This window comes from Acanthochromis polyacanthus, chromosome 14 (assembly GCF_021347895.1).
Source record: "Acanthochromis polyacanthus isolate Apoly-LR-REF ecotype Palm Island chromosome 14, KAUST_Apoly_ChrSc, whole genome shotgun sequence".
NCBI classification, from domain to species: Eukaryota; Metazoa; Chordata; class Actinopteri; family Pomacentridae; genus Acanthochromis; species Acanthochromis polyacanthus.
The window spans coordinates 3,945,760-4,017,848 of NC_067126.1; the positions used below are offsets into that span (position 1 = coordinate 3,945,760).

The following is a 72,089-nucleotide window of genomic DNA, read 5'->3' on the forward strand; positions in this document are numbered from 1 at the left end:
CTGACCTTTAAACACCTCACGTAAAAACACCTGAAGTCTAAACACCTGAAGTCTAAACACGTGAAGTCTAAACACCTGAAGTCTAAACACCTGAAGTCTAAACACCTGAAGTCTAAACACCACCGAAAAACACCTGAACTTTAAACACCTGAACTCGAAACACCTCACCTAAAAACACCTGAAATTTAAACACCTGACCTTTAAACACCTCACCTAAAAACACCTGAAATTTAAACACCTCAAGTAAAAACACCTGAAGTCTAAACTCCTGAAGTCTAAACACCTGAAGTCTAAACACCTGAAGTCTAAACACCTGAAGTCTAAACTCCTGAAGTCTAAACTCCTGAAGTCTAAACACCTGAAGTCTAAACACCACCGAAAAACGCCTGAACTCTAAACTACTGAACTCTAAACTCCTGAACTCTAAACTCCTGAACTCTAAACTCCTGAACTCTAAACACCTGAACTCTAAACACCACCTAAAAACATCTGAACTTTAAACGTCTGAACTTTAAACGTCTGAACTTTAAACGTCTGACCTTTAAATACCTGACCTTTAAACACCTCACGTAAAAACACCTGAAGTCTAAACACCTGAAGTCTAAACACCTGAAGTCTAAACACCACCTAAAAACACCTGAAGTCTAAACACCACCTAAAAACACCTGAAGTCTAAACACCTGAAGTCTAAACACCTGAAGTCTAAACACCTGAACTCTAAACTCCTGAACTCTAAACTCCTGAACTCTAAACTCCTGAACTCTAAACTCCTGAACTCTAAACTCCTGAACTCTAAACTCCTGAACTCTAAACACCACCTAAAAATATCTGAACTTTAAACGTCTGAACTTTAAACACCTGACCTTTAAACACCTGAAGTCTAAACACCTGAAGTCTAAACACCTGAAGCCTAACACCTGACCTAAAAACTCCTGAACTCTAAACTCCTGAACTCTAAACGCCTGAACTCTAAACGCCTGAACTCTAAACGCCTGAACTCTAAACACCACCTAAAACACCTGACCTTTAAACACCTGACCTTTAAACACCTGACCTTTAAACACCTGACCTTTAAACACCTGACCTTTAAACACCTGAAGTCTAAACACCTGAAGTCTAAACACCTGAAGCCTAACACCTGAAGCCTAAACACCTGACCTAAAAACTCCTGAACTCTAAACTCCTGAACTCTAAACTCCTGAACTCTAAACTCCTGAACTCTAAACTCCTGAACTCTAAACTCCTGAACTCTAAACGCCTGAACTCTAAACGCCTGAACTCTAAACGCCTGAACTCTAAACGCCTGAACTCTAAACGCCTGAACTCTAAACGCCACCGAAAAACATCTGACCTAAAAAAACCTGAACTTTAAACAATTCATCTAAAAACACCTGAAATTTAAACACCTGACCTTTAAACACCTCACGTAAAAATACCTGAAATTTAAACACCTGAAGTTTAAACACCTGACCTAAAAAAACCTGACCTTTAAACACCTGACCTTTAAACACCTCACGTAAAAACGCCTGAACTCTAAACGCCTGAACTCTAAACGCCTGAACTCTAAACGCCTGAACTCTAAACGCCTGAACTCTAAACGCCTGAACTCTAAACGCCTGAACTCTAAACGCCTGAACTCTAAACGCCTGAACTTTAAACACCTCACGTAAAAACACCTGAAGTCTAAACACCTGAAGTCTAAACACCACCGAAAAACACCTGAACTTTAAACACCTGACCTAAAAAAAAACCTGACCTTTAAACACCTCACCTAAAAACACCTGAAATTTAGACACCTGAACTTTAAACACCTGACCGAAAAAAACCTGAAGTTTAAACACCTGACCTAAAAAAACCTGAACTCTAAACACCTGAAGTCTAAACACCTGACCTAAAAAAACCTGAACTCGAAACACCTCAAGTCTAAACACCTGAACTCTAAACACCACCGAATAACATCTGAACTTTAAACACCTGACCTTTAAACACCTCACGTAAAAATACCTGAAATTTAAACACCTGAAGTTTAAACACCTGAAGTTTTTACACCTGACCTAAAAAAACCTGAACTCGAAACACCTAAACTCTAAACACCTGAAGTCTAAACACCTGAAGTCTAAACACCTGAAGTCTAAACACCTGAAGTCTAAACACCACCGAAAAACACCTGAACTTTAAACACCTGAACTCTAAACACGTGAAGTCTAAACACCTGAAGTCTAAACACCACCGAAAAACACCTGAACTTTAAACACCTGACCTAAAAAACCTGAACTCTAAACACCTGAAGTCTAAACTCCTGAACTCTAAACTCCTGAACTCTAAACTCCTGAACTCTAAACACCACCTAAAAATATCTGAACTTTAAACGTCTGACCTTTAAATACCTGACCTTTAAACACCTCACGTTAAAAACACCTGAAGTCTAAACACCTGAAGTCTAAACACCTGAAGTCTAAACACCTGAAGTCTAAACACCTGAACTTTAAACACCACCTAAAACACCTGAACTTTAAACACCTGACCTTTAAACACCTCACGTTAAAAACACCTGAAGTCTAAACACCTGAAGCCTAACACCTGAAGCCTAAACACCTGACCTAAAAACTCCTGAACTCTAAACTCCTGAACTCTAAACTCCTGAACTCTAAACTCCTGAACTCTAAACGCCTGAACTCTAAACGCCACCGAAAAACATCTGACCTAAAAAAACCTGAACTTTAAACACCTCATCTAAAAATACCTGAAATTTAAACACCTGAAGTCTAAACACCTGAACTCTAAACGCCTGAACTCTAAACACCTGAACTTTAAACACCACCGAAAAACACCTGAAATTTAAACACCTGAAGTTTCAACACCTGACCTAAAAAACCTGAACTCTAAACACCTGAAGTCTAAACACCTGAAGTCTAAACGTCTGAACTTTATACGTCTGAACTTTAAACACCTCACGTAAAAACACCTGAAGTCTAAACACCTGAACTCTAAACACCTGAACTCTAAACACCACCGAAAAACACCTGAAATTTAAACACCTCACCTAAAAAAAACCTGAACTTTAAACACCTCACCTAAAAACTCCTGAACTCTAAACTCCTGAACTCTAAACTCCTGAACTCTGAACACCACCGAAAAACATCTGAACTTTAAAAACCTGACCTTTAAACACCTCACCTAAAAACACCTGAAATTTAGACACCTGAACTTTAAACACCTGACCTAAAAAAACCTGACCTTTAAACACCTCACCTAAAAACACCTGAAATTTAGACACCTGAACTTTAAACACCTGACCTAAAAAAACCTGACCTTTAAACACCTCACCTAAAAACACCTGAAATTTAAACACCTGACCTTTAAACACCTCACCTAAAAACACCTGAAATTTAAACACCTGAAGTTTAAACACCCGACCTAAAAAACCTGAACTCTAAACACCTGAACTCTAAACACCACCTAAAAACATCTGAAATTTAAACACCTGAACTTTAAACGTCTGAACTTCAAACACCTGTCCTTTAAACACCTCACGTAAAAACACCTGAAGTCTAAACACCTGAAGTCTAAACACCTGAAGTCTAAACACCTGAAGTCTCAACACCTGAAGTCTAAACACCACCGAAAAACACCTGAACTTTAAACACCTGACCTAAAAACACCTGAAGTCTAAACACCTGAAGTCTAAACACCTGAAGTCTCAACACCACCTAAAAACACCTGAAATTTAGACACCTGAACTTTAAAAACCTGACCTAAAAAAACCTGAAGTTTAAACACCTGAAGTCTAAACACCACCGAATAACATCTGAAATTTAAACACCTGACCTTTAAACGTCTGAACTTTAAACACCTGACCTTTAAACACCTCACGTAAAAATACCTGAAATTTAAACACCTGAAGTTTAAACACCTGAAGTTTATACACCTGACCTAAAAAAACCTGAACTCTAAACACCTTAACTCTAAACACCTAAACTCTAAACACCTGAAGTCTAAACACCTGAAGTTTATACACCTGACCGAATAAAACCTGACCTTTAAACATGTCACCTAAAAACACCTGAAATTTAAACACCTGACCTTTAAACACCTCAAGTAAAAACACCTGAAGTTTAAACACCTGACCTAAAAAACCTGAACTCTAAACACCTGAACTCTAAACACCTGAAGTCTAAACACCACCGAAAAACACCTGAAATTTAAACACCTGACCTTTAAACGTCTGAACTTTAAACACCTGACCTTTAAACACCTCACGTAAAAATACCTGAAATTTAAACACCTGAAGTTTAAACACCTGAACTCTAAACACCTGAACTGAGCTGCACCGGTAAAATAGAAGCGACCTGTCAAATTTACACTGGTAGAGACGGCATCTGGGTCCGGATTCGGACCGCGGTCCGCCTTTTAGTGAGCCCTGTTCTCAGCCATACAGCTTCACCGCTTCCTAACACAGAGAAGACAAATTTATGAACGGGAAAGTGAACGTTATGTCAATAAAACATATACATATGTTTGCACATTTTTAAGTGGTTATATGGAAATTCGGGACCTTTTCTAGTGGGTATAAGGTGTATACCTGCGTGTTTACACCCCTGGGTATGCGTATCTTTGCTCATTTTTAAGTGGGTATACGGAAATTTGGACAATTTTCTCGTGGGTATATGGCGTATACCTGCGTATCACACAGACCCCTGCTTTCTCCCTCCCTCGCTCTCTCTCTCTCTCTCTCTCTCGCGCGCTTAAAATTATTGCAAATTTCACTCAGTTTGTGATAACTGTGGAGAATGGGCTATATAACGGCTCTCATGCCAGGAGCATATTATTTAGGATTTTTCCCAGTAACTAGTTCGGCATCACGTTATTTCCAGACATGCTGTTTTAAGTTAACCCGCAACATGAAGTATACCTATTTTGTTTTAAAACATTATTTTAAGCTCTGTGCTCTGTTTTCTGTTGTGGAAAGTTATTCTTACTTTGATTTGCTTGTCTGAATAAATAAGGGGAGTATGGACAGCTCTGGTCAAAAGGTCAGTATAGCATTCAGGACCACGAACAGCTCCGCACAGCCTCAGCCGCAGAGACGGCTCCACGCGGTCAGTGCACACAGGGATATTTACCAAATCTGAGTCCTCCTCCCGCCGGCTGATGTTTTATCTTAAAGCGTGCACACGCTTTAACATATCGTGCTCACGTTTTAACTTAAACGTGACCACGTTTAAGCTAAAGCGTGCCCACGAATAAGTATCTCGAGCGCACGCTTTCGTATTGCGTGTGCACGAATAAGTATCTCGAGCGCACGCTTTCGTATTGCGTGTGCACGAATACGTATCTCGTGAGCACACTTTCGTATCTCGTGCTCACGAATAGTATCTCGTGAGCACGAGTTATATATTTTTTCGTCCATGGCACCTTAGGGGCTCCGTAGGAATCAAAGCCGGACCACTGCGTCGGAGACCACCCCTACAAATGGGTCTTCTGCTTTCCCCGATGAGTCATACAGGCGCCGGGTGATCAGTAAACAAAATCATTTAATAAAGATCACCGCACCGGCCCTTCGGTCAAACGACCGAATGAAATAACGTTCAATCCGCCCCTGTTGATATATGAACATAGTTCTGCAAATACAGTCGGTCGAATGGCGCACTATATGAACATCTACAACGATGAGCGTTTATGATTATCCGGCTCTACAAGTCTTATATGTGATAAAGGTTTGAGATCAATCTGGTTTTAATTCACCACTTCATCCTCCGGCACTGCCGTTCCCTCTGTCTCCAAAATGTGCTTAAGCAAGCGTCAAATTCTCACACCAAGTTTGTTTTAGAAATCACGACAAACACAGCGTACGCCACTTTCTACGCAAAGTTTGTGATTTCCGCATAAGCAAGCATCAAGAATGGCACACAGTCTCACATCAAGTTTTTATAAATCATAACTTTTGCGTAGAAAGTGGCGTATGCCACTTTCTAGCCCTGTTTTGTGCGTACGCAAGCTTTATAAATGAGGCCCCAGATCATTAACAGGATTTGAAACAATGTGTGTCAGTTGTGGTGTCAGATTGTGCGACATGACATGAAAAACTCCTGAATGTGTAAATTTCCAACCCGGTCTCACGGGGATTCGTGAAACTGTCACGTAAGTTTTAGTTTCGGTTTCGTGCGCACCAACACGATTTCGTCATGTTTTTCGTGCCGCTCACCACGAAATGTTTTTCGCTGTGGTAATCACATCTGAAAGTGGTTTATACCGGCGGATTCATGACGATCTAAGCTGTCCATCGGCGTATACTGCTTGTGTGATCGCGTTTGCGGCCGCCGGACATTCTTGAAATTCCTATGCAAATTGGTAAGTGTACCACCGGCTTATGGTTAGGGTCAATGTCATGCAAAATATAGCGTTGGATTCGCCACGGTTTTACATTAAAAATATAATATACACATTCCTTTGAAATATGTTCTGAGTGGCACGAAAAGTCCGCCGTTTAAAATACATTGGTGCGCATTTCGTGGTGAGCGGCACGAAAAACATGACGAAATCGTGTTGGTGCGCACGAAACCGAAACTAAAACTTACGTGACAGTTTCACGAATCCTCGTGAGATCGGGCTGAAATTTCACAGCAAACCACCTGATAGTTTTTGAGACGAAGAACTTATTCACAAACTGTCATTATGGAGGGGAAAAAAAAAAAACTTCATCCTGTAATGAATACTGGAGGCGCTCGGATGCAGGAAACGACAGACCACAGGTTCTTTTATGAATGGGTTTTAATGTTCTTTTAACATAAACTACAAGTCCCAAGATGGGGTGAGAAACAGGGAGTATTTAGTCTGAAATGACAACCAAGGTTGCGCCAACTAGTGGCTTGGAAAACTATACACAATGCAAAACTATTAAACTCTAAAGTCTCTCAATGCGTGAATAAACAGCGAGCACAAACTAGCCTGGCCTCAAGAATCATTTCTCAAATTCAAGGCAAAGAATTAACATCCACAGAAATGTCCAATCCTGACAGTCTCTCTCAGGTGCTTAGCTCAGGCTACAATCTGTTTCCCTTTGTTACTTATACACGGGTTTTCTAAATACTAGTAAGCTTCATCAAACAACCAGTCAATCTTTCTCAGTACTTAACAACAGGGGGATCTGGATGCTCAGACTGGGTTCCAGGGCATGCTGGAGAACTGCAGTCGGCCGGCGGTCCGTGTGGTAGCCGGTGCTGGGCAATCATCGGTGTGTAGACAAGACGCCGGGTTACTGAAACGCTCCAGCTGAGCCTCCTCAATCAAACTACAAACGGAGTGAAACAGATGATCCATGGTGCAACGGAGACAGGAGCGGCTGATCCAGAGGCTGGAGAGAGGAGCAGAGAACGCATTAAGATTGAGCAAGGATGAGTTGTGGAAAAACAATCAGGTGAGTGATTACTGGTGTAGCAGTGGCTATCACTTAGCTACAATCCAGCACAGAGAAGTGAGCAGCGCCTGCTTATAAAGGAGGTGGTGAAGATCTGATGAACATTTCCAGCTGCTCCCCACACCCACTGATCATGATTGCGGATCGAGAACACCTGTTGCCACTCCTGCCTGCTGAGCCAAGCCTAATTAGGAGGGAGAGAAAGAACACATACAAAACTACTGCAGAGTTCCATTAAACTAGGCCCGGCTGCTGCTGGCCTGACACATCCTGGCCACATCTGCTGGTTTCACTTTGTGATTATCACTTTAGCACAATATAAGAATTACACACATTCAACCACTCTATTATTGCTATTGTTAGTTTGTTTTTTCCTGATTCTCATTACATGGTGTTTAAATAAATAATCTGATGCATTTTCAGTATCTCAGTCTATAGTGTGGCATTTAAATACCTGAAAACACCCTAAACCAAAAACTGTCAGTTACAAAGACTGTTTAATGCTGTCTTCTTCCAGGCAGAGTCCCTTGACTGAAAACAAGTTTAAATTAAAGAAGAAAAAGATCAAAAGGCTCAATTTCCAGCTAATAAACTTCAGAGAGGAAGGACTTGTTAGCTGCACCGGGGACACATCAAAGCAGGTGTAAGCAGAGGCATCGCGTTTTTCCCTGGATGGAAGCAATGAGCTGGACTGGTCAGATGACCAAGGAAAGAACCGAGCACACTGGAAAACTTGTTATAAAACAGAGAGCACATATGAAAAGAATAAGGAACGTTAAAGATGCAAAATGTAAAGACCGGTGTACAGTGTCGTAGTGGTTAGCATTTTTGCCTTGCAGTGAGAAGATCCCTGGTTCATGTCCCAGCTTTCCCAGGATCTTTCTGCATGGAGTTTGCATGTTCTCCCTGTGCATGCGTGGGTTTTCTCCGGGTACTCCAGCTTCCTCACACAGTCCAAAAATATGCTATTAATATTATTATAAATTGTCCGTAGGTGTAGCCCTGCAACAGACTGGCAAACTGTCCAGGGTGTCCCCTGCCTTCGCCCAAATCAGCAACCCTCATGAGGATTAAGCGGTGTATAGATAATGGAGATATATATAACAGCAAACCATTGTGACCACCTGCCTATTATTGTGCTGATGTTACCATCAGATGTTTTAAGTCCTGAAAGTTGTGAGGTGATATCAGGGCGTCCTCCTCTGCCTCCACCTGATTCCTCTCTCTCTCTCTCTCCCTTCTCTGTGCTGCTCAACAGAGCCATCCTCCCCAGCTGCAGCTAATTTCCAATCTCCCTCCCACAGAGTCCTGGGTGGCTGAGAGACATCTCAACTGATTACACCTCTACCATAAAAGACCGGTCTTTCCACCCATCCCCTGCCAGATCGTAAACTCTGCTCCTGCAGTTAGTTGCTTTCTCGCCTCTGAAATTATTATCTTGTTGAAGATTTATTCTAATCGTTATTCTCCTCTTCCTAGTTTGGCTGCTGCCCAGCCCTCTCCTGCCCTGCCACCTCCCTGGTCCACCTGGAACCCTCTCCTCTGTTGTGTCCTCCCATCGTGCTCACTGGCCCCGTGGAACGCCTGGCAACCCCACCCGCCAAAGAACCGAAGCCTTCTGTCCGCTCTCTGCCGCCTCACCGCTCCACTCCACCTGTCTGCTCCACCGCTGGTCTCCAGTCTCCATCACTCCCTCCCCAGTCTCCCAGCGCCACCTCCATCCTCCCTCTGGACCTCCAGATTCCCCACCACATCCCTCCCGACACCAAACCTCTCCTCTCTGCACATTAAACCCTTTATTCAGCATCTGTCCTGCCTCTCTGTGTGCTCTCTGCTTGGGTTCTTCCAGCCGTCCTAACAGGTGAGGCCTCCATCCTCCATGGATCACATTTGTTTGTCCAGCATATCCCATAGATGCTCCACTGGATTGAGATCTGGAGAATTAGAGGCCAAGTCAACATCTCAAACTCGTTGTGCTCCTCAAACCATGACTGAACCATTTTTGCTTTGTGGCACCGTGCATTATCCTGCTGAAAGAGGCATAGCCATCAGGTAATACTGTTTCCATGAAAGGGTGTAGATGGTCTGCAACAATGCTTCAGGTGGTACGTGTCAAAGTAACATCCACATGGATGACAGGACCCAAGGTTTCCCAGCAGAACATTGCCCAAAGCATCACACTGCCTCCGCCAGCTTGCCTTCTTCTCTTCGTGCATCCTGATGCCATGTGTTCCCCAGGTAATGCGCTTACACCCAGCCATCCATGTGATGTAAAAGAAAATAGGATTCATCTTCTTCCATTGGTCCGTGGTCCATTTCTGATGCTTATGTGCCCGTAGTTGTAGCTTTCGGCAGTAGAGGGGTCAACATGGGCATTGTGACTGGTCTTCAGCTATGCAGCCCCATTCACAACGAACTGTGATGCTCCGTGTATTCTGACACCTTTCTATTAGAAGCAGCTTTAGTTTCTTCAGCATTTTAAGCAACAGTAACTCCTTTGTTAGATTGAACCACACGGTCAGCCTACCCTCCCCATGTGCATCAGTGAGCCTTGACCTTGTTGCTGGTTAACAGCTGTTCCTTCTTTGGTAGATACTGACCACTGCAGACTGGAAACAGCCCACATAAGTTCTGGAGATGCTGTGACCCAGCAGTCTAACATCACAATTTGGCTCTCGTCAGAATCACTCAAATCCTTAGGCTTGCCCATTGTTCCTGCTTCTAACACAACTTTGAGAACAAAATGTTCACTTGCTGCCTAATATCTCCAACCCACTAACAGGATCCCTGCATAGAGATCTATATATTTCCAGTACATGCAGAGTTACAAGCCACTTCCATGTTGTCTAAGATAAAACATATTAGCAAATGTCACCTTCATTTGAAAATTTAGCACTATTTTTCAATGGCCAGTAATTAAAAATGTGATCTCTGCTGAATCAACTGAACCTTCAAAATGGCATCTTTTTTTTTTTTTTTTTGAGGTGGAAATTACAAAAATAATCAGGTGTGAAGACATTAAAGCCAGAATGTTTTACTGACCTCAGTTTTTGCTTTCAGATAACAAACTCTTTGCTGAATCAGAGATGGTGTAGAAACACTGCTACCTGAAATGACTCAGACTGAGCCAATGATTAGGCCGTACTAGAACAAAAACTGAGTGACATGTGATCAAAGTAAATCCAGTAGATTTGCTGAATTGTGTCTGAACTGACATGGGTTGACACAATTCTCTCTTAGTCCTGTTGCTTTCAGTAAACAGTGGTACCGTTGGGTTTCTGTCATGAAGTGTGAGCATCTGTAGATGGCGCTCTTTTCTCTGACTGTTTATAGCTGTGATTGGTTGCCCATGCTAACTACCTGTCCGAACACTTCAACCAGCCACTTCTGATACACAAAGTACTGTCTGTAGACACATCCATGTAACCTCCTCAACACCCTCCTCCACCTCAACATTTCTAGTGGTGGAAGTAACAGAGTAGATTTACTCAAGTGTTGAACAATTCTAAGGTACTTGTACTCTGAATATTTTAATTCTAATTCCACAAAATTTCAATCTACTGTATTTCAGAGGAAAAATGTTTTGCTCCATTACATTGACAGCTGTACTTAGTAAACTGTGGCAGTTCAGAGCTTTAAGCATGTATTACGTTCTCATCAATGACATGAAATCCGATTATTTTTTGAGTAAGCTCAGCTCTAATTCAGTCAAATAAATGACATGCTGCTTGTGTGTTAATTCATCCATAATTATCAAGTAATACAGCATGAAAATGAAACACTAACAGAGTCCATTATGGTAATGGATACTTACAGACTTACTTAATCATTTTGTTCTTATTAAGATGATCTTGAAATACTTTTACTGAAGCCAGACTTGGAATGAAGAACTTCTGCTTGCTTACTTTACCTCCAGAGTTGCAGTTTTGTTTAAACTGGCTTCAGGTGTATTCTATTAAATGCAATTTAATCAGTCCGCTAAGATGATTAGTGAGTCGTGCACATTATGTACAATTAGTAGGCAGTCTGGATTTGCTATTACTCAAACTGCTTTAATGGATATTTTGGCCACTTGGGGGCAGCAAGAGAAGGTGTAAGCACAACAATTGCTGCAGAGTTGGATGTTAATGTGTCGTCATTTGACCCTTTGGTCATATGACATAGTGATGAGAGCAGGTTTAAGGTGTTACTAGTCGTGACTACAAGCAATGTTATTAATGTCAGTAACTGTTACTTCCTAAACTTGTTGTCTGATAGTTGTGTCTTTCATTAAGGGTCGTCCATCCACAGACAGAAAATGAATTTCTGTTTAGTTAACCCTTTCTTAGTCCTGTTTAATGTCATCAGTAATTCCTATGCTCTTCTCAAAGTGTCTGCACAGTTTGAGAAGCCTTTTATAAGAAAGTATCTAAAAAAAACAAACTAAAAATAATCAGTCTCTAAATCTGTCTATCAACAAACCCTTCTTAGATTTATTTTCAGAGAGGTTGTGCAGACTGTTTATAAGTATTGTTATTGGTGAAAGAGGATCTCAAAGTAAAGCTTTTGTTGTCAGATAATATGAAGTGATAACTTGATTGACAGCGTTATGTGGAAGTAAAGGCTAACATGCTGCTGCACATGGGCTCATGCTGGAGCTCGTGCAGCTGTGCACACACACACTGTAGGTCTGAAAGTGTGCTGTTATGCATACACATCCACAGAGATGGGAAAATGTCCTGCTGGTCGAGGGACAACAGAGGTCACAGCTTCATGTGCAACCTTTCACCTTAACTGGATTGGCAGCTCTCACAATTCAACTCCTGGCTGAACCCAAAGAAGAGCTGTTTTGAAGGGGGACGCATGTCAAAATGACAACAAAGGTTATTTATTACAAAAAATGTATATTCGGACACATTTTCTTTCAAGACATATTTAAATATCATCAAGAAGAATGCTATTGATTAGCCTAGGAATGGAATGGAGCAGCCTCCAGATGCTAGGGACAAGCCAAAGAATGCTGGTTGGTAGTCTGAGGAGACAACTGGATGTGTCTCAGGAGGAGCTGGCTGGACTCAGGAAAGACAAAGAAATCACAATTAGGGAGAACAGGAGGCTACAAGATGACCTGGCCACAATGAGCAGAGAAAAGCAAACGGTACATGTGGAAATGAAGGAGGCTTTGCATGAGAAGGATGAGCTGAAGTTGAGGGTCCACTCGTACATATCTGAAGTGTCCAGAATAGAGAAACTAATGGCCTCAAAGGAGCAGTGCTAGTGCTTCTGTACTTAGCACTAATATTTATGTCTGTTTAATTATTAATCAGCAGCTGCTGATTCATTTAATATAATTAAGGATGAATTGTGTTTTTTCTTCATGAACAAATGACACAAATGATTGACTATGATCAAACCGTTTCCCTTGGAGTTTACTGAGGTAGATATTACTTTACTTTGTATTCATGAAACATGTCATTCATTGTGCCTTAACTGGTTGGTGTTTTCACCACACTGAGAGTGCTGAGTGTACGATTAAGGTCACACAGTATGCTCTGATCCTTTAGGAAAGATAACAAACTTTGTTTTTATGGTTGCAGCCAATCATGCCTGAGAAAGTGTCACACTGGAAGGTCAGAAGTCATTTCTCAGGTGAGATTTCACTGTATCTTGCATGAGTTGACGATTGTTGAAGGATCAATACGTAGACTGAAAATACAACAGTCAGTCACAGATTCTACTTTAACCACAAGATTTTCAATGAAAAGTTACACCTCACTGACTGTAAAGGGGAAGAGGGATCAGTCGCTGTGCCCAGTTTTGATATGTTTCTGTGCTGACATGTTATTATGAGATCAGTGTGTGAACGGGACAGTTGAGCATCAGTCTGAAGAATCAAGAGGATTTTTTTCCAAAATGTAATTTAGAAAAACAAAGAAAAAGTAGATATTTGTGGCTTTAGTCGACAGTGTACCACTTTAGTCCAGACTGACATATTTCAACATTTATGATTCTGGGATGAGTTTGGTGAGGCTTTATTCCTGTGTGGGAAGTCCCTACTGGAGCTTTCCAGGATGGAGAACAATGTCCTTGGCAATGCCCTAGAGGGAGTCCCAGAAGAATCAGAAGAAGAGCAGCCCAGCAACTCCAAGATTGAAAGAGCCAGCAAGTCAAGTGACTTGTTGATCTTCGTGCTCTTGGACAATCACAAGACAATAGTTTGGTTATTTCATACATTACCAGACTAAGCACAACAAAGACTGTAAATAAAACACTCTACACTGACAATTTACTGATTAGTATTCAAGCATAGACACAGATGTTTATTACGATCACTGCTGTTTTTAATGATTCTTCTGCTGCATGTGAGGATGTTTAAATGTTGAGTATTTTGTGTCCTGTGGCTCCTTGATTCTGTTTTCTGTGTCCCTTTTGTTGACAAACCAACAAAACTGCTTCAGCTTCAAGCTATTTCCATTGCCTGTTGTTTCCAAGGCCCTCAAAGCTGTATGTAAAAACAGAGCAGGGATTCAAAGAGAGTCCAGTGGCAGAAACCAGGAGCACTTGTTCTCCAGTAATGTTTCTGTTCACCTGAGTGTGCTTTGATCATCAGTGAGAGGAGAACCTGAAGTCCACAAAAACAGGACGAGGACCTACATGTTCACATGATGATGTGCAGTACGTCTCAACATGGAAAGACTGGTGTGGATAAGAACCAGAATGCCTTTTCCATTGGTAAAATATTCTGTCACACATCATCTCCGGTGATCTGAAAATAGTCTCTTTAGTGTCATAGCAGGCCATGTGTCCTACAAAAAAGCCCTGAGAGACACAGGCATATTCTTTTGTTTGTTTGTTTTACCAGACTTAGTTTAAAAGATCCAAAAAATTCTGTAAATATGATTCGAGCGTACTGCTAGCACCTTTCTTAGCTTAGGTTACTTCCCATAAATATGGACTATTTCCGCCCTGTGACAGACTGGTGACCTGTCCAGGGTGTCCCCTGCCTTCACCCAAGTCAGCTGGGATAGACTCCAGCACCCCCCATGACCCTAGAGAGGATAAAGCGGTGTATAGAGAATGGATGGATGGACTATTTCCTTGAAAACAAAAAGACAATTCCTACCTGTAGACACCCCTACTTTATGGACACAGATGTTTTTTTGTTTATTAGTTTTAGCAAATAGCACAGGTGTTGTGAGCTTCAGAGGTGGTGGTTATCACCTTTCAGCAGACACATGCCTGCTCTTTCAACCCGTTTCGTCAGCAAACACTTCTTTGGTGAGCTTTAGAGATATTCATGGAAGATTTTGTTACCTTTCAACTGAGCCAGGCTCCATGTTTCCTTCTGCTTAAGTTTTTTGCTAAGCTAACCATTTGCTAGCTGTAACATGATATTTAGCAAGCAGAAGTTATTGGATTGTGTATTTGGTTACTGCTCAGATTTTTTTGTAGTGGGCTTTAGAAGCACTGGTCACATTTTGTTTCCTGTTGGTCAGAGCCATTCTAACTATTCTTCTGCCATTTTCAGTCTGTTCCCTAAGCTAAGTTAACTTAACCTAACTAGTTGGGTTTTTAGCTTCTTATTAAGTGTATTCAGTGTCTTCAGGCCATCACTGACAAGGGCTTTATGGGTTTAAAACACTTCTTGTTGGGTAGCACATATTGTCAGTGTTCCCATGTCTGCAGGGGAGAATCAAAGTGTCAAACTATTCAATTATTAAAACTATTTCATAATAAGGCTTCTAAATGAGTTTGAGTCTGCAAACATCCCTTCTTTCACTTAATCAATAAAATTACAATTTGGGGAATGAAAATGTGACTAATTTTAAATGTAAACACACTTAAAGGATATGAGGCTTCTTTCACAAAATGATTTCCTTCCTCACAGAGTTTCAACCTGCTTCTGTGAGTGTGCTGCTCTGATAGTTCTACTGGAGCTCAGAGGCAGGTTGACATTTTTTGATTTATTTTTTATGTAATTTTCCATATTGGGTCTGCATGTTTTAATTGTAATGTTTGTATTTATCTGGCTGATTTGTGACTTAAGCTGCTGTTTGATCAGTGTATTTATTTGAACAGGTGCCAACTCTCACACACACACTTCAGCTTTCACCAGTCAGAGGAAGGGATCGATAATGAGGCTACAGGTGTTGGGAACTTTAAAAAGAAATGGGTAAATAAGTAACACTTTGGTATCATATATAAGGACAAAATGAAGCTAATCCCACCTTCAGAGACTGATTGTCCTACACAGGTAGTGCAGCTGATTGCATGCAGGTGAGCAGACAGCAGCCATGACTCCTTCTGTTTATCTTGAAACTAAACTGAGTGAACTCCTGCTGTCTGTTTTATTGTGAACAGATTGAGGTGAGAAGATGAGCTCCATGCAGGTGATTTCACTGACTCTGCTGCTTGGTGTTGCAGCCAGCGCTCAGGTCTGAAAGCTTGGTGTTCAGGCCAACTTTGATGCTACCAAGGTGAATACTAAACTTACTTTGCTACTGTTTTTGTCATGAGAAATGCTTACGTGTAGAATCACCAGCCAAAGGGACAAGGCTGAATGTTCAGTAGCTGATGTGGTTTACTTAGGTTGGTAAATCTTCTGCTTCCTCTGCACTACATTGGTAAGTGATATGAGATCCAGAAGCTGCCAACAGCCTTCAGAAAGGTGAGTGTGGCACTGCCACATACAGCCTGAAGAGTCTGGGAGTCCTTGGGGTCTTTAACAGAGAGCTGCTGTGAGTACATGTTACCTAAAATGTCAATATTTTAGATTTGAGCTTTTGAATGTATCATTCCTAATAAAAGTCATATTTTCTAATTGCATCTTCTTGATCATTTTACTTGGCACAGTCTTTGAAATAATAAATATCAGAGTAAATAGAGACTTTTAATATTGTGCAAATCCACACAACGATCTCTATTTCAACTGTTCTTTTGCATCGGGGCTGTTGAATGTCCTTGACCAAACTTCTGCCACATGAACATAAAGGATCACAGACTGATTCTGTGCACTGGGTTCAATTGATGAAAGAAAGTATTTTGTGAAAACAGGAGCACAGAATACGTCAATATTTCAAAAGTTAGGCTTTAAGTTAAAAGAAACGAATGACTAAATGAATGTTTGCTTTGTGTTTAATGTTTTAGTAAAGATGGAAACATTCATTCCATCGTCGGTGCTGCCAAGGTCAAGGATCCTGCTGAGCCTGCCAAGCTGGAGGTCTCCTTCTCAGGCAGTAAAGAAGCTCAAAACATTCCACATATATTCTATGACTATAGATGCTAGTGTCTCATATTTTTCAGCAGCTTTAACTCGTCTTTCCTGCAGCCCCTCCTGGTCCCCACTGGGTCTTGTCCACCGACTACGAGGGACACTCTCTGGTCCATGGCTGCACCCACTTGGGCCTGTTCCACATGGAGCTGTCCTGGATCCTGAGCAGGGAGCCCACTCTGTCTGAGGAGACCATGGAGCAGCTGCACAGCATCCTGTCCTCTGCTGGAGTCAGCGTGGAGAAGATGATCCCCACCAACCACCATGAGACCTACTGCAGGGCCATGAACCACAAACAAGAGATGCTTCTGTTTCAGGACTGTCAGACTGCGTTTATGGTGCTACTGGTCATGTTGATGATACGTTGTACCAAGTCAGTGCAGTAAAGTTGTAAAAAGAAATGCATGCTGTGCTGTATTTATCATGATATTGTGCACTACGTTCACAAGCCTCCATGTCTTCTGGTTGTTTCCATGCACATCAATTCATTTCATTTTCCCACCAATCAAATTTGAGTTCTTTTAGATTTGCTTCTTGCTTCCAATCTTTGAAGGGCTCTAATCTTTGTAAAAAGTCTTTCCAAGTTTATCTGAGTGTTATAGAGTCAGTCACATGAGGCATTCTCAGTACTCCAGATGTAATGTAATAAAATAATAATCACATTTATTTATGGAGGAAAAGAGGCAGTGGGAGCAAGAGAGACAATAAATGTGGAACATCCTACTTACTGAAATACACAATCTACCTAAACATCGATCATCTTTGTCCAATATTCAGACTCTAAAACAAAAATCTGTTCAACTTAAAGCACATTAAAAGCAGATACAATTAAAACAAAGTAAAGCTAGGAAACTTACAAAAATTGTGCAATAACTAATAAAATACATGTTTTTTAACCAGTAATTTAAAGAAGTGACTGGAAGCCTCAGATTCTCAGTTCAGTAAATTCAGGTTTCATTTTGGGCTTTAAAGACTGTGATGTTGATTCACTTCTTACGAGTGTACATCACCATGGTAACTGATGCTGAACATCTGACTTGCTCAGGAGCAAGTTGTGTTTAAGTAAACACATCAATGGTTAAAACACTATTTTTTGTCTACTGGGAAAAAGGCTATTTCTGTCTTCTTTTTTTAAAGGAACAGCATCTGTAATTTCATTCTACAACCTAGAGATGTGTTCCACTGATTCAGCTGACATAACTGTAGACATGTTCATGTCTTTATGATGGAGCAGGGATATTAATAAGCCTGTTAACTTACAGATTCACACAGTCAGCAGTTGTTTGGTTTCTCTTTTTATGTCACAGCTGTGTTGCTTTCCTGTATTGTGTTTTAATTGGTCATCTGGTGCCAACACCGTTCCTTTCATACAAATACTCTCATAGCTTGATTTAGGAACCCTCTGTAGACTCAGCCAGTTCCTGTGTGTGATTGTGCTTCTTTGGATAACATAAAGATGTCCTGGGTGTGTGTCATTTATGACTAATTCTGAGTGCAGCGCTACTAATTACACAAAATGAAAACTGTATTAAGGATAGAATTTACAAAAGGGAACAATGTATGTGCTGCAGAAATAAAACTACTGCACTGGAAAATAAATATTTTCAGTGATGAACAGCATAGCAAGGAGAAATCACTAATATTAAACAAAAACATGCCACTTTTATGACAAAAATGAGACAGAAAACATAAAAAATGAGACATTAAATGACCATAAAGAGGCAAAACTGTCCAAAAGACACATAAAACAACAAAATCAAGACACAAAGTGACAAAAACAAGACGTAAAATGACCAAAATGAGACATGAAATCACAAAAATAATGATTCAGAAAAACAACACAAATGAGACACAAAATGGTCCCAAAGACACATAAAATGACCAAAACGAAACCAAGCGACCAAAACGAGACAAGAGACTGAGAATAAAACTAAAGCTGCTGGATGAATAAATAAAGTCAGAAACAGTGGACAGAGGAGGAAGTGGTTGGAGATCCATTCAGCATGGAGAAACATCTGATGGAGTAGAGAGAAAAAGGTCTGGAAACATGGAGACAGAAAAACATCTGCAGGAGATAAAACAACCAGAAAGAAACACAAAATGACAAAAACAATATGGAAACCAAAAAAAAGGAGACACAAAGGAACTAAAGCCGTCCTGGACACGTAAAATGACCACTTCATAGGTGAAAATACTGGTTTGATTATCCTCGCCCATATGCAGCTGACCCGCTATTAACCTACCATACATCACAAAATAACACTGTAACTAAACAAACACACAATTAATGTACCCTTAACCTTATAGTAAAGCAACAATTCATTTATAGCTCCTACATGTAGCGCTCGTATTTTCTTCAGTTTCAGTCCTGCTGGTGGCGCGCAGCTATGCTAGTGTCGGTTAGCTTTCTTTAGCTTCTTTTAGCTTCGTTCAAACCTCCTGACATTCATTATAGACTCTATAATATAATATAATATAAACTCTATAGGACTGCACAGTGGAGTAGTGGTTAGCACTTTCACCTTACAGCAAGAAGATCCCCGGTTCAAATCCCGGCCTGGGCCTGGGATCTTTCTGCATGGAGTTTGCATGTTCTCCCTGTGCATGCGTGGGTTTTGTCCGGGTACTCCGGCTTCCTCCCACAGTCCAAAAATATCCATCCATCCATCCTCTATACACCGCTTTATCCTCACTAGGGTCATGGGGGGTGCTGGAGTCTATCCCAGCTGACTCGGGTGAAGGCAGAGGACACCCTGGACAGGTCACCAGTCTGTCACAGGGCTACATATACAGACACACAATCACACTCACATTCACACCTACGGACAATTTAGAGTAACCAATTAACCTCAGCATGTTTTTGGACTGTGGGAGGAAGCCGGAGTACCCGGAGAAAACCCACGCATGCACAGGGAGAACATGCAAACTCCATGCAGAAAGATCCCAGGCCGGGATTTGAACCGGGGATCTTCTTGCTGCAAGGTGAAAGTGCTAACCACTTACTCACTGTGCAGCCCCATCCAAAAATATGCTGAGGTTAATTGGTTACTCTAAATTGCCCGTCGGTGTGAATGTGAGTGTGATTGTGTGTCTGTATATGTAGCCCTGTGACAGACTGGTGACCTGTCCAGGGTGTCCCCTGCCTTCACCCAAGTCAGCTGGGATAGGCTCCAGCACCCCCCATGACCCTAGTGAGAATAAAGCGGTGTATAGAGGATAGATGGATGGATGGATAAACTCTATACTATAGAACAATGTGGAGCTACATGATTTCTGCGTGGATTTTCCATTTTCAAAGAGAATGAAACTGGAAAAGGGTTCGAGTACATCCATTCCAGATGTCTTCACGGTCCAGACCAGCTCTAAGCTGACTTCCTGTGTTGCAACAAAATAAAACAACAGCTGTATTTTGTATTTCCAGTTTAAAAAGATACAGCAAAAATCCAACACTGGGTTTTTTTTCATTAGTTAAATAATGCATTCCTGCATTTAGGTTTTAAAAACTGAAAAAAAAACAAACAAACAAAAAAAAACGTGTTTTATTGTTTTTTATAATTTCTTAATTTCTGTATTTGTGTTCTTTTTAATACATGTTTTTCCACTCATAAATAATATTTACTTCATTTTTTATTTGCTGCTTGAAATGTATTTTTGGCCAATTAATATTTTTTAATTAATTTATGTTTTTCTGTTGAAAAGGTTTATTCATATTTTTTATGACTGAATTTAGTTATCTCCTGTTTAAAATATGTTTACAGGTCATTTTTAATTAATTTATTTATTTATTTATGTTGTTTAAAATGTTTTTGTACTTCATTTATTTATTTATTTTCTGTTTAAAACACTTTTTTGAGTTGCTTTTTTTGGTGAAATAAAGTCAGGCACGGACTTAACAGCCTGACGTATAAATTCTGCGACGGCGCTGCTCAGAAGTCCTGCGTATGACGTCTAATCGTGTCGCCGAGCTGTGGTGATATTCGGGGTCAGCTCGGGGGTTTTAGAGGAATAGAGTCATGTCTGTGGCGGTGATCCGGTGGGTCATCCCGGCCGGGGCTGCAGCTCTTAGATCGGTTAACGTGGTTCAGAAGGTAAGCACTCAGAAAGTTCCGGTTCTGGTCTTTGTTCGGTCAAAAAGAACGTTCCTGGTCCACAAGGACAAGCTAACTCCGCTAGCTGCTAGCATCACAGTCGGTCACCGAGCATTGGCTAACAGGCTAGCAGCGTCCTCCGGTGGTTTGTTTATAGGGCTGACAGTCAGTAGAGGAGGACATTAAGAAGCTGTCAGTTCACACGGAGAGTTAAATGTTAGTTTGTGTATTTTACATTAATATATAATTAACTAGTTAATTAATTAGGAGGAGCTGTCATGTGTAGCTAGCTGCTAATTCTCTGATCCTGGTGGGTTGTTAGCTGCATCTTCAGGCTGATTATTTTTGCTCAGATTTGCCGTGTATTTTAATTTTTAAATGTTTAAATCAAATATTCTAATAAAATCACACTAACGTGGTAGTGCAGAGAGTTTAACTGGGTTGCTTTGTCTGTAAATCTGATAAACAGATAAACAAGTGGTCAAGTTTGATCAGTGTTTCCTGGTGAACCTGAACTCTTCAGATGTTTGTACTCGTAGATTGGTCATAAAAATATGAATATGTAGTGAGAACTGACTGTAGTAATGTCAAACGTTTAGTTCTTGTTAGGACCCGACCGATATGGATTTTTTGATCTGATGCCGATTCCAGTAATTGGCAGAAAAATTCAGATAAATGATCGGCTGATTAATTTAAAAAACACAATAAATAAAAGAGCTTCTTTTTTAGTTCCTTAATGCTTCCAACAGCAAAGACATGAATCACATCCAGAACATTTGACTGTTTTCCAATACTTTGTGCTTTAGTATTTGTTTAACTTTACAACAGAGAGGAGTTTTCAATCAGTAAACCTCTCGGAAATTATAGAACCTTAATTAAAAAAGAGTCGGTCTATAAATGAGTTATGAAATCCATCTGGTCTGGTACTTCTAGTTGCTGCTAATTAGAGGTAGCTTATAGTAGAGGTAGAAAACTTTTATTAAAAAGTTGTAAAACACTGAGGTAGTGTTCTTTTCACAAGCCTCCTTTATTTTTCTAGTCTACAACTTTTAAGCACAAAATAAGGTGCAAAACTACAGTAGATTTCTGCAAAATAGCACAAATAACCTTATTTCAAATTTAAATGTATAGATGGATTATGAACTCTGCCACATCTTTCAGTCCCAGAGTCCTTCTCATTAAAACGACCCAAAAATGCTTGAAACAATTCCATTTGTTCTAACATTTAATTGTGTCCAAAATTACTTGATAAATGTCTAAAGTAGCTTAAAATGTGTCCTAAATAACTTTAAAATTGTTCAGAATGACTCAAAGATGTCCCAAAATGAACATAAATGCTTGAAGTAATTATTTTTTCACACGGCTGGGTCTGCTGTTTTAAAGAGGCAGAACATAAACCATCATCAGCAAAACTGGAACTCGGTTCTTAACGAGCTTTGATGGTGATAACTGAATATTTTTAGTTAAAGAGAAAAGCAGCTCAACCTTCCTACGTGACCTCGAAGTTTAGTCTCTACGTTTTAGTAAAATCTGAGCTCAGTTTGTCGCGGCCACACAGCAGTTTTCAAAGGAAAACCGGTCAAACAACGATGGATAAATCAGTGGTTTAATTATAATGAAGTCAGATCCAAGGTTGGTTTAATAACCATTGAAGTTTGCATTCGTTTGAAGCGCTACTGAGGGTCAAGAACAGGAGGGTGAGTGGTTTAAAAATGAAGAAAATACACAACATCAGAAGTGGGCCAACAAAGATGAAAAATAATGACTGTCCCACTTTTTGTTTGGCACTTTAAATATCTGAATATACAACTGGATGCCACAGAGTGACTTGCAACGTGTCCAAAACGAGAAAAACTCTCCCAGAACAATGTCAAAGTTGTCTAAAATGAACTTACAATTTTACGACAATAGCAAAAAACTTCATCTAAGGGACAAAAACTCATCTGAAATTAATTGTAAATGATCAAAAATCGCAACAGCTTGGGGAGAAGAAGTTCCATTTTTTAATGAATGTCTAAGATGAAATAGAGTTCATACGAAATGACTCAAAACTCTTCTGAAATGACAAGAAATGTCCAAAATAACCTAAGATTTTGTTCACAGTAGGCTTGGGCGGTATCCAAATTTTGATACCGTCAAACTTCCTTCACATTTTACCGGGGTATACGGTATTACCGTGACTATTACTGTTACTGGCTTGTGCCTTCACGTTTGGAAATTGAATACTTGCAGCAGTGAGTGGGTGGTTGATTCAGAGATGCGTCCTCAGGTTAGAGGTGTTTCCATCTCTCACGATCACCTTTTGATTGCAGAATTTACAACTTGTTTCATCAGTATTTACCGGCTCTCCTTTCTCATTTGCCTGGAACCCGAAATACTCCCAAACTGCAGAAGTTGTGTTCTTTTTTGACACCAAGTCACACCGTGCAGCGTCTGCCATCTCTCCCCCCTCTCTCCCTCCTCTGCACTGTCACGTAACGACGTCACGTTCATAAACTTTATGGAAAGTCTCTAAAAGTAGGCGAAAACATAACTGTTTAAGTAAAACGGAAAATTCAACCACACAAGTGCTACTGGACATAGAATCAATTTTAGGCATTAAATGAGTTTTCTTTAATATTTAATCCTTATGTTAACCTTTCCTGCTCAGCTCCCGACCGTGGTCAGGAAGCCCAGGGGAGGACAGTTCTCCAGGGCTGAAGTTACTGTTGTTACTTCGGGGTTAACCCCCTTCACTTCCTCAGCAGTCGTAGAAGGCAAAGACACAGGAGCCCGGCCTTATTGAAGAATACTGCAGCCTTTATTGTAAATTAACAGCGGCTGAACCATACAGTCACGCTAACCCAGCAGCTACACACCTCTTCTCTCTTACTCCCCGAACCGACTGTGTTGTCTTCCTCACTCGCACTGCATTCAGGGTCACTCGGACATCTCTCTCTCCCCCTCTCTCGCACACACACACACACACACACACACACACACACACACGCTGCTCTCTCTCCCTCTCTCATAACGGAGCCACACACTCTCATAACACTTATCTCCTGTATAAGAGCATTGAGCATCATGACGGTATTGGAACTGATACCGCTGCTGTTTATAAACACCGGCGGTGTACGGTATTACCGTAATACCGCCCAAGCCTATTTCACAGTGACTCAAAACTTGTTAAGTACGACTCAAAAATGGCCCACAATGACAAAAAATGCTTGAAGTAATTCGTTTTGTTTCCAAAATTGACTTGAAATGTGTTCAAAATTACTGGAAGAATGTAAAGTAGCTCAAAATGTGTCCTGAATAACTTTAAAATTGACCAGAAAGACTCTAAAATGACCCAAAATGACCAAATATGCTTGAAAGAGTTTTTATTTTTCCAAAAATAGATTTGAAATGTGTCCAGAATTACTGGAAGAATGTAAGCTAGCTCAACATGTGTCCTAAATAACTTTAAATTTGTTCTGAATGACTTCCAAATTGACAAATGTCCAACATTACATAAAATTTGCACAAAATGACTCCAAAAACCATCTCAACTGACGACCGATGTCCAAAATGAGGAAAGATTTGGTTCAAAATGATGCAAAGCTTAAGCACAACTCAAAAATGTCTAAAGTAGCTTAAAATGTGTCTTAAATAACTTTCAAATTGTCCTGAATGACTCAACATGGTCCAGGATAAAGTGGCAAATGTCAAACGTGACATAAAATTCGTACAAAATGACTCAAAAAAATTTGCTAAAATGACAACAAATGTTCAAAGTAACTCAAGATTTTGTTCATAATAACTCAAAACACATTAAATATGACTCAAATGGCACAAAATTACTCAAAAAATGTCTAAAGTGGGTTAAAATGTAAAGAAAACAGTAAAATTGTCCAGAAAGACTCAAAATGACCAAAAAATGCTACAAATTAATTGTAAACATTTTTTCCAACATGACTTGAAATATGTCCAATAGACTCTAAAAATGTCTAAAGTGGCTTAAAATGTGTTTAAATAACTTTAAAATAGTCCAGAATTATTATTAAAAGGGCTAACGTCCAAGATGACTTGTACAAAATGACTCAAAAATCATCTAAAATGACAACAGATTTCTGAAGAGACTGAAGATTTTGTTCATAGTGACTCAGAACTTAAGTATGACTCAAAAATGGCACAAAACGACCTGAAATGTGTCCAAAATTACTTGAAAAATGTCCTAAGTATGAAATAAAACTCGTTAAACTCTGCATAATTTCCATCCTATGTTACAGCCCACAAATACAGATGGTCCTCGGTGCACATCCACACCTTTAAATGTGGAAACATCCACAGCTTTAAATCTTTAAACCCTGCAGTAAACCTGCAATGAGCTGCTGTTTATCTTCCGTATTCCTCTGGGACCCATTAATCAGATTGAAATCAGATTTTTGCACATTTTTCTGCCGTGCATTCAGGTGTTCTCACGGTAAAAATAGAAACCGTAGCTGAAGGTAATGGTGTCAGGATGCTGACAATGCACACGTTTAGTTGTTTGTTTCCTTTGAGACAATACAAACAATGAAGAAAAATGAGAAAATGCAGCTTTTTCCAGCCTCTCATCTGCGCAGACACCTCCAGTAAACCTGTATTCATGTTCAGTATTCCTCGTGGACCCATTATTCTTGCTGTAATCTGGTTGTTACATCGTGTTTTCCTGTCGTCAGGCCGGTGTTCATACGAGCCAGGTGAGAAGCCTTCGGTATGGCTGGTGGGCCTACGCTCTGGGCGAGAGGACGACTCCACGGCTAAAGCAGAACAGCAAGATCATCTCCGTGGACGGAAACCTGGCCTCGGGGAAAGGAGCTCTGGCCCAGAAGCTGGCCGACAAACTGGGTAATTATCGGACCGACGTGGAGGATTTCATAGCAGTCAGCAGACAGGAACAGTGGAGGCAGCAGAGGCAGTAAAACATGGAGGATAACTCATTGTTCATTCAAGATGACGTGAAATGAGTCCAGAATCACTCCAAAAATGTCTAAAGTAGCTTAAAATGTGTCCAAAATAACTTTAAAATTGTCCAGAATGACATAAAATTCCCCCAAAAGCATCTAAAATGACAACAAATGTCCAGAATAACTTAAGATTGTGCTCATAATGACCCAAAACTTGTCAAGTACGAACCAAAGATGGCCTAAATGACTTTTAAAAATGCTTGAAATAATTACATTTCTTTCTAAAATTACTTAAAATGTGTCCTAAATAACTTAAAAATGGTCCATAATGATTTTTTTAAATGAGAAATGTCCAAGATGACAACACTCAAAAATGTCTAATGTAGCTTAAAACGTGTCCAAAATAACCTGAAAATTGTCCAGAACAACTCAAAAATGGCCCCAAGACTTCCACAAAATGCTTGAAATAATTCACTTTTTCCTGAATGTACTTGAAATGTGTCCAAAATCACTGGAAAAATACCTGAAGGAGCTTAAAATGTGTCCTAAATAACTTTAAAATGACCAGAGTGACTCAAAACGGTCCATGATTTTTTTTTTTTTTTAAAGTAGAACATCCAAGATGATATAAAAGTAGTTCAGAATGACTCAAAAATCATCTACAATGACAACAAATGTCCAGAGTATCTCAAGATTTTGTTCATAATAACTTGTTAAATATGTTTCACAAAATGAACAAAAAATGCCTGAAATAATTAACTTTTTCCCAAAATGACTTTGAACGTTTATGCAAAATTACTAGAAAATGTTTAAAGTAACTTGAAATGTGTCCTAAATTTCTTTAATTGTCAAAAAGGATTCAAAAATGACCCAAAATGACCAAAAAATGCTTGAAAAATTCAATGTTTCCCAAAATGACTTCAAAGGTTCATCTAAAATTACTAGAAAATGTCTAAAGTAGCTTAAAATGTGTCCTAAATAACCTTGTCAAAAATCACACAAAATGACCAAAAATTGCTGGAAAAATTCAATTTTTCCCAAAATGACTGATAGTTTATCCAAAACTACCAGAAAAACGTCTGAAGTAGCTTAAAATGTGTCTTAAATAACCTTAAAATTGTCCAGAATTATTTGTTTAATTGATGTCTTTTTGTTCTAAGTGATTTCTTGAGTTTTGGGGATCCCAACAGTTTTTCCTACATTAACCCTAATAACTCTGTATGTAGGGATGCTCTACATGCCTGAAGCCGACACCTTCTACCTGGACAAGATGACCGGAGAGAAGACGCCTCTACCGGTGGACTACAACGGGATGTGCAGCCTGGAGAAGTTCTACTCCAACCCCAAAGCTGCCGATGGAAACAGCTACAGACTGCAGCTGTGGATGTACACCATGAGGCTGCTGCAGTACTCTGACGCCATCGAACACCTGCTCACCACAGGTACCACCCACCAGTACTCAGAAATGCAGTCAGGAAGTAGAGTTCACATCCACTGGTGTTCATCGTATCAGTCTGTGGTTTCCTATGAGGTTTTTCTATAGATTTATTAAAGATCTTCTGGATCTGTCGGGTCATAAATAAACATACAGTAACTTTTTGTTGATCTAATTTTCTTAGTTGAAAACCTCATAGCTTCTCCTGAGTGATTCCAGTGTCTACAGCTCTTGGAGTCAGTGGAAACTAAAGACTGTAGAGACAAACATGGACTTTACTTGTAGATGGAAACTAAAGACTGTAGAGACAAACATGGACTTTACTTGTAGATGGAAACTAAAGACTGTAGAGACAAACATGGACTTTACTTGTAGATGGAAACTAAAGACTGTAGAGACAAACATGGACTTTACTTGTAGATGGAAACTAAAGACTGTAGAGACAAACATGGACTTTACTTGTAGATGGAAACTAAAGACTGTAGAGATAAACATGGACTTTACTTGTAGATGACACTAAAGACTTTAGAGACAAACATGGACTTTACTTGTAGATGGAAACTAAAGACTTTAGAGACAAACATGGACTTTACTTGTAGATGGAAACTAAAGACTGTAGAGACAAACATGGACTTTACTTGTAGATGGAAACTAAAGACTGTAGAGACAAACATGGACTTTACTTGTAGATGGAAACTAAAGACTTTAGAGACAAACATGGACTTTACTTGTAGATGGAAACTAAAGACTGTAGAGATAAACATGGACTTTACTTGTAGATGACACTAAAGACTTTAGAGATAAACATGGACTTTACTTGTAGATGGAAACTAAAGACTGTAGAGACAAACATGGACTTTACTTGTAGATGGAAACTAAAGACTGTAGAGACAAACATGGACTTTACTTGTAGATGGAAACTAAAGACTGTAGAGACAAACATGGACTTTACTTGTAGATGGAAACTAAAGACTTTAGAGACAAACATGGACTTTACTTGTAGATGGAAACTAAAGACTGTAGAGATAAACATGGACTTTACTTGTAGATGACACTAAAGACTTTAGAGACAAACATGGACTTTACTTGTAGATGAAACTAAAGACTGTAGAGACAAACATGGACTTTACTTGTAGATGAAACTAAAGACTGTAGAGACAAACATGGACTTTACTTGTAGATGGAAACTAAAGACTGTAGAGACAAACATGGACTTTACTTGTAGATGGAAACTAAACACTTTAGAGACAAACATGGACTTTACTTGTAGATGAAACTAAAGACTGTAGAGACAAACATGGACTTTACTTGTAGATGGAAACTAAAGACTGTAGAGACAAACATGGACTTTACTTGTAGATGGAAACTAAAGACTGTAGAGACAAACATGGACTTTACTTGTAGATGGAAACTAAAGACTTTAGAGACAAACATTGACTTTACTTGTAGATGGAAACTAAAGACTGTAGAGACAAACATGGACTTTACTTGTAGATGGAAACTAAAGACTTTAGAGACAAACATGGACTTTACTTGTAGATGGAAACTAAAGACTGTAGAGATAAACATGGACTTTACTTGTAGATGACACTAAAGACTTTAGAGATAAACATGGACTTTACTTGTAGATGGAAACTAAAGACTGTAGAGACAAACATGGACTTTACTTGTAGATGGAAACTAAAGACTGTAGAGACAAACATGGACTTTACTTGTAGATGGAAACTAAAGACTGTAGAGACAAACATGGACTTTACTTGTAGATGGAAACTAAAGACTTTAGAGACAAACATGGACTTTACTTGTAGATGGAAACTAAAGACTGTAGAGATAAACATGGACTTTACTTGTAGATGACACTAAAGACTTTAGAGACAAACATGGACTTTACTTGTAGATGGAAACTAAAGACTTTAGAGACAAACATGGACTTTACTTGTAGATGAAACTAAAGACTGTAGAGACAAACATGGACTTTACTTGTAGATGGAAACTAAAGACTGTAGAGACAAACATGGACTTTACTTGTAGATGGAAACTAAAGACTGTAGAGACAAACATGGACTTTACTTGTAGATGGAAACTAAAGACTGTAGAGATAAACATGGACTTTACTTGTAGATGGAAACTAAAGACTTTAGAGACAAACATTGACTTTACTTGTAGATGGAAACTAAAGACTGTAGAGACAAACATGGACTTTACTTGTAGATGGAAACTAAAGACTTTAGAGACAAACATGGACTTTACTTGTAGATGGAAACTAAAGACTGTAGAGATAAACATGGACTTTACTTGTAGATGGAAACTAAAGACTGTAGAGACAAACATGGACTTTACTTGTAGATGGAAACTTAAGACTGTAGAGACAAACATGGACTTTACTTGTAGATGGAAACTAAAGACTTTAGAGACAAACATTGACTTTACTTGTAGATGGAAACTAAAGACTGTAGAGACAAACATGGACTTTACTTGTAGATGGAAACTAAAGACTGTAGAGATAAACATGGACTTTACTTGTAGATGGAAACTAAAGACTGTAGAGACAAACATGGACTTTACTTGTAGATGGAAACTAAAGACTTTAGAGACAAACATGGACTTTACTTGTAGATGGAAACTAAAGACTGTAGAGATAAACATGGACTTTACTTGTAGATGGAAACTAAAGACTGTAGAGATAAACATGGACTTTACTTGTAGATGGAAACTTAAGACTGTAGAGACAAACATGGACTTTACTTGTAGATGGAAACTTAAGACTGTAGAGACAAACATGGACTTTACTTGTAGATGGAAACTAAAGACTTTAGAGACAAACATTGACTTTACTTGTAGATGGAAACTAAAGACTGTAGAGACAAACATGGACTTTACTTGTAGATGGAAACTAAAGACTGTAGAGATAAACATGGACTTTACTTGTAGATGACACTAAAGACTGTAGAGATAAACATGGACCTTACTTGTAGATGGAAACTAAAGACTGTAGAGACAAACATGGACTTTACTTGTAGATGGAAACTAAAGACTGTAGAGACAAACATGGACTTTACTTGTAGATGGAAACTAAAGACTGTAGAGACAAACATGGACTTTACTTGTAGATGGAAACTAAAGACTTTAGAGACAAACATGGACTTTACTTGTAGATGGAAACTAAAGACTGTAGAGACAAACATGGACTTTACTTGTAGATGGAAACTAAAGACTGTAGAGACAAACATGGACTTTACTTGTAGATGAAAACTAAAGACTTTAGAGACAAACATGGACTTTACTTGTAGATGGAAACTAAAGACTGTAGAGAAACATGGACTTTACTTGTAGATGGAAACTAAAGACTTTAGAGACAAACATGGACTTTACTTGTAGATGGAAACTAAAGACTGTAGAGACAAACATGGACTTTACTTGTAGATGGAAACTAAAGACTGTAGAGAAACATGGACTTTACTTGTAGATGGAAACTAAAGACTGTAGAGACAAACATGGACTTTACTTGTAGATGGAAACTAAAGACTGTAGAGACAAACATGGACTTTACTTGTAGATGGAAACTAAAGACTGTAGAGACAAACATGGACTTTACTTGTAGATGGAAACTAAAGACTGTAGAGACAAACATGGACTTTACTTGTAGATGGAACTAAAGACTTTAGAGACAAACATGGACTTTACTTGTAGATGGAAACTAAAGACTGTAGAGAAACATGGACTTTACTTGTAGATGGAAACTAAAGACTGTAGAGAAACATGGACTTTACTTGTAGATGGAAACTAAAGACTGTAGAGACAAACATGGACTTTACTTGTAGATGGAAACTAAAGACTGTAGAGACAAACATGGACTTTACTTGTACATGGAAACTAAAGACTGTAGAGACAAACATGGACTTTACTTGTAGATGGAAACTAAAGACTGTAGAGACAAACATGGACTTTACTTGTAGATGGAAACTAAAGACTTTAGAGACAAACATGGACTTTACTTGTAGATGGAAACTAAAGACTGTAGAGAAACATGGACTTTACTTGTAGATGGAAACTAAAGACTGTAGAGACAAACATGGACTTTACTTGTAGATGGAAACTAAAGACTGTAGAGACAAACATGGACTTTACTTGTAGATGAAAACTAAAGACTTTAGAGATAAACATGGACTTTACTTGTAGATGGAAACTAAAGACTGTAGAGAAACATGGACTTTACTTGTAGATGGAAACTAAAGACTTTAGAGACAAACATGGACTTTACTTGTAGATGGAAACTAAAGACTGTAGAGACAAACATGGACTTTACTTGTAGATGGAAACTAAAGACTGTAGAGACAAACATGGACTTTACTTGTAGATGGAAACTAAAGACTGTAGAGACAAACATGGACTTTACTTGTAGATGGAAACTAAAGACTGTAGAGACAAACATGGACTTTACTTGTAGATGGAAACTAAAGACTGTAGAGACAAACATGGACTTTACTTGTAGATGGAAACTAAAGACTTTAGAGACAAACATGGACTTTACTTGTAGATGGAAACTAAAGACTGTAGAGAAACATGGACTTTACTTGTAGATGGAAACTAAAGACTGTAGAGACAAACATGGACTTTACTTGTAGATGGAAACTAAAGACTGTAGAGACAAACATGGACTTTACTTGTAGATGGAAACTAAAGACTGTAGAGACAAACATGGACTTTACTTGTAGATGGAAACTAAAGACTTTAGAGACAAACATGGACTTTACTTGTAGATGGAAACTAAAGACTGTAGAGAAACATGGACTTTACTTGTAGATGGAAACTAAAGACTGTAGAGACAAACATGGACTTTACTTGTAGATGGAAACTAAAGACTGTAGAGACAAACATGGACTTTACTTGTAGATGGAAACTAAAGACTGTAGAGACAAACATGGACTTTACTTGTAGATGGAAACTAAAGACTGTAGAGACAAACATGGACTTTACTTGTAGATGGAAACTAAAGACTGTAGAGATAAACATGGACTTTACTTGTAGATGGAAACTAAAGACTGTAGAGACAAACATGGACTTTACTTGTAGATGGAAACTAAAGACTGTAGAGACAAACATGGACTTTACTTGTAGATGAAAACTAAAGACTTTAGAGACAAACATGGACTTTACTTGTAGATGGAAACGTTTTGTACATTACTTACACACAGTTTTCAGTCTTTATGATGCTGTTAGATGGATTTTCTGTCGGGATTTCTGGGTTATTAACGGTACATTTTCTGTCTTTAAGGTCAAGGAGTGATCCTGGAACGTTCCCCCTTCAGCGACTTTGTTTTCCTGGAGGCCATGTTCAAGCAGGGATACATCAGGAAGGAGTGTAAGTACAACTAGTGATAAACAAACTCTGGTCGACTGTTTTAAATCTTAGCTGTGAATCTTCAAATTCTCTTTATTTATGATGACCACATTTTTCTTATAACTATTCAGAACTGTTGCTCATAAACTGCCCAGAATGAAGCAAATTTTGTCTGAAATTATTCAAAACTTTCCCAGATTGTCAACATTAGTCTAAAATGATTCAAAAAATTGCTTAAAATGTCAAAATGTTGTCCAAAACTATTTAGAACCTGACTCAAATATTCTACAAAACAACTCAAGCTCAAAAATTACAAAGTTACCCATCAGTTGCCCTTAAACTGCCCAAAATTATTCAAGCAATTGTGTAAAATGTCAAAATTTTGTCCAAAACTACTCGGAACCTGGCTGAATTTAATTAAAACTTCTCCAAAATTATTCAAATATTGTACAAAATAACTCAAAAAATGCCTAAAACTATTTGTTTTTTGGTCTAAAATGACTTAAAATACTCCTAGAGTGACAGCTTCTGTACAAATTATTTAAAAATTGCTTAAAATGTTAAAATTTTGTCCAAAATGATTTGAAACTTGACTGAAATGGCTCAAAAATTGCAAGATTACATCTTAAAAATCTTGTTTTTGTCCATAAATGTAAACATTTAGATTATTTATTATCACAGAAGAGGAAAGAAACCAGAAAATATTCACATTTAAGAAGCTAAAATCAGAGAAGTTAGACTTTTCTTCCTCATTTAGTTGTTCTTTTCAGTCTCCCTGGTTTAGTTCTGCCTGATCTGATCTGGTTTTAGTTAATAAAAATGTAATCAAGAGCTAAAAACAAAGTCAGAGCTGTTTGTTGTTTCTTTCAGGCGTGCAGCACTACAACGAGATCAAGAACATCAGCATCTGTGAGTTCCTGCCTCCACATCTGGTCATCTACGTGGACCAGCCGGCCGAGGAGGCCCACAAGAAGCTGAAGCAGAGCGGGAAGGTAGCCAGTTATCCCCGTTATCTGCTGAGAATTATGCAGCCTGAAGAGTACCAGAGGATTAGTGGTAATGAGAGGCTGTTCTAGAGGCTGATGGATGTTTGAATGTTCTGTTTCCTCTCAGTCCTTCCTGCAGAATGTGCCTCTGGCTTATCTGAAGGGCATCGAGGACAGCTACAAGAAGACTTTCCTGCCTCAGATCAGGTAAAAAGCTGTGAGCAGAGAGTCTAAATCAGATTTCTGACCACTGTCAAAGCCGTTCTGCATAAACAGACGGATGGAGCGACGGCTCCAACCAGCGATTTAAACTGTTTCCTCTGAAGCCACTAAAATGGATTTAAATTGGAGCTGAAACACTTTGTCATTTGGTTTTGTTACCGTTGAAAGCCTGAAATCAGCCCTGCTGCTGAATGTTGGCAGCCTCAGCGTTTGAGTGTTTGAACATTTTAGCTTTGCATCATTAGCAGGACTCTCAGGTCGCCGACTGAACCAGACCCACGCCTTTCTACAACTTGATGCTGCAGAGGGACTTCAAATGTGTCCTGAACTGTTCGAAAGTCGTCTGAAATGACCTGCAACTTGTCAAAAACGGCAAAAACTTCACTGAAAACTGTCCAGAATGAGAAATACTTGACCAAAATAGTTCCAAAGTCATCTAAAATGACCTGCATCTTGTCAAAAACAGCAAAAACTTGACTGAAAGCTGTCCAAAAAGACAAAGAAATCATCCAGAATAACAAAAACTTACCATAGATTCATAAATCAACATCTTGGTCAAAAAAGTGTAAAATGTTGTTAGGAATGATTCAAAATTCATCCAGAATGACAGAACAAATTGTCTTAAATGACTTCAAACTTAAAAATAACTTCTGATGTGCCCAAAGTGAATTCAGCTCGTTTGAAATGATTCAGAATTTGTTAAAAATAGCAGAAACTTTACTCAAAATTGTCCTAAAAGACAAATAAATCATCTAAAATGACTCTACTCTTGTCCAAAATGACAAAAACATATCTAAAATTGGTCAAACATGACAAAAACGAATTTCAGCTTGTTTAGATTGATTCTGAATTTCTTGAAAATAGCAAATACTTGACTCAAAATTGTCCAAAATGCTGACAAAAAGGTCGTAAAACGTCTGAACTTTTGTCCAAAATGGCTCAAGATTTTCCAAAAATTACAGACATTTCTTCAAAAATGACAAAAGAATATCCAAGGTTAATCATAAATGATCAAACATGACAACTTGGTCAAAAAAAATTGAAATTGTTAAGACTGACACAAAAATTGGTCTGAAATTACTTAAAACTGATCCAAGAACTTGAAGTTCGTTCAAAATGAAATCAGCTTGTTTAGAATGATTCAGAATTTTTTAGATATTTGACTCAAAAATGTCCAAAATGACTCAATATTTTCTAAAAAATGACAAATTTCTTTAAAATTTGTCCAAAATGACAAAAGCGTTCCCAAAGTGGCTCCAAAATGCCCTAAAAAGTCTTAAACTTGTCAGAAATAACTTATTTACCTGAACTGAATCCTGCCAACGCTCTCAGCGGTCTCTCTGTGTAAACAATCGCTTTCTTTGATTGGCTGTTGCTCCTGATGGCTGATGTCCAATCAGATTGTGTTGTGGGCGGGACATTCCTAGAGACCACGGAGAAAAGGAGCTCATTTATTTTATTTTCCAATAAAAATAACGACACCAACGATCTAAACTTTCCTCAGTAGTCAGTTTTTAGCTAATAAACGGTTTACGGTGAAACTAAACGTCTAAACTTGGTGTTTATGTACTTTTATGTGATGTCAAACTTCTTTTACTTTATTTTTCCAGAGAAACGTCAGAAGTGCTGGCCTATGACACGACTCAGACTCAGGATGTGGAAAAGGTGAGAACATAGTGAAGAGCCAGATGTTTTATTGACTGTTGTGGCAGCTGGATTAATGATTTCAGGATGTAGTAAGAATGTAATAACTGAGTGAGTTCATCCACAGGTGGCCGAGGACATCGACTACCTGAAGTTTGATAAAGGGCCGTGGTTGGAGCAGGACGACGTCAGCTACCACCACCTCAGGATGCTGTCAGTCTCTACACATGCGTTACACACACTTATAATCCCTTAGTGCCTGAAATGTCCAAATGTTGTTCAAAACGATTCGGAACGTGGCCAGAGTTAATGGAAAGCTGTTCAAATGACTCAAAAACTGTACAAAGCGAAAAAGTTTGTTTAAACTATTTGGAACTTCTGCAAAATTACTTGAAAGCTTTTCAAAATTAATCATAAATTAACCAAAATGACTTAAATTTTGTCTAAAATTACAAAACATTTTTGCAGAATGACAGAATTTGTCCAAAAATATTCAAGAAATTGCTTAAAATGTTTTGTCAAAAACGATTCGGAATTTGGCCAAAATTAATGGATAACAGTAAAAAACAAAATGACCCCAAAATTGCCCCAAATGACAAAACTTTGCTCCAAACATTTAAGAACTTCTGTAAAATGACTTTAAACTTCTCCAAAATGTCCTTTTTATTGCATAAAACTACTCAGAACTTCTGTAAAATGACTTTAAGCTTCTCCAAAATGTCCTTTTTATTGCATAAAACTACTCAGAACTTCTGTAAAATGACTTTAAGCTTCTCCAAAATGACCTTTTTATTACATAAAACTATTCAGATGTTCTGTAAAATTACTCAAACTGTGCAAAATTACTCACATTTTGTTTAAAATTGCCCCCAATTTTCTCAGAATGGCAAAATTTGTCCAAATTTAATCAAAATTGTTTAAAATGTCAACATTTTGTCCAAAATTATTTGGAACTTTGCTGAAATCACTCAAATATTGAACAAAACGACTCATAAACTGCCCAAAATGACAGAATTCTGTTCTAAATGATTAAGAACTTCGATAAAATGACTTGCTGTCGTCATAAAATGACCAAAATGACAAAATTATTCTTATAGCTAGTTTTCAGAACTTGCTCATAAATTGTCCTGATCAGATTTTGTCTAAAATTACAGAAAAATTTCCCACTCTGAAAGAAATAGTTGAAAAAAGAAATTGCTTAAAATGTCCAAATTTTGCCCAAAACTTTTCAGAGCCTGACCGAAATGAATTCAGAAAGGACTCCAATGTTTCACCAAATTGCCCAAAATTAATCACTTTTTGTCTAACCTTATTAAAAAAAAATCCCATAATGACAAAATTATTTTAAAATTCTCCAAAAGGATTCAAATGTTGCACAAAATAACTCAAAAATTGCCTAAAATTACAAACATTTTGTCTAAAATTACATAAAATGTTCCAGAATGCCAACATGAGTCCAAAATTATTCTAGAAAATGTATAAAATGTAAAATTTTTGTCCAAAACCATTCAGAACATGTTACGTCAAATGACTTGAACTTCTCCAGAATTACTCATAAACTGCCCAAAATTAATCAAATTTTGTATAAAATTCATTAAAAATGATTCCAGAAATTGGTTAAAATGTGTTAACTTTGTCCAGAACCACTGAGAACCGGACTGAAACACGTCAAATATTGTAGAAAACATAATTTTCCTCTAATTTCTACATTAAAATGCAGATAAAGTGGAAATTATCTGAACTTCAAGTCCCACAAACTCTGTTCTTTGGCCTCATTCTTGTGTTTTCCAGCGTGGAGGACAAACAGAGGGTGGCCACGTTGACCCACATCCCCAGATTCCTGCCAGAGATCACCATCGGAGCGCACGACTACGACGACAAATACTACGCCTACAAATCGGTACGTAGACGGCGCCGTTTACCTTTTCAAGCAGTTCAAGCAGTTTTGGGCGGTGTGAGGAGTGATTTTGGGCAGTTTGAGGAGTGATTTTGGGCAGTTTGAGGAGTGATTTTGGGCGGTGTGAGGAGTGATTTTGGGCGGTGTGAGGAGTGATTTTGGGCGGTTTGATGAGTGATTTTGGGCAGTTTGAGGAGTGATTTTGGGCGGTTTGGTGAGTGATTTTGGGCGGTGTGAGGAGTGATTTTGGGCGGTGTGAGGAGTGATTTTGGGCGGTTTGGTGAGTGATTTTGGGCGGTGTGAGGAGTGATTTTGGGCGGTGTGAGGAGTGATTTTGGGCGGTGTGAGGAGTGATTTTGGGCGGTGTGAGGAGTGATTTTGGGCAGTTTGAGGAGTGATTTTGGGCGGTGTGAGGAGTGATTTTGGGCGGTGTGAGGAGTGATTTTGGGCGGTGTGAGGAGTGATTTTGGGCGGTGTGGTGAGTGATTTTGGGCGGTTTGGTGAGTGATTTTGGGCGGTGTGAGGAGTGATTTTGGGCGGTTTGAGGAGTGATTTTGCAACATTTTCAAGTTATTTTGCATTTTCTGTGTTATTTGAGTCATTTTGAACATGTTCTGAATGGTTTTGAAAATGTTTTGTAATCTTGGGCAGTTTATGAACAATTTGCAGAAGCTCTGAATAGCTAAAAGCAACTTTTTGTCGTTATGGGCATTTTCTGAGTTGTTTTATACGATGTTTGAGCCATTTCAGTCTGGTTCCGAACAGTTTTGGACAAAATTGTGACATTCTAGATTTTTTTTTTAGTAATTTTAGACAAAATTTGCTTAATTTTGGTCAGTTTGAGCAATTTTCTACAACAGTTAAGTCATTTAGGAAAAGTTGAATTAATTTCGGTCAGACTCTGAACACTTTTGGATAAAATGTGGACATTTTAAGCATTTTGTTAATCAAACTGCTGCTCCTCTGGTTTTCTACTGCTGAACTGTGGAGCTCCTGGAGGAGAGAAAATGCTGGATGTGGAATCTCGTGTTCATCAGTCTGGAGGCAAACATTCTGAGCTCCTCTGGTTCTATCGACTGATTTGGCTTTTTGTCTCCAAGCTGACATTTAGACACCAAACTGGGTCAACGGAGGACGGACTTAATAAAACCCTGATTGATTTCCGACCAGAAAACGTCAAGTTCTGCTTTTAGTTCATATTTCTGCTCCTCAGGTCATCGGGTTCCTCGTTATTCAGGAAATTAAATCCATAATTGGTGCTTCATCTGCAAAACAAATACAGTTATAAATAAATCCGTAAATAATCTGACCCTAGAAAATGGTGAATTTTTTTTTATCACTTGGAGAACATGAGATAAATTCATGTTTCTGCTTCGGTCTGAACCTCTGACCTCCACACATTTTATTTGTTTAATAATAATAAAGTGTTTTCTGTGTTTTCTGTAGCTGCCGGGGAAGAAGTACGCTCCGGGCTACAACGCCGACGTCGGAGACAAACACATCTGGCTGAAGTGAACTCTGCTGTTGTACATCCCATAATATGTCTGTGTTAGAGAATAAATTTAGAATCTAAGTGACCTCGGCTGAGTCCGTGTGCTGACTGTTGGAGGAGCTGCTTCACGTTTTTATGTTCGTCTGAGAAAAATAAACTAAAGATGGAGAGAAAAGGAACAGAATCACAGCAGAATTAAACGAATCCTGAGGCATGTCTGTAGCAAACAAGATTTCTATTTTCTTCATTAAAACTGGACTCAAACTCACAGAGAACAGAAACGAAACGGAAAAAGTTCAGCAGAAAAACTGTCAGGTTTATAAAAAGCAGCTTACACCACATTTCCTGTGTTTAGACCAACAGAGACACCTTTATTTTACAGGTATTTTCTGTTAGAAGAAAAACAAAGCCATGAACTAAAGTTTCCATAAATATGTGAAGTCCACGTTTAACATTTAATCTATAGTCTCCAAAGACTCCTAGAACTCTGGATTTCTGATGGAAGCACTGAAACAACAACAATCCTGAGTTTTGTTCTTTTATCTTTGATTCCTCTGGACTCCATACCGACTGTCAGGCATGGAGGTGGCGGTATCATTTTTAACTAATTTAACTGACGAGTCTGAGTCAGAAGGACGACACATTCAGTTGAACTGAACCAGTTCTGGTGCAGTTTTTGTCATTTTGGGCAATTTTTTTAATTTATTTTGTACAATGTTTGAGTCATTTTGATTATTTTTTTCAGGTTCTAAACAGTTTTGGAAACATTTTTGACATTTTAATCAATGTCTTGAATGATTTTGGACTAATGTGATTCTGGTAAAATTTTGAGTAATTTTAGACAAAATTCTTGTCATTTTGAGTAATTTTGTAAAGTTTTAAAATCCTTTTGCAGAAGTTCCAAATACTTCAAAGCAAATTTTTGTCATTTTGAGTTATTTTGTAGAATATCTGAGTCATTTTGGAAAAGTTTCAATTGACTTTGGCCAAATTCTAAATAGTTTTCGACAAAATTTTGACGTTTTAGGCAATTTTTTTTAAAATAGTTTGACAAATACTGTCAGTCTGGCAACATTTTGAGTAATTTTAGACAACATTTTTCTCACTGAGCGATTTTTGAGTTACTGTGTAGAATATTTGACTAATTTTGGAGAAGTTTTGATTAATTTTGACCAGGTTCCTAATAGTTTTGGACAAAGTTTAGACATTTCAAGCAATTTCCTGAATAATTTTGGACAAATGTTGTCATTCTGAGAAAAAATTTAGTAATTTTAGACATTTTTTGGTATATTAGGCAGTAATTTTGAAATGTTAACTAATCATTTTCCAGAAGTTCAAAGAGTGATGGAACCAGAAGAGTCTAAGATGCTTCAGAAACATGGAACCAGAAGAATGTGAGATGCTTTAGAGCTCCAGAAACATGGAACCAGTCGGTTCCTCTGGACTCGGTGGTTGTTTGTGGATCTTCTATGTATCTCCTTGACCTTTACGCTGGTTGACAGCTCAGTAAAAGTGTGTTTTGATGGTCTGACCCACTTCTACAGGATGTATTTTTATCCAACTCTGACATTTACTGAAATGTTTCTGCTCTCAGTTTTTAGTTTTACCAGAGAAAAGGTTGGAAGGATTCAGACGCTTCAGTTAAAGTGAAAAAGACTGAAACTTTGAGACTGAAACCAGACGTTAGTTCAGTGTTCTGTTAAAATGGAAATTAAACATTTATATTTTATCTTCTAATTCACACTTTTTAATGTGTTTTTGACAGTTTCACTCCTTTACTTAAAGTTAATGTCTGTCTTCTTGGTCATTTTGTGTCATTTTGTGTGTCTTTGGGGTCATTTTGAGTCTGATTTTGTGCATCTTCTTGGTTGTTTTTTGCTTTTTTATAATAATTTTGTTTTTGTTTTGTCTCTGTGGTATTTTTCTGTCATTTTTCTTCTAAGCTTTTGTGTCTTTTGCTGGACATTTTCTGCTTCTTTTCAGTTATTTTGCGTCTCTTTGTGGTTCATTTTGTTCTTTGTGGGCATCTTGTTATTCTTTGTGGTCATTTTCCATCTATTTTCAATCATTTTGTGTCTTTTTTGTCATTTTTGAGCCTCTTTGTGATTCTTTGCATCTCTTTCTGACCATTTCGTGTTTGTTTTGTCTCTTTGTGGTCATTTTGTGTCTCTTTGTGAAACTTTTGCATATTTTTGTGGTCATTTTTTGCTTAGTTATTTTGCATGTCTTTATGGGCATTTTGTCTGTTTTTGGCCATTTTTTGTTTCTGTTATTGTCTTTTTGTATTTCTTGGATCACTTTTTGTCTCTTTGTGAACCTTTTGTGTCTTTTTGTATTAATTTTCCGTTTCTTTTCTGTTATGTTGTGTTTCTTTTTGGTCATTTTCCGTCTCTGTGAAACTTTTGTATCTTTTTGTCATCATTTTCTGCTTCTTTTCAGTTATTTTGCGACTCTTTATTAGCATTTTGTGCTACTGTGTGGTCATTTTGGGTCTGTTTTGTCATTTTGGAGTCTTTTCTTGATCATTTCTGTCTTTTTACTGTCTTTCTGTTTCTTCCTGGTCATTTTATATATCTTTGGTGCCATTTTGCGTCTCTTTGTTGTCTTTTGTCTCTTTTTCTGGTCATCTTGTGTCTCTTTGTTGGTTTCTTTCTATCTTTTTTGTCTCTTTTTCTGGTCATTCTATGCTTCTTTGATGTAATTTAGTCTCTTTTTCTGTCTTTTTCTGGTCATTTTGCGTCTCTTTGTTGTCTTTTGTCTCTTTTTCTGGTCATCTTGTGTCTCTTTGTTGGTTTTTTTGGTCTTTTTTGTCTCTTTTTCTGGTCATTCTATGCTTCTTTGATGTAATTTAGTCTCTTTTTCTGTCTTTTTCTGGTCATTTTGCGTGTCTTTGTTGTCTTTTGTCTCTTTTTCTGGTCATCTTGTGTCTCTGTTGTTTTTTTCTGTCTTTTTTTGTCTCTTTTTCTGGTCATTCTATGCTTCTTTGATGTAATTTAGTCTCTTTTTCTGTCTTTTTCTGGTCATTTTGTGTCTCTTTGTTGTCTTTTGTCTCTTTTTCTGGTCATCTTGTGTCTCTTTGTTGGTTTTTTTCTATCTTTTTTGTCTCTTTTTCTGGTCATTCTATGCTTCTTTGATGTAATTTAGTCTCTTTTTCTGTCTTTATCTGGTCATTTTGCGTGTCTTTGTTGTCTTTTGTCTCTTTTTCTGGTCATCTTGTGTCTCTTTGTTGGTTTTTTTGGTCTTTTTTGTCTCTTTTTCTGGTCATTCTATGCTTCTTTGATGTAATTTAGTCTCTTTTTCTGTCTTTATCTGGTCATTTTGCGTGTCTTTGTTGTCTTTTGTCTCTTTTTCTGGTCATCTTGTGTCTCTTTGTTGTTTTTTTCTGTCTTTTTTGTCTCTTTTTCTGGTCATTCTATGCTTCTTTGATGTAATTTAGTCTCTTTTTCTGTCTTTTTCTGGTCATTTTGCGTGTCTTTGTTTTTTGTCTCTTTTTCTGGTCATTCTATGCTTTGATGTAATTTAGTCTCTTTTTCTGTCTTTATCTGGTCATTTTGCATCTCTTTGTTGTCTTTTGTCTCTTTTTCTGGTCATCTTGTGTCTCTTTGTTGGTTTTTTTGGTCTTTTTTGTCTCTTTTTCTGGTCATTCTATGCTTCTTTGATGTAATTTAGTCTCTCTTCCTGTCTTTTTCTGGTCATTTTGCGTGTCTTTGTTGTCTTTTGTCTCTTTTTCTGGTCATCTTGTGTCTCTTTGTTGTTTTTTTCTGTCTTTTTTTGTCTCTTTTTCTGGTCATTCTATGCTTCTTGTCTTTTTCACTGTTTTCCACTTCATTCCTGGAAGTTAAACTAATCTCTACCCATCAGTTGAACCTTTCTTCGGTCATTTCGCGGCTCTTCCACCTTTATTTCTGTAAATGTTGAACATCTGCTGAGCCTCGGCAGCAGCTCGCCGTTAGAAATAAACGAGGATCTGAGTGGAGGAGATTTAAGAAATCCCGTCATTAATGGGCGGCCCGAGCTGGAGCGTGAAGCTTCTCTTCCTGCAGGCCGAGCGTTTGGGATTTGGGGGAATTGACGTCCCTGCAGAGCGCTCCTCTAAAAGCCCACTTTAAACTTTCATCTAGAACTCACAGCCTGCAGGATTAAAAGTAATTTAACGGTGCACGGCGGCCCGTATTCAACACGCTGCTTGTTGTGTGGAGGCGCCCTGGGAGGCCTCGCTTCGTTTGTGGGCTGCAGTCGACTGTTCAGCCTCTGAGGAAGAAGAAGAGGGTCGCTGTGAGGAATCATTCCATTAATAAGGCCAATTACAGCTCAGAAACGCCTTTTACTCCATTACTGTGGTCAGAGAGGAGGTTTAAAACTCCCAGAAATCCCCCAAAGCTACAGACTGGAGGCCGTGTGGCCTCATGTGGTCAGTTTGTGTGCTTTTGTGGTCATTTTGTGTCTCTTTGGGATCATTTTGCATCTAATATTGGCCATTATTTGTGTTTTCTGATCATTTTGTGTGTGTTTGTGGTCATTTTGTGTCATTTTAAGGTCATTGTGCATCTTTGAATGGTCATTTTGTGTCTTTTTGTGCTCATTTTGTGTCTTTGTGGTCAGTTTGTCTTTTTGTGGTCATTTTATGTCTCTTTGGGATCATTTTGCATCTATTATTGGCCATTATTTGTGTTTTTCTGGTCATTTTGTGGGGCTGCACAAGTGGTGTAGTGGTTACCACTTTCACCTTACAGCAAGAAGATCCCCGGTTCAGGGGGGGCGCTCGTGAGTTGTAATGGAGTAGAAGTGTTTCGCCGTAGCTCCGTGCTGTTACCTCCATTTTATCATTTTATTACTGCATCAGTCCACGTTTTTTCTGTTTCTTGGACGTGTAAGCTGCTTTGTAAGCTGTCGATTATAGTTTTACATTATGCCACGGAAAGACGAAGCATCTAAGACGCCTTCCCCATCATGCAAGGAAGCCGCGGGCAACGATGCTATACTAGCCGCCATTGCAAAACAGGGCCTCGAGGTGTCTAAAGTTACCTCGCTTGTGGAGGACTTAAAGAAGTCAATGGAGGGACGCTTCGACTCTATTGAGTCGTGTCTCTCTGCTCTTCAAAAGGGACACCGTGAGACTGAGCAACGACTGAATGATGTGGACGGGGCCCTATCGTCAGCCGACAACCGCATCACAACGCTGGAGGCTACATGCAAGGAGCTGCAGGATGCTAACAGTCTACTGAAAGCTAAGGTGAACGACCTGGAGGGCCGCTCTCGCAGGCTTAACATCCGTATCGTGGGCGTTAAAGAGGGGTTGGAGGGCTCTTGTCCCAGCGAGTTTGTCTCACGTTTGATTCCTGAACTGCTTGGCCATGACAACTTCTCAAAACCCGTCAAGATTGATCGAGCCCACCGCAGCCTGAGGTCCAAACCACTCGCTAATGAGCGGCCACGGGTCATCATCGCCAGAGTCCACAACGACAGCATCCACACCAGCATCTTCCGACTCAGCAGGCAAATGGCTCCACTAAGCTACCACGGAGAGAGAGTCTACATATTTCCCGACTACACCGCCGAGGTCGTGGCCCAACGGCAGTCTTTTAATACCGTGAGGAAGCGTCTGATCGACGCCGGTGCCAAGTGTTCCCTACGGTTTCCAGCTAAGCTCCAAGTAACACATAACAACAAAATGAGCACTTTCACTTCTCCTGCTGAAGCCGAACGGTTTGCTGATACACTGACTGAGACCAGGTGACTCTTGATATTTATCGGAGTGTGGCATTAGTCTTCACACTGTAGAAGCACGTTTATAATACTTCGTGTGTTTACATTGTATACGATCACATGCACTCAAAGTGAACTTAATTTGTTAATATTTGACTTTTCATCATTTTTGAGTGTAAGTGGGGCACGCAAGCAGGTGGTTTTGCCTCAGTTTAGTTAATATGGATCAGTAACCCTTATCATTTGAGTGCCTTGTTTCTGTTTATCCTATAGACCACCTTATCCCTTGTTTGGTTACATACACCACTTCATTCTCTATTTGAGACTCGTGCTTGCGTGCTTAAGCACATTTTGGTGCAGTTATTTTTGTAACTTTGTAATTTAGTACAACCTTTGCATTTTGGAGGTGCAGACGGGGCTGATGGACTAGTAGTTTTTTTTTCTCTAGTCTGTAGTTTGCAGGCTCTGTTACCCAGCAGCCTCCATGCTAGCATTTAGGATTTGCCGCATTGTTCTTTTTTTGCGGCGTGTTTTTTTGGGGGGGATGTTTTATTGTTTCTGTGTGTTTGCTGCCAGTTCATTACCAGTCCTATGTCAGTCCTTACTCTCTATGTGCAAGTTGCATGAATACAGAATTCTATTTTGCTGTGATCAGGGATGAGCCACATTACGTTTGCCACTTGGAACTGTAGAGGTCTTGGGAAGGCCCTCAAAAGGGGTAAAGTATTTTCTCATCTAAAGTCTTTGTCATCTGATGTTGTTTTTTTGCAGGAGACCCACATCCAGCCAATTGAACAGAGACGTTTAAGATCTGTATGGGTTTCTCAGGTGTATCAGTCTACCTTTACCTCAAAAGCCAGAGGGGTCGCTATCCTCATCCGCAAAACTGTTCCGTTTCTGTTTAACTCTGTGGTCACGGACCCAGGTGGGAGATACTTATTGGTCACTGGATCCATTAATTCAACACCACTTGCCCTACTTAATATTTATGCCCCTAATTTTGACTGTCCAGATTTTTTCCGCAAAGTTCTTGATCTGCTTGCTGATTACAACAATTACAACATCATAGTTGGTGGGGATTTTAATTGCTGTCTCGATCCTCAGCTGGACAGGTCCTCCCTTAAAACCGCCCCATCCTTCAAATCTGTTCCAGTCCTTAACAACCTCGTAAATTCGCTGAATCTGGCTGACGTTTGGAGGCTCCAGCACCCTCTCGATAGACAGTACTCCTTTTTCTCCCCTGTGCATGGTACCTTTTCTAGGATTGATTATTTCCTAATTGACTCCAGATTGATCTCTAAAACAGTTACCTCAACATACCATAGTATTTTAATATCGGATCATGCCCCCCTAACAATTGATATCAATTTTAATTTAAACCCACCACATTACAATTGGAAATTTAACCCTTCTCTAAACTCAGATAACTCCTTTAGTCAGTACATATCATTGAAAATAGAAGATTTCCTTCTTTTTAATGATAACGGTGCTGTCTCAGATTCGGTCCTTTGGGAGTCCTTTAAGGCCGTACTTAGGGGCCACATTATTTCCTTCCAGGCATCAGCTAAAAGGGCCAGGAAGACGCGTTTGGCTAATGTAGAGGCTAAGTTGTCTCAGTTGGAGGAATCCTACCGTGCAGACAATTCTGGGGAAACTCTCAATGAGATGCTGTCAATTAGATTGGAGTACAATCGTATTCTTGGAGAGCAGGTTGGGAACTACATCCGCAAGCTCAAGCAAAAACATTTCGAGCTGGGTGACAAACCGGATAGATTACTCGCAAGGCAGCTGAAAGGTGTTCAAGCGGACAGAGCAATACATAAAATTACTGCCACAACTGGGGCACTAATTATCGAGCCCAAACGAATAAACGATAGATTCCTTGAATTTTACAGTCAATTGTATACCTCTAAATGTACAGCCACTGATGCAGCTATCGAAGATTTCCTCCATGCTTTGAAAATTCCATCTCTTAGTGAACCAGCTAGGCGTGATCTGGATTCTGACATCACACTAGAGGAAATTAAAATCGCTATTCGCTCCTTCCCTAACTGTAAGGCTTGTGGCCCCGATGGGTTTGCTATAGAATTCTACAAAGCCCATATAAACACTGTTGCCCCTCTTCTATACCGTATGTTAACCCATTCAATAAAATCCGGCATCTTCCCAAATACCCTTTATGACGCTCATATCTGTCTTCTTTTGAAAAAGGATAGAGATAGCACTGACGTTTCATCTTATCGTCCCTTAAGCTTGCTAAATTGTGATCAAAAGATCATCGCAAAAGTTCTCACAAATCGACTTAACAAACACATTGGCTCACTGATTCATCCCGATCAAACGGGTTTTATCCCAGATAGACTCTCTTTCTCCAACACCCGGCGTTTACTAAACATTATGTCCACAACCAACCCACCTAACTCTGTTGTTATTTCTTTGGATGCACAACAGGCATTCGACCAGATCGAGTGGAGATATATGTTTGCTACTCTCGCAAAATTTGGCTTTGGCCCTAAATTTATGTCACTTCTAAAAATGCTTTATGCCTCTCCTAAATCTTCGGTATTGACTAATCATGATCGCTCTGCCCCTTTTCTGTTGCAACGCGGTACTAGACAGGGATGCTGCCTCTCCCCTATGCTTTTCGCCCTGGCCCTTGAGCCTCTGGCTATTTCCATCAGAGCCAGTCCCTTAATTGCTGGAATAAAGTGTGGCATAATTGAATGCACTGTTGGCCTGTACGCAGATGACGTGATACTGACTTTGTCGGATGTAAGGTCGTCCCTCCCCTCTTTTCTGGACCTCATTCAAAAATTTGGCCGGCTCTCTGGGTTTACTATTAATTGGGATAAAAGTATACTTATGCCCCTCTCCGATGGTCTCGACTCCAGTTTTCTTGACAGTTTGCCTTTTAAAACCACCACTGACCACTTTAAATATTTGGGGATTAATATTCCTAGGAATCCTAAGCTTCTGTTTAAACTAAATTATACTGTCATGATCGACAAGCTTAAGATAATGATAGATAAATGGAAACTCCTCCCCATTTCTCTAATTGGTCGCGTTAATGTTATTAAGATGGTAGTACTCCCTAAGTTTCTCCATATATTCCAAAATGTTCCTATATTTCTTACAGCTGCTTTTTTTAAGCTGATAGATTCTATCATTGTCCCCTTTATCTGGGACAACAAGCCACCTCGTATTTCCAAATTGCATTTGCAGAAACCCACGTCCGATGGCGGCCTCGGCCTACCAAACTTTCGTCATTATTACTGGGCCTGTAACGCCAGAGCTTGGGTCTTCTGGAATTATACAGTGGCATCGTCCTCCCAGGGGAGTTCCCTCTGTCCCCGCTGGCCTGAGATCGAATCCCGCGCTGTCCTGTCTCTTACTGGAGCCTCCTTGTCAGCCATTTTATTCTCGAATCTAAATCTGTCTACCAGACTGTTTAAAGATAATTTTGTTTGCGTAACTCATACAGAATCCTTAAACAAATTAGGTGTGTGCTGGGTCTCAAGGATCTTTCCATCTATGCTCCAATATGTTGGAATTTGTGTTTCAAACCTGGCTTGCTGGACGGAGTGTTTACATGCTGGTCGGATAAGGGCTTATCCATCATTGCAGATCTTTATGTTGATAATCAATTTGCTTCATTTACTCAACTACAAGCCAAATTTGATCTCCCACCCAGCCATTTATTCCGGTACTTCCAAATTAGAGATTATGTTAAACAATCCTTCCATCAACTTGAATCTATGCCCAGCCAACATAACTTCTATGTACTCCTGACTAAATCCCCAACTTCAAAACATTTAATCTCCCATTTTGTTGACCTTTTTCGTCCTGAAGCCCCCTCCTCTCATACTAAAGAGGCTTGGATTAATGACATCGGTGAAGACATCTCGGACGAGCTGTGGTCGGCTGCCTTAAGCAGGGTGAAGAATTGCTCCATCAATGCTCGACTTCAACTCATCCAATTTAAAGTCATTCATCGCCTTCATTTTTCTAAGACCAAACTGAATAGCATATTTCCCACTGTATCTCCCACCTGTGATAGATGCAAATCCGCCAATGGGACCCTTGGTCATCTTTTTTGGGCCTGCCCTGTGCTTAGGACTTTTTGGGATAGTATTTTTAATTTTTATAGTGTTGTATATAACAGACAACTGCTCCCTGATGGTTTATTGGTGATTCTTAACTGTTCTGAACATACCTTGTCTCTTCCAAAAGTATTCCAAAAGGCACTCGCGTTTGGTCTGGTTGTTGCAAAACGTGTCATATTGCGGGAGTGGAAGTCACCCTCACCCCCTTGTTTTATAAGGTGGTTAAATGACATGGTTTCATGCATCTACCTTGAGGAAGTACGTTACAACTTGGCTGGAGCCCAGCCTATGTTCTACAAGATCTGGGGCCCTTTCATGGAACATATCAGGAATTGACTATTTATCTTTGATTTACGTGGACATGATCCTCCCACGCCTCTCTCGCTCTACAGTCACATGGGTCTCCCGGCCTCCTGGCTGACCCCAGCTTTCCCTGATTATAGCCTGGACTGACTAACCTTTGTATCCCTTTTTATATTTCCACATGTGTGTTTATATATGTTTATATGTGAAGACTTACTTTTATCTTATTTATTATTACTATTATTACTTTTTCTTTCTACTGAACTGGCAGCTGTTGGGTGTTCTGTTTGTATGTTGTTTTGTGTGTTACTAAACTGAAAACAAACTATAAATAAAATATTAAAAAAAAAAAAAAAAAGAAGATCCCCGGTTCAAATCCCAGCCTGGGCCTGGGATCTTTCTGCATGGAGTTTGCATGTTCTCCCTGTGCATGCGTGGGTTTTCTCCGGGTACTCCGGCTTCCTCCCACAGTCCAAAAACATGCTGAGGTTAATTGGTTACTCTAAATTGTCCGTAGGTGTGAATATGAGTGTGATTGTGTGTCTGTATGTGTAGCCCTGTGACAGACTGGTGACCTGTCCAGGGTGTCCCCTGCCTTCACCTGAGTCAGCTGGGATAGACTCCAGCACCCCCCATGACTCTAGTGAGGATAAAGCGATGGATGGATGATCATTTTGTGTGTGTTTGTTGTCATTTTGTGTCATTTTAAGGTCATTGTCCATCTTTGATTGGTCATTTTGTGTCTCTTTGTGGTTAATTTGTGTCTGTAGTCAATTTGTGTCTCTTTGTGGTCATTTTCTGTTTATTTCTGGTCATTTTGTGTCCATTCTTGAAAATGTTGTATGTTTGTTGTCATTTTGTATCATTTTAAGGTCATTGTCCATCTTTGATTGGTCATTTTGTGTCTTTATGTGGTCATTTTGGGATCATTTTGCATCTCAGTGTGCATTTTGTGTGTGTGTGTGGTGGGGGGGTAATTTTGTGTCACTTTAAGGCCATTGTGCATCTCAATGGCAATTTTGTGTCCAATTTTGGTCATTTTGCATCTTTTAATGCTCATTTTGTGTCTTTTTATTGGTCATTTTGTGTCTCTTTAATCATTTAGCATCTATTATTGGCCAGTATTTGGTTTTCTGATCATTTTGTGTCTTTGTATTGGTCATTTTGTGTGTTTTTGTGGTTGTTTTGTGTCCATTTGTGATTTTGCATCTATTATTGGCCATTATTTGTGTTTTTCTGATGATTTTGTGATTTTTAGGTGGAATATTCCTTTTAACCAGCCTCTCAGGCCTCTTTGAGGATTTTGGATGGAATACTCAGTTAAACCAACATTTTAGGTGCATGTCCAAGGATTTAAGGTGGAATGTTCCTTTAAGGTGGATGTGTGAGGACCTTGTAGGTGGAATACTTCCTGAAACCAACCTTTTAGGTCAACATTCAAAGATTTAAGGTGGAATATTCCTTTAAACCATTTTAAATTTCATGTTTTGATCATTATCCAGTGAGAAACCTCAATCCAGACTCCTCATGAAGACGTTTGAGATTTATGCTGTTATTTGTTTAGTCCAGACTAAATGACAGAAATCCACAACTGTAATTTTATTTCAGGACTCGGTTATTAAAAGTCAAAACAATCCATGTGACTCTAAAAACTCAACAGCTTTACAAACTCTAACATTAAACTCTCCACAAGGATCCAAAAGAAGTTGGACTTCTACATGAGAGCTTTAATTATTCTTCATCTACTTCCTGAAAAGTTTGGTCAATAAAAAAGACAAAAACTCATATTTTCAGCTGAACTAAAGACAGACTTTGTGATTTTTCTGCTCACATGTTGTGTTGTTGTAAACTTACTCTTTCAACCCCCTGGAAACCAGCGTTTGTTCTGTTTTTGTGTCGCTCCTAGACAGCTGGTTGCAATGTTTTCTGAGCAGCACACCATACTGTGAGGTTTTTACAGTGAAGGTTCTACTATGGAACCAGTTTGACATGTTCAGGTGTTCTTTGTGTGAAAACTCAGAGATTTCAGGGATCAGAAGGTGGTTTTCAACTTTCTTTGTTAACTTTCTGCTTCAACTTTAAACTAAATGTCCTTCACTAAGCAGCCCTCTGGACTTCCAGTAAGCTGTGTTCCTATTGGCTGTCCAGGTGGCTGCTTGGTGTAATCAGGAACACCTGAGCAGCTCAGTGTCTTCCTGCTTTATGTCTGCAGTCAAACATTTCCTCTGTTTCTCTTCACTGAACCGGGTTTGACTCCGTTGCTTTAGTTTGTTCTTTAGGCGTTGACTTGCAGCTTCCAGCAGTAAAATCCTCTTTAACGTGTTTCTTGGTGTGTTTTAGGGCTTTGTACTGGATAGTTGTCTTGGTAAATGTGGTTCTTTAGCCACAGTTAGCACATGGTGCTAATGTGTGCAGTGATTAGTGGATTTGGTGCAGCTGAGGTGTGTCTTTATCTTGGCTGTTCCTGGAGGGCCACTATCCTGCATGTTTTAGATGTTTCCCTCTTCCAACACACCTGATTCAAATGATCAGGCTCGTTATCAGGCTTCTGCTGAGCTTGATGATAAGCTGATCATTTGAATCAGGTGTGTTGGAAGAGGGAAACATCTAAAACATGCAGGATAGTGGCCCTCCAGGAACTGAGTTTGACACCCCTGCTTTAGAGGTTTTTGGTTGTTTGTGAACCAACGTTGGTTGTCCTGAAGGTAAGAGTTCCTGTCCTGATTCTCTGTTTAAAGAGCTTCTCTGGTTGGCTGCAGGAGACTTTAGCGTTTGGGTTATGCTAGTTTGGTTTTTGTACGGTTTCATTTGGACGACTATCTTGAGGCCCCTCCATGTGGTTTAGTGAGGTTTTCTGGAACAGTTCTACAAAGCAACCTGCAGCAGAAGAGACTTTGAGAGTTTTTAGGAAGTTCTGGAGAGCAGACTTTAGAGCAGCACAAACATTTGTCAGCAGTTTGAGCAGGAGAAGGTGAGCTTCAGAGTAGAAATGAGAAGGAAACCTTGTTGACCCGTGTGGTGAGGTCCTGTACCAAGAGTTTGAGCAGGTTGTGAAGAGTCTGTAGTTCTTTGGTCTGAAAGCACCAGAAGAGTCGACTCATTAAAGGAGAAAACAGGAGATATTGTTGGTTCTTCTGTCGCTCTGCAGTTTCCTTAGACTGAATATCAAGTTTCTATTTTAAATGATTTCCTGTGTGAGCCCAAGAAGACTTCAATAAACTCCCTCCATCCCCTGAACAAAACTCATTGTTTTACCATGTTGAATCTTTTTTACATGTTTTTGAGTTTTAATCAGAGTTTTTTTTCTCTTTGCTTGTGTAGTTTTGTCATCTGTGTGAAAGGTGCTAAACAGATAACGTTGAATTGATAAAATGAATAACTGACTGACTCATGATTGTGACAACAGAAATATTTTTATTGTGATTTAAGGGTTTGATTCATTTTTAAGGTTGGGGTTAAAATCCTGACAGGAAAGATTAAAGAAATAAACTACATTAAAAAAGCAATTAAATCAAAGGGGAATAAAACATTTAATACAATAAAACTTTAATAAAGAATAAAACATTAAATATAATTAAATTCTATTAAACACAATATTTAATTTGATAATTAAACAGAAGATACAAAACATGTAATTATGAAATTAAATAAAAAATATTAAAGATTAAATATTTTAGATAAACATTTAAAAAATACAGTAAATGAAGAATATTAAACATTAAAAAATCTAAACATTTAATTAGATTATTAAACCTTTAGAAAGACAAAATATTTAAATTAAATATGTAATTAGAAAATAGAAAAATCTTAAAGACAATAAAATTTTAAAAAGGAATTAAACAGAAAATACAACGAAGCATTTAAAAAGAAAATTAAACATTAAAAGGTGGTAAAACATTAAAAAAAACTTAAAGATTTAATCTAAAAATTAAACATTAGGAAAGAAAAGGAAATTTTTCAAACAAGCCGATAAAACAATTAAACATTAAAAGACAAAACATTTCGAAATCAAATCAGACATTATAAAAGAATAAAAGGTGAGAAAAGAGCAGAACTAAACATTTAAGAAGAATCAAACTAAAGACAAAACATTTGAAAAGACACCAGTTAGACTTTAGAAGATCAAATTAAACAGAAGAGACGATAAAACGATGAAAAAGAGCAAAAACAGATAAAGGTCTTAAAGCATTTTCTAGTCTGAAATGAAAACATCAAGTTGTTTCTTCAAACATTTCCTCTTTCTGTGTTCTTGGTTTGACTGTGGACAGATTTACTCAGAGCTCATTTCAGAAAACTGCTTTCCAGATAAAGTCTACTAGTAGTTGAAGGCATCGATCAAACTAATGTTACCTTCTGATCTCCACAAACTTTACTGTTCATTGAAGAGAATCAAAGTTTGTTCAGGATTTCTAAAGAACCCACAGGTGAAGGTCTGAGAAGAACTCAGATGGATGGTCTAAATGTGAAATCAAGACTCATGGTCACAAGTTTTAAGGCTTCTGTTCACCACAAAGTTCAAACTAACACAGAAGTACTGAGAAACTTTTAAAACTTCAGTCCTCAGACTGTGTGAAAGTTAAATCTAACAGAGATCTACTGTGGGAGTTAGAAAATTTCATCCCTCAGGCTGTGTGAAAGTTCAGGTCCTGAGGACTCGGAAGGTGTGGAGGCTTTGGAAAGTCTTGGAACTGAGGGTTCAACCCTCCAGCACAAAGGCTGAAGTCCAAGCTCCTGTGAAAAATGGTCGAGTCGAGAGTTGAGTTAAAAAAAACTCAAACGGCAAAAAATGAATGATAAATGCCCCCCAAAAAAGAACAATTACTATCTGAGTGAGTAGCTCAGGGGGATAAGAAGAGAGACTACCAAGTGGACGGTAGTAGGATCAAGTCCCACCACTGGTATTTTTCTTTCTTTGTCTAAGTTTTTCAGAAAACTTAAAGGCATTATGGAGGATGTTTTTTTTGTTTAATTTGTCTGATTCACATAAAATGAATATACTGACCTTTAGTGGACTTGTATGTATGGTCTCTAAAAGAATAAAAATAAAAAAAATAACTGTGGACACGGCCGGACCTGAAAAACATCAGCCAATCAACGCGCTCGGACCGAGGCGTTTGGTTTGCTCCCTTTCCTGTCAATCAAAAATCTTCCGGCTCAGGCCTAGTTACGTAGATTACGTACGCCTTGGACTTACGTGTTTTCTGTATGTGTTGCTTTGGTATAGCTTCGTAGTTAGCTGGTGACTTGTTTTGCTCATCTTTTTTTACATAATGGCAGATAAAGATCCAGGGGGACCCAGCCGTAAAAGACAACTTCACGAGTCCTACGCAAGTTTCTGGAGGGGGGCGTTTCTTCGTAAATGTTAAGAGAGGGGAGGAAGAGGTTGTATGTGCGCATGCTACGTTCAAAGTTGGAGGAAATTAAGTCTCCTCTCATGCCTTTAAGAAGGATCTGGTCTTGAACCAGCAACCTGTAGCTCCATAGGTAAACCCCTTAACTCACCGAGCTACAAATCAGACAAAGAGAAATAAACTCGTCGTCCCTTTGACATCGTAGTTTCCAAGTGACCACATGGGTGGAGAGTAGGAGTGGAGGTGGGTGGCGGCCTCCCCCCTCTACTCTAGTGATGGTCCTCTGATACCCGAGGCTTCAACACATGCGCGGTAGCTCATGAAGCAATCGTATCGAGCCACTGTGCCGACGCTTGATTTGGTCATGTGACTCGTGACGTTTGAATCACTTCAATGACGTTTGAAGCACTGAACTGCTTCGAATCACCTGATTGGTTCGGTTTGTTTTGTGAATCACTCGGCGGGATTGAGTGTGTTCCGGGATAGGAGATCCCAGAGTGTCGTTTATTTGACTGATTTTCCGCAGAATAGGTTGGTTTTGTTGCTGCCGTTCGTTGCTTTGACAGTTAGTAGTGTATAGCTATCTAGCTGGCTCGCTAGCTAGCTAGTTAGATAGATAGATAGATAGATAGATAGATCTGCAGCAGGAGCCAATCAGGAAAAGGTCCTGTATATGGCATAATTTCCATTTGCTGCCTGATATCAAGGTAACTACGACTGTTAAAAAAACGAAGAGAGTGGAAAGAAGATCTAAAGATGGACATAACATCAGAGGACTGGGAACTGATTTGCACCAAAGCCCACACTCAATTAATCAATACCTGATTTAAATTGCTATAATACAAATGGTTGTTGAGAACATATACTACACCATTTAAATTAAATTAATTTAACAGCAGCATCCCAGATTTATATGTTAAATGTAATGAGGCAAAGGAAACTTTATACCATTGTATGTGGGATTGCCCAAAGGTTAAAAAAATTCTGGGGGAAGATTTAACAAACAATAGAAAATATTATTTCTAAAAATATTACAATGAACCCTGCTCACTTTATTTTGGGACTTTATCCAAGGTGACATAAGTACACCAAGAGTGAGCGTATAATAATAGATTCAAGCCTCCTGCATTCAAAAACATTACATTACAACATTTTTTTGGAAAAAACTTGCATACCAAGATTAGTGGGTGAGGCAGATGTTCATAACCTTTCCTCTAGAAAGAGTGACACATACGAAAAGGGAGACAAGATTCGTTTGAGAAAGCGTGGGGACCCTTTATTGCTTTTTTGAAATCCATGAATTTAACAGATGAAAGTGATGAGGTGGAATGAACAGTTGTGATGTAAACCTCGTGGAACTGCCAGAATGAGAGGAATGACAGGATTACCTGCTGTTCTGTATAAACTACTGTATTTATGTATTTGCATGTATGAGAACATGTTTATTTCATTTTTTCCCCCCATCTTTTTCTCTTCATTTCCTTATTTTATGAGGATCTGTTTAATTTGCAAGTACCACATTATGGTTAAAATATTTGCATAACTGAGTAAGTCTTGTAAGGTATACTGCAATGCATATATGTACCTGCATACAAAAACTGTTACCGGTAATACATTGTTAAAAAAATCATATCCAGTTACACAAGCACACCCTCTTTACCAATTAACCCAAGACATACTTTGCCAAAATCCATAATATAATCTGTATTTGCACCAGCCTCAAGTGAAAATTGCATCAGTCTGTACTTCTAGAGCACATCTCATGAATGTAGCAGCACCGTTTAAATGTTTCATAACACAGAATATCAGTGAAGAGTATATAGGGTTACAGACAGACATGGCAAATAAGAAACAGGCTCTTCAGTAGATATTGTCATTATTATTGCTGGTAATATTATTATTATTGTAGCCACTAGAACAGATACAATCATCTAATGTAGTGAAACAGGAACGTGCATGGCGAATCAAATCCAAAACAATCCATGAACCAATCAGAAACATGAATCAATTGCACTTCATTTTATTGACCACTAGATGTCCTACTCGAGCACTGAGTGTCAGTGAAGCCTCGAGTAATGAAGCATGTATTGGATGAAGTGTTGAAGCTTCATCAAAGCCTCGATCTCCCATCACTACTCTACTCCCCTACCACCCACCACACCTTTCCCCCGCCCGATGAGTTTTTCGCGTCTTGACGGGTTTTCCCGAGTTTCTGGAGTTTCCGCCGGGTCGGAGGCAGAACAAGTTGTAATTAAGAGGTGTTGAAGTTCTGTTGATTTATTGTTATTTTACTAACACTCATTTGCTTTTAACCCCCTCACATGTTGTGTTGTTGTAAACTTACTCTTTCTAATAAATACTCGTCTAACCCTCTGGAAACCAGCGTTTGGACTGTTTTTGTGCTGCTCCTCACCTACTTCAGACAGCCGGGATAGAACAATGTTTTGTGGACTAAAGGCTAAACTATGATGTTTTAAGAATGACATACTGTACTATGGCGTTTTTTTGGGGGCAAAATTCATCCGTCCATCCATCCTCTATACACCGCTTTATCCTCACTAGGGTCATGGGGGGTGCTGGAGTCTATCTCTGCTGACTCGGGCGAAGGCAGGGGACACCCTGGACAGGTCACCAGTCTGTCACAGGGCTACATATACAGACACACAATCACACTCACATTCACACCTACGGACAATTTAGAATACTCAATTAACCTCAGCATGTTTTTGGACTGTGGGAGGAAGCCGGAGTACCCGGAGAAAACCCACACATGCACAGGGAGAACATGCAAACTCCATGCAGAAAGATCCCAGGCCGGGATTTGAACCGGGGATCTTCTTGCTGCAAGGCAAAAGTGCCAATCACTACGCCACTGAGCAGCCCATATGGTAAAATTCATGATAATTTTTTTCCAAAGAAAACTGCTCTGTAGTGTTTTTCACGGCCTACTTTACATCATTTTATCATATGGCATGTTTTTACGACATGTTGAAAAAAAGTCATTTTTTTCGACAGTATAGTATGGCGTTTTTTTTGGATGTTTTAGAGCGACATGCTATACTATGACATTTTTACAGTGACATGGTACTATGACGTTTCACAGCGACATGCTATACTATGACATTTTTAGAGCAACATGCTATACTATGACGTTTTTAGAGCAACATGCTATACTATGACGTTTTTAGAGCAACATGCTATACTGTGACTTTTTTTTGGAGACATGCTATACTATGACGTTTTTTGGACGACATGTTATACTATGATGTTTTTTTGACGACATGTTATACTATGATGTTTTAGACCATCATGTTATACTATGATGTTTTAGACCAACATGTTATACTATGATGTTTTAGACCGACATGTTATACTATGATGTTTTTTTGACGACATGTTATACTATGATGTTTTAGACCATCATGTTATACTATGATGTTTTAGACCAACATGTTATACTATGATGTTTTAGACCAACATGTTATACTATGATGTTTTAGACCGACATGTTATACTATGATGTTTTTTTGACGACATGTTATACTATGATGTTTTAGACCAACATGTTATACTATGATGTTTTAGACCATCATGTTATACTATGATGTTTTAGACCATCATGTTATACTATGATGTTTTAGACCGACATGTTATACTATGATGTTTTTTTGACGACATGTTATACTATGATGTTTTAGACCAACATGCTATACTATGATGTTTTAGACCATCATGTTATACTATGATGTTTTAGACCAACATGTTATACTATGTTTTTTTGACGACATGTTATACTATGATGTTTTTTGACGACATGTTATACTATGATGTTTTAGACCAACATGTTATACTATGATGTTTTAGACCAACATGTTATACTATGATGTTTTAGACCAACATGTTATACTATGATGTTTTGACCATCATGTTATACTATGATGTTTTAGACCAACATGTTATACTATGATGTTTTTTTGACGACATGTTATACTATGATGTTTTTTTGACGACATGTTATACTATGATGTTTTAGACCATCATGTTATACTATGATGTTTTAGACCAACATGTTATATTATGTTTTTTTGACGACATGTTATACTATGATGTTTTTTTGACGACATGTTATACTATGATGTTTTAGACCAACATGTTATACTATGATGTTTTAGACCATCATGTTATACTATGATGTTTTAGACCATCATGTTATACTATGATGTTTTAGACCAACATGTTATACTATGATGTTTTAGACCGACATGTTATACTATGATGTTTTTTGACGACATGTTATACTATGATGTTTTAGACCAACATGCTATACTATGATGTTTTAGACCATCTTGTTATACTATGATGTTTTAGACCGACATGTTATACTATGTTTTTTTGACGACATGTTATACTATGATGTTTTTTTGACGACATGTTATACTATGATGTTTTAGACCAACATGTTATACTATGATGTTTTAGACCATCATGTTATACTATGATGTTTTAGACCATCATGTTATACTATGATGTTTTAGACCATCATGTTATACTATGATGTTTTAGACCGACATGTTATACTATGTTTTTTTGACGACATGTTATACTATGATGTTTTAGACCAACATGCTATACTATGATGTTTTAGACCATCATGTTATACTATGATGTTTTAGACCAACATGTTATACTATGTTTTTTTGACGACATGTTATACTATGATGTTTTTTTGACGACATGTTATACTATGATGTTTTAGACCAACATGTTATACTATGATGTTTTAGACCAACATGTTATACTATGATGTTTTAGACCATCATGTTATACTATGATGTTTTAGACCAACATGTTATACTATGATGTTTTTTTGACGACATGTTATACTATGATGTTTTTTTGACGACATGTTATACTATGATGTTTTAGACCGACATGTTATACTATGATGTTTTAGACCGACATGTTATACTATGATGTTTTAGACCAACATGTTATACTATGATGTTTTAGACCAACATGTTATACTATGTTTTAGACCAACATGTTATACTATGATGTTTTAGACCGACATGTTATACTATGATGTTTTAGACCAACATGTTATACTATGATGTTTTAGACCGACATGTTATACTATGATGTTTTAGACCAACATGTTATACTATGATGTTTTCACAGCGACATGCTATCCGATGACGTTTTAGAGCGACGTGTTTTACTATGACGTTTTAGAGCGACATGCTAAACTGTGACATTTTTTGGACGACATGCTATATTATAACGTTTTCTGAGCAACTTGCTATACTATGACGTTTATAGAGCCGCATGCTTTACTGATGTTTTCTGAGCGACACGTTATACTATGACATTTTTGAAGCGACATGCTATGCTATGATGTATGAGAGTGTATTGTGTCTGTCTGTGGTTGTGGTGTGAGCTCGTTATTGTAATTGTGCATCTTTTTGTTCTTATTTTGCATCTCTGTGGTCATTTTGCGCATTTTTCAGATAATTTCTCACCTCTGTTTGGTCATTTTGTGGCAATTTTCTGTCTCTATGTGGTCATTTTGTGCGTTTTTGTGGTCATTTTGTGTCACTTTCTGTTGATGTTGTGTCTTTGTGGTTGTTTTGTCTATCTTTGTTGTAACTTTTTAAAATTTAACCTTCATTTTACCAGGTAAAAGACCCATTGAGATCGAGACCTCTTTCACACAGGTGACCTGGCCAGGAGAGTCAAAGTAAACAAAACAGACATACCAATAACAACAAGCATTAAAATATTAAACACAACTAATTAGATACATAAATACATAATTTTGTATCTTTTTGTTGTTATTTTGTGTCTCTTTGTGGTCAGTTGTGTCCATTCTTGGTCGTTTTTGAATTTTGGTCATTTTGTGTCAGTTTTTTGTTAATTTTGTATCTGTTTGTAGTTGTTTTGTGGTAATTTTCTGTGTCTTTAGGATTCTTTTGTGCCTCTTTGGTGTAATTCTGTCTCTTTGTGGTTCTTATGTGTGTTTTTGTGGTAATTTTATGTCTCTTCTCAACTGTTTAGCATCTGTTATTGGCCATACTGTGTGTTTTTCTGATCGTTGTGTGTTACTTTAAGGTTATTTTTGTATCTTTTTATGTTCATTTTGGGTCTCTGTGATCATTTTGAATCTTTTCTGGTCATTTTGAGTCTCTTTATGATCAATTTGTGTCAATTTGTGGCCATTTTACATCTTGTTAGAGTTATTTTGTGTCTCTTTGTAATCATTTTTGCATCTTTTACTGATCCTTTTGTGTCTCTGAGGTCACTGTGCATCTTTGTGCCTCTTTTAGGTCATTTTGCATCATTTTGACATTATTTTGCATATCTATGAATATTCTCTGCAGCTTTTGTGGTCAGTATTCACCTCTGTGTGTATTATTTATGAGGTATTTTTGTCTCTTTAGAATCATTTTATGTCTCTGTGACCATTTTGTGCTTTTTTTGGTCATTTCGTGTCACTTTCTGTTAACTTTGTGTGTCTTTGTCATGCTTTAATGTCTCTGTGTCATCATTTTGTGTGTCTTTATTATCATTTTACGTATTTTCTCCGTCGTTTTGGGGTTTTTTTTGTGGTCATGTTCCATCTCTCTGTGATCAATTTGTGTATTTTGTGGTCACTTGTGACATTTTGTGATTTTATTTGTCTTTGTGGTTATTTTGTGTATTTATGGTCTTTTTTTTATATCATTTCTTGGTCAAAATGTGTCTCTTTGGTCATTTTGTGATTCTTTTGTGCGTTATTGTGGTATTTTCATGTCTCTTTTGATCATTGAACATCTGTTGTTGGCCATGATGTGTGTTTTTCTGTTCATTTTGGGTGTAATTGTCATCATTTTGTGTCTCTTTTTGGTCATTTTGTGTCATTTCAACTTCATTGTGCATTATTTAGATATAATTATGTGTCTCTTTTTGGTCATTTTGCTTCTTCTAATGCTCATTTTGTGTCTCCGTTATCATTTTGTCTTCGTTTTTGTGTCTCATTGTGGTCATTTTGTGTGTCTTTGTGATTCGTTTCTGTCTCTTTGTGTCTCTTAATGTTATTTTTTTGTGTAAATTAATTAGAGCTGACTACAGTTCATTAAACACCTCATCCAAACCCTCTTTTTTCCCGTCCTCGTCGTGTGTTTTTTCGGTGCTCAGCAGATGGCAGTGTTGCAGCGTTGCAGCGTTGCAGCGCTGCTTCATGTTTGTGTGGCAGAATATGGCTCCCAGACACTTGAGTTATTGTGTGAAATGTGTGCGAACACCTTTCTCTCTCTGCGCTCTGCCGGTTATTTGCAGAGCTGGAAACTGAGAGGAGCCGCCGGCTACAGAAATATTGTCCCCACTGTACGTTCCCTTTGTAAATATTAGTGCTGCTGATGTCCTCAATGTGCATCAACGCCGAGACGGAGGAGAGAATGGATGTTTAGCGCTACTGTAAATACACCGCTGCATGTCCATTAGCAGGAATTATCTCCGTCTAATCAGCTTTTAAACTGAGGAGAACATTCCAGTCGTCTCCAGGTAGAAACCACAGACGGTTAACAAGAATTTATATGTTTTCACTCACTAAATAAGAGGTCAAGGAGTGGCTGAAATAACAGACTGTATCTCAGATAAAAGCTCCAAACGTTCACATTACTGCCGCTGATGTTATGTAGATTCAGCATATGGTTGAAATTTGTGGTCATTTTATGTCTCTTTGTGGTCATTTAGCATCTATTATCGGCTATTATGTATGTTTTTCAGATCATTTTGTGTCTCTTTGTGGTCATTATGTAGTTGGTTTGTGCCTCTTTGTGGTCATTTTGTGTCTTTGTGTTGTTATTTTTGCATCTCTGGTCATTTTGTCATAATTTCTGTCTCTTTGGGATCATTTTGTGGCTGTCTTTGGTCATTTTGCATTTTTTTAATGGTCATTTTGTGCCTCCTGTTGGTCATTTTGCGGTAATTTTGATTCTCTTTGTGGTCGTTTTGTGTTTTCTTTTGGTAATTTGGTGTCACTTTCTGTTAATTTTGTGTCTCTTTGTGGTAATTTTGTGTCTTTTTTTGTTATTTTTGTATGTTATAATGGTCATTTTGTGTCTGTGTTAATTTTGTGTTTCTTTGTGGTCACTGTGCATCGTTTTGTTGTTATTACACAAATCTATGGTCATTTTGTTGTCTCTTTGGGATCATTTTGTGTCTGTTTTTGGTCATGTTGCATTTTTAATGGTTATTTTGGGTCATTTTGAGGTCATTGGGCATCATTTTGTAGTTATGTTTGCATCTCTGTGGTCATTTGTGGCTTTTGTTGGTCATTTTGTGTCTCTATGGTCATTTTGTGGCTTTTGTTGCCATTTTGTGGTAATTTTGTGTCTTTTTGTTGTCATTTTTCATCTTATTGTAGTGATTTTGTTGTTAGTCTTGATAATTTTGTGTCTCCTTGTGGTTATTTTGAGCTTATCTGGGGTCATTTTTTGCTTCTTTGTGATCATTTTGCATCTTTTTGTGACCATTTTGTGTGTCTTTCTGGTTATCTTGTCTCTTTATACTGATTTTGTGTCTTTTTGTGGTCATTTTGAGTGTTTTTCGGATCATTTTGTGCCTCTTTGTTGTCATTGTGCATCTTTTTGTTGTTATTTTTGCATTTCTGTGGTCATTTTGTCATAATTTCAAGACTTTCTGTGGTTATTTTGTGTTTGTTTTTTGTCATTTTGCATTTTTAATGCTTTTTTTGAGTGACATTGAGGTCATTGTGCATCTTATATTAGTAATTTTGTGTCTCCTGTAGCTAATTTTGTGTCATTTTATAGCTATTTTTACATATCTGTGGTTATTTTGTGTCTCTTGTTGGTCATTTTGTGCTTTTTTTGGTAATTTGGTGTCACTCTGTTAACTTTGTGTCTCATTGTGGTCATTGTGCATCTTCTTGTTGATTTGTTGCATCTCGGTGGTCATTTTGTTGTAATTTTCTGCCTCTTTGTGATCATGTTATGCCTCTTTCTGGTCATTTTTCATCCCTTTGTGGTCATTTTTTGTTTCTCTGTGATCATTTTGCATCCAAACGTTGACATTCCTGCTGTATTATTGATTAATATCTTGTTTTTGCATGTGGCCATAATTCTTACAGATGTCATTATATTGTATATATTCTGAGAAAATATTTTATCATGAAACTGTCAGTTTTCTGCACTGACTCCTTCTTTTTCTGCATCAGTTTATGGTGAAAATGTCCATTTATGTGACAGAAAACATTAAATATCAAATAATATATACATGTGAATCTTGGGTCAAAAACATACAGTCATTTGAATTTTCAGTTTTAATGACACAGAAAGTTTTTAAATCAAATTTTCTTAGCCCCATGTCCTCTTAGCTTCTCCTTAGTGATTCCAGTCGACTACAGCTGATGACTCCTCTGATCCAGTAGAACCATTAGAAACACTTTGGGGTTCAGATGGAACAAAATCTGAAGGTGAGACCTCTAACCCCAAGAACACCAAACCTACCATCCAGCATGGAGGTGGCAGTGTCATGCTCTGGGGCTTTCTAGAAGAACTTCTGGACTGGTTTCAGACTGGATGTTGGACAGGTTCTGGACTTTCTTGGGACTGGTTTATGTTTGGTTTCAGTCTTGGTTCTCCTGGTTTTGGATGTGATTTAATGTTGGTTTAGGATTTATTTTACTCTGGATCTGGTCCTGGGTCAGGACTGGTTTCAGACTGGCTGGACTTTATTGAGGAGTAGTTTAGGTTTGGTTTTGCTCCCAATTTTGTACTGGTTTAAGACTTTTCTATGACTGGTTTCAGACTGTATTCTGACTGGTTTAGGTTTGACTTTGGTCCTGGGTTTAGACCTTCTTAGAACTGGTTTAGGACTGGTTTCAGACTGTCTTGGGCAGGTCTTTTTTTTTTTTAACCCCAAGAACACCTAACCTACCACCAAGCATGGAGATGGCAGTATCATGTTCTGTGGAACTGGAGCTTTACACAAAGTAAATGGAAAAATGAAGAAGGAGGATCACCTCCACATTCTTCAGGAAAACCTAAAACCATCAGCAGAAGGTTGATCTTGGACACAGTTGGATGTTTCAACCAGACAATGAGTCCAAACACACATCAGACGTGGTAAAGAAATGTTTCCATCAGGATAGAATGAAGGTTCTAGACTGGTCTCCCCAAAGTCCTGACTTAAACCATCAAGAACCTGAAGACTGATGAAGAAACAAGTCTGAGTCAGAAAGACGACAAGTTTAGTTGAACTGAACCAATTCTGTCCAGAGGAGTCAAAGAGAAACCAGAAGATTGAAACCAGAAGAACCCAACTGAGGAGGAAATGGAGAAATTTAACCAAATATGAACATTTCTGTTTGTATATTTTAATGTTGACTCAGAGGAGTCATCAGCTGTAGTCGACTGGAATCACTCAGGAGAAGTTAAGAGGTCATGAAACTAAGAAAATTAGATTAACACAACTTTACACATCAACAAAACTGATAATTCAAGTTGATGTATGGATATTGATTATATTTCCACAAGACCTTTAATAAATCAACAAAAGAACCAAAATCAAGTCAATGATGTGAGCTCTGAGCTCCTCAGACTTTCCCACTGTAGAGTTTGAGTCTAATGAGTGTTTCTAATGGTTCTATTTAAACTGGATCAGAGTCAGCAGCTGTAGTCGACTGGAATCACTCAGGAGAAGTTAAGAGGTCATAGAACTAAGACCATTAGATTAATACAACTTTATAGATCATCAAAACTATTTGTGACCCAACAGAATTTGTCATATTTCCAGAAAACCTTTAATAAATCTTTGAAAGAACCAAAATATATGATTTGTTTGTTTTTGTTCATTTATTTTTTGGTTGTTTTGGTCTAGTTGTGGTAATTTTGTGTGTATTTTTTGTTTATTTGGGTCTATTTGTGGTCATTTTATTTATTTTGGTTGCTGTGGTCTATGTGAGGTCATTTTGTGGGTTGGTTGTGGTTGTTTTGGCCCATTTGTGGTCATTTTTTGGTTGCTTTGGTCTATTTGTGGTCATTTTGCATCTCTTTCGTATCACTTTGTATTTCTTTCTGGTCATTTTTTGTCTCTTTGTGGTCGTTGTGTCTTTTTTTTTTCAACATTTGTGTCTCCTTGTGGTTGTTTTACATCTTTGTCTGATGCATGAATATTCTAGGAAACATACAATAATAATAATGATAACAATAAACTAATTCAGTGGTATTTATCTAGCAGACATGACCCGATCACGGTTCATTTGTAAATGAATGTAAATCAGGCCTCGTGTTGTGGCCAATCTCTCCGTAACCACGGCAACGTCAGACAACATCATACAATCGTGACATTTTAATGTGACATTTTCCACAACAAAACGTTGACTTTTCACCGCGGACCCCCGCTGCTGCCGCCTCCTGTAAAGAACCGGGAGAACAACACCTGCAACTCCACCCTGGAACTGAAACCTCCATCAGCAGACGGACGGACGGACAGACAGACAGACAGACAGACACAGACAGACAGACACAGACAGACAGACACAGACAGACAGATGGATATGAGAGTTGTCCGTCTCATCCTGACAGCTCATATAATGGGCGTATCGATGAAGTGTCACCTCGCCTCTTTCATGTGCTGCTCTGGTTCAGCAGTGATGTCTGAGTGAAAGGCTCCGTGGGTTTTCCTCAGCCGTCCGTCCACATCGATCTGACCTCCGACTTTCACCCCAAACTAACATTTTATGTGCCTGAAGAGCCGTGTGGGCTCAGTATTGATATGTGGAAACTGGGTCAGGTCACGTCACGGAAACCTCAAACGGCAGCAGACGCTCTCAAAATAGCAAATAAAGAAAGAAATGCTGCCGTTTGCATATGTTCTCTGAGTTATGATGACTTTTTAGGAAAATTGTGCAGAATTTTGTCCGTATTTCGGAATCTCAGTGGTCATTTTTTGTCTCTTTGGGAAAATTATATGTCTCTTTGCGGTCATTTTGTGGTAATTTTACATCTTTTTGTGGAAATTTGATGTCTTTCTGTGCTCATTTTGTGTCTCTTTGTGGTCATGTTATGCTTCTTTGTGGTCCTTTTGTGTCTTTTTGTGGTCATTTTATGCCTCTTTGTGGTCCTTTTGTGTCTTTTTGTGGTCATTTTTGGTCTCTTTGTGTTCATTTCGTGTCTTTTGTGGTCATTTTTCATCTCTCTGTGGTCATTTTGTGTCTCTCTGTGGTCATTTTGTGTCTTTTTATGGTCACCTTTTCTCCGTCCGTTCTATTCCACTTAGTTTAATCTAGTCTCCTCCATCTTTGTGTGTCTCTTCGTTCGTCTTTCTTCCTGCTCCTCTTTTTGAGACTTTAAATATAAACCGTCGGCGTTTGTGTGAAACAAAGCCTTCCTCTCTTGTGTGTGTTGTTATTCTCAGAGGCGAGGAAACGTGATTTGGCAGCAGGTCTGACAAATGGTCCCATACTTCCTGGATTGTTCTGCTAATTAATGCTCCTGATAAAAGCTGGAGAAGAATCTGCTGCTGATGGGTCTGAACGGGACGACGGCGTGAGGGAATCTGCCGGTTTATCTGCGGCCGGTGCAAACGGCTGCATAGAAAGCTTATCTGGAGCAGCAGTGAGATCCTGAGATGAATGACAACCATCCCTTTGTTTCATCTTACAGTCGGCTCTTTTCCTCAGGATATTCCACAGTGACGGACATCAAAGTGCCCTTTGCATCAGCCTGCAGAACAAAGAGTTTCCTGACTGACGAGCTGCAGCCGAGCCTCGCCGGGCCGTTAATCTGCGCTGTGAGCTGGAATTATCCGGATGGACCTCGTGGCCTCGCTGTGAGACGGCAGGCAGGCTGGAACCAGGTGAAGGGAGGAACTGAGGAGGGCTGAAGGTAAATCTGACGCTACAGGAGGTGAAACATGTTGGTCAATACGCTCACAAATGACCAAGATCTCACCCAGTGGACAAGAGGGCAGCCTTGTAGAGGTGTGATCACATTTATTAAAACTATACTTGGACGTAGCTGCCTTCCATTGAAAAGTTTTCTCCATGTGCAGCACATCTCTGCTCCCAGTGCTCCTGCACTCTCTCTGGTCAGTTTGTGGTTATTTTACATCTTTTTCTGTTTTTTTTCTGGTCAATTTGTGCCTCTCTATGTTCATTTTATGTGTCTATGGTCATTTTATGTACTTTTGTGGTGCGTTTGTGTCTCTTTGTGGTCATTTTATGCATTTTGTGGTCATTTTATGTTTCTTTGTGGTCATTTTATGCATTTTGTGGTCATTTTGTGTCTCTTTGTGGTCATTTTACACATTTTTGTTGTAATTTCATGTCTTTTTCTGGTCAATTTGTATCTCTTTATGGTGATTTTATGTGTCTGTGAGCTGAGCTGAGGAAAGAAGTTTAAACAGGATTTATTATTAAAGAAAATCCACAACTGAAGCTAAATGTAAAAAGTAGAAGGAATTCCATCTATGACGTGAATAAAGACGTCAAAAATCCACAAACTGCTGCAGAAAATCAAACTGGAGCAACTTTATTATTAAAACATTCATTAGTTTAAAAACCTCTTCTGGTAACTAGATACACAACACAGAAATTACTGTTAAATAATGTAAAAAAATAAAAATCAAGAAATCAACATAAAATGTCAGGTTTTTGCTGCTGATCATAATGACCAATGTTTGGGACATTACTACAAGGCTGTGAATAACATTTTCGGTACTAGTCATGCTTTGATACTTACTTTATGTTGTATCCTACCAAACTGAACCATTTTTGAGGACCAAATGATCTCTCTTGACCAGGAAAGGCCTATATGAAAAGCTCGTCTGAAGAATTTTTTCACATATTGAGAGGTCTGGTATACAAAATATATGAGACATACACCTTGCTTGAAGCTCAAAATATTATGTACTATATACATATTTTTAGTCCTGAAAATTTCAAGCAGATATCTTGAGAGGTTCCTGAGATACAAAGTTGTGAAAACTGAAATAAATTACAGACGGAAACTTAAAACCATGACCCTTGCCCCTTTGTGGGCCTGTAGAACCATGAGGACTGGGTTTAGGACCTCTAAATTTTGGTTTTCCGGATGAAATGTACCAAAGAATGGTACAAAAAATATGAAGCAATTTTGAGGTGGTGGGTGCAACCACTTTTCTGGGTTTTTGTCTATTTGGAATGGAATGACCCCATGCTATTTTATCATGTTTAATAAAATGATCCAGAAATCCATAAAAGCATGCTTTAGAACATTAAATCCACCAGAACGGTCCTCACCAGTTGGAACAGGAGGATTTGTGGAGCTGGTTTGATCCACAGCAGCGTTCAGGAGTCACACTGAAGGTTTCCAGCAGAACGACGCTGTAAGAGGACGGATTCTCTTCACCTGTGGCTGTTTATTTCAACGTCGCAGCTGATTGGTCGATACTGAGCAGCCAGACTCCTACGAAGCGTCTGATTGGACAACAGAAGCTTTCTTCTGTTTCTCCTGAATCTGGTCAAAAAAACTGAAACAAAACTGTACAAATTCAATAAAATGTTTTAGTACAACAGTTCAAGATAATTAAATGAATTGTAAATTATATATATATATATATATCTATATCTATATCTATATCTATATATATATATATATATATACATAATATTCATTTTTATAAATAACTGAATTTTTAATGATTTTTTTTAGATTTTTTTATGCTTTTTTTAGAGAATTATGCATGATGATGGAATTTAAATGAGCATTAAATATTGTTTACTGCATTTTTTAAATAGACTTTTATTGTTCTTTCAAACTAAAATATTCAGATTTTAGATTGAAAAAATGATCAATATTCAGTCTGTTATTGTAAATTCTTTTCCTGTTTTGTTCGGTAATTCTGCAAATTTTCTGTTTTTTCAAATACAGATATTTATAATTTATTTCAAGAAAAATATCGATATTAGGGATTGAAAAATGATCAATACTTAATCTGTTATTTTACATTTCTTTCTCTGATTTGTTGGACAATTCAGCAATTTTTTTGTCTTTTTGTCTTTTAGTGTCATTTTGGGGTATTTTGATGTAATTTATGGATTTTTCAGTGTCATTTATGCATATTTAAGTCTAATTTTTTCATCCTTTAGTGTAATTTTTAGTGTCATTTTTGGATATTTTGATGTAATTTCTGCATCTTTTAGTGTCATTTTGCATCTTTTATTGTCATTTTTGCATCTTTAAGTGTAATTTTTGCATCTTTTAGTGTCATTTTTATATCTTTAAGTGTAATTTTTGCATCTTTTCGTGTCATTTCTGCATCTTTTAGTGTCATTTTGCATCTTTTATTGTCATTTTGCATCTTTTATTGTCATTTTTGCATCTTTTAGTGTCATTTTTATATCTTTAAGTGTAATTTTTGCATCTTTTCGTGTCATTTTGGAATATTTTGTTTTAATTTTTAGATCTTTCAGTGTTGTTTGTGCCTCTTCTCATTGAATGCTTTATATTTATTGGTGTTATTTTCTACATTCTGTATTCATACTGGAGATTAACACTTTCTTGTTTCCGGCATAATTCCATCTGTATTCTTCATAGTTTTGATGTCTTCAGAGTTAATCTATGATCTATAAAATAATTAATAATTGAAAACCACTGAATGCATATGTACATAATTTTACGATGTTTTTTAATCTGCTTTTATTCTTTTATTGCTCTTATTAAACTTTAAATCGGCCCGTTGTTTTAATGTTTTATTGTGCTTTTATGTTATGTTTTTAGTTTGTTGCAGCGCTTCGTTTTAATAAACTTTATTATTATGATCGTCCTCCGTTTCCCCTTTAGTGTTCATAAAACTTCTCTTATTTGCATTTATGGATCAGAGGACAGTTTCTCTGCCGCTCTTCTCACATTTTATTGTTTTAGATAAAGTTAAAAAAATAAATTCTGGGTTTATTCATAACACATTTAGTCACAGTGAAGGAAAATTACTTGTTGTTTTTTTCATTTTGTTCAACGCCAAAAATCTGCATTAAGCTCCAAAATAGAAAATATTCACATTTAGGAAGCTGTCAGTGAGTTTGGAGCCTCCAGCATCAGTTTATTCACAATAAAACCCGTTTATCACAACAATAAATATACTATGCTGTGCTATATAATGATATACAGAAGGATTTGTTTACTCCGTCTATTGTAAAGTAAATAAAACATTTTCAGAATTTATTTTAATATTCTTCTGTAAAATAATTGTAGTTTTCTACTGAATGTGGCTGTAGGATGCAGTGAAATGAAACATCCTGAAACACTGATCCAGACCTGCTGTCCTGGCCGTTGTTCTGCAGGAACGTTAGAAGTGGAGCATAAAGAACATCTTCCTCCTTCAGAACAAGTGGACGCTAATGAGCTCGGCTGCTTCCTGTTGCCGTGGCAACCGTCCTGTGGCAGCCTCCCGTCGGCCTGAAGCCGGTCTGGTTTGTTTCTGCAGGTTTTAGCTGCTGAGTGATATGAGGACACGTTCAGCTCCAGATCCTCCAGAAAAACATCCAGAGGTTAGTCTGGAAAAAATGTTGAGCTCCAGATCCTCCAGAAAAACATCCAAAGGTTAGTCTGGAAGAAACGTTCAGCTCCAGATCCTCCAGAAAAACATCCAAAGGTTAGTCTGGAAGAAACGTTCAGCTCCAGATCCTCCAGAAAAACATCCAGAGGTTAGTCTGGAAGAAATGTTGAGCTCCAGATCCTCCAGAAAAACATCCAGAGGTTAGTCTGGAAGGAAACGTTCAGCACCAGATCCTCCAGAAAAACATCCAGAGGTTAGTCTGGAAGGAAACGTTCAGCTCCAGATCCTCCAGAAAAACATCCAAAGGTTAGTCTGGAAGGAAACGTTCAGCTCCAGATCCTCCAGAAAAACATCCAGAGGTTAGTCTGGAAGGAAACGTTCAGCTCCAGATCCTCCAGAAAAACATCCAGAGGTTAGTCTGGAAGAAATGTTCAGCTCCAGATCCTCAAGAAAAACATCCAGAGGTTAGTCTGGAAGGAAACGTTCAGCTCCAGATCCTCCAGAAAAACATCCAGAGGTTAGTCTGGAAGAAACGTTCAGCTCCAGATCCTCCAGAAAAACATCCAAAGGTTAGTCTGGAAGGAAACGTTCAGCTCCAGATCCTCCAGAAAAACATCCAGAGGTTAGTCTGGAAGGAAACGTTCAGCTCCAGATCCTCCAGAAAAACATCCAGAGGTTAGTCTGGAAGAAACGTTCAGCTCCAGATCCTCCAGAAACACATCCAGAGGTTAGTCTGGAAGAAATGTTGAGCTCCAGATCCTCCAGAAAAACATCCAGAGGTTAGTCTGGAAGGAAACGTTCAGCTCCAGATCCTCCAAAAAAACATCCAGAGGTTAGTCTGGAAGAAACGTTCAGCTCCAGATCCTCCAGAAAAACATCCAAAGGTTAGTCTGGAAGGAAACGTTCAGCTCCAGATCCTCCAGAAAAACATCCAGAGGTTAGTCTGGAAGGAAACGTTCAGCTCCAGATCCTCCAGAAAAACATCCAGAGGTTAGTCTGGAAGGAAACGTTCAGCTCCAGATCCTCCAGAAAAACATCCAGAGGTTAGTCTGGAAGGAAACGTTCAGCTCCAGATCCTCCAGAAAAACATCCAGAGGTTAGTCTGGAAGGAAACGTTCAGCTCCAGATCCTCCAGAAAAACATCCAGAGGTTAGTCTGGAAGAAACGTTCAGCTCCAGATCCTCCAGAAAAACATCCAAAGGTTAGTCTGGAAGAAACGTTCAGCTCCAGATCCTCCAGAAAAACATCCAGAGGTTAGTCTGGAAGAAACGTTCAGCTCCAGATCATTTTAAAACTGTAATTTTTTTTGTTATTTTGATTAAAGTCATTTTCTTTGTTTTTCAATCTAAGCTGATATTTTCTCTAGGAAACAAGTCAACCAGACTAAATAAGGAAACATTTTGAC

General features: G+C 38.4%; 1 protein-coding gene and 1 pseudogene across 1 annotated transcript; both read left to right on the top strand.

The window, feature by feature from the left end:
* Window positions 1-14,803: 14,803 nt before the first annotated feature.
* On the top strand, window positions 14,804-18,282 carry LOC127537007 (apolipoprotein D-like; annotated as a pseudogene).
* A 2,307-nt stretch (window positions 18,283-20,589) lies between these two features.
* ndufa10 (NADH:ubiquinone oxidoreductase subunit A10) lies at window positions 20,590-38,770 on the top strand. The gene is made up of 10 exons (XM_051958524.1): window positions 20,590-20,755; window positions 25,441-25,609; window positions 26,895-27,110; window positions 32,379-32,465; window positions 33,315-33,436; window positions 33,558-33,637; window positions 35,263-35,317; window positions 35,424-35,509; window positions 37,088-37,196; window positions 38,640-38,770. Exons 1-10 carry the CDS (start codon window positions 20,681-20,683, stop codon window positions 38,706-38,708), a joined length of 1,068 nt encoding a protein of 355 aa, XP_051814484.1. The 5' UTR covers window positions 20,590-20,680; the 3' UTR covers window positions 38,709-38,770.
* Window positions 38,771-72,089: the final 33,319 nt, after the last annotated feature.

Bases quoted from the DNA above. Each gene is read 5' to 3' on its own strand.
- ndufa10 (XM_051958524.1), top strand. From the start codon at position 20,681: ATGTCTGTGGCGGTGATCCGGTGGGTCATCCCGGCCGGGGCTGCAGCT. The intron at 27,111-32,378 runs GTACCACCCACC...TCTGTCTTTAAG, and splicing joins CGAACACCTGCTCACCACAG to GTCAAGGAGTGATCCTGGAA. The intron at 33,437-33,557 runs GTAGCCAGTTAT...GTTTCCTCTCAG, and splicing joins AGCTGAAGCAGAGCGGGAAG to TCCTTCCTGCAGAATGTGCC.